Source organism: Triticum aestivum, chromosome 4B (genome assembly GCF_018294505.1).
Source record: "Triticum aestivum cultivar Chinese Spring chromosome 4B, IWGSC CS RefSeq v2.1, whole genome shotgun sequence".
Lineage (NCBI taxonomy): Eukaryota > Viridiplantae > Streptophyta > Magnoliopsida > Poales > Poaceae > Triticum > Triticum aestivum.
In genome coordinates, this window is record NC_057804.1 from 408,375,203 (window position 1) to 408,447,291 (window position 72,089).

At 45.0% G+C, this 72,089-nt stretch overlaps 1 protein-coding gene across 1 annotated transcript; it reads left to right on the forward strand.

The window, feature by feature from the left end:
- The first annotated feature begins 9,933 nt into the window (after positions 1–9,933).
- LOC123090142 (uncharacterized) lies at positions 9,934–23,958 on the forward strand. The gene is made up of 3 exons (XM_044511574.1): positions 9,934–9,940; positions 10,548–11,092; positions 22,573–23,958. Exons 1-3 carry the CDS (start codon positions 9,934–9,936, stop codon positions 23,725–23,727), a joined length of 1,707 nt encoding a protein of 568 aa, XP_044367509.1. The 3' UTR covers positions 23,728–23,958.
- Positions 23,959–72,089: the final 48,131 nt, after the last annotated feature.

A 72,089-nucleotide genomic window follows, 5' to 3' on the forward strand; every position in this document is an offset into this window, starting at 1 on the left:
TACTATCAAGCAATTGATAGAAAGGCCCAAAGTTATGAAGATATACAAGGCAACGATTATGAATATAGGCATCACGTCCGTGTCAAGTAGACCGACTCCTTCCTGCATCTACTACTATTACTCCACACATCCCCCGCTATCCAGCATGCATCTAGAGTATTAAGTTCATAAGAACGGAGTAACGCCTTAAGTAAGATGACATGATGTAGATGGATAAACTCAAGCAATATGATGAAAACCCCATCTTTTTACCCTTCATGTAAACAATACAATACGTGCCTCGGTACCCCTACTTTGTCACTGAGTGAGGACACCGCAAGATTGAACCCAAAACTAAGCACCTCTCCCATTGCAAGAAGAACCAATCTAGTTGGCCAAACCAAACCGATAATTTGAAGAGAAATACAAAGGTATCAAATCATGCATATAAGAATTCAGAGAAGATTCAAATAATATTCCTAGATAAACTGATCATTAATCCACAATTCACCGGCTCTCGACAAACACACCGCAAAAGAATATTACAACAGATAGATCTCCAAGAACATTGAGGAGAACATGGTATTAAGGATCAAAGAGAGAAGATGCCATCTAGCTACTAGCTATGGACTCGTAGGTCTGTGGTAAACTACTCACGCTTCATCGGAAGGGAAATAGAGTTGATGTAGAAGCCCTCCGTGATTGAATCCCCCTCCGGCAGGATGACAGAAAGGGCTCCAAGATGGGATCTCACGGGAACAGAAGGTTATGATGGCAGAAAAGTATTTTGGTCGATGCTTCTAGTCGTTTGGGGATATTTGGGAATTTATAGGCCAAGAATTAGGGTTGGAGGAGCTCCGAGGTGCCCACAAGCCCTTGGGGCGCCCCCCTAGGGCGCACCCCTAAGGCTTGTGGCTGCCTTGGGTCTCCTCTAACTTCATCTCCAAGTCCTACGGGCGTCTTCTGGTCCAAGAAAAATCATCGCGAATGTTTTATTTCGTTTGGACTCTGTTTGATATTCCTTTTCTGTAAAACTCAAAAACAAGGAAAAAATAGAAAGTGGCACTGGGCTCTAGGTTAATAAGTTAGTCCCAAAAATAATATAAAATAGCATATTAATGCATATAAAACATCCAAAACAGATAATATAATAGCATGGAACAATCAAAAATTATAGATACGTTGGAGACATATCGAGCATCAATCCGGGCAGACACGTCACACAACCTCGCCACTAGACCAAAGTAGCTACTCAGCACAGGCTCAGAGGGCCATAGCTGGACACCGAGGTCCTTCATGGCTGGTTCTGCCATTCGGTGCATCTCCATGAACTGCTTCATTTTATTTGTTAGGAGGGGGGTGCACGGGGGGATGGAATTGCGTCCAGAATGTTCGTAGCTCAGTGTCACCCTCCCGGGTAGCACAATGCCTTGTGGCGTCGGCCACACTCCTCGGGATATCCACAATGGCGCCTGCGGAACGCTAGAACTGGGTAAGCAACTTGGATCTTTGGTCGCCAAATAAACTCTGCAATAAGTACTGCTTACCATTGGCAATTTGTTTCACTTGCTGGAGCTCCTCTCGGGCGCTTTATGTCTCCGACCGCTCCTCTTGGATCTTCTTCTTCATGTTTGCCAGCATGGTGGCGTACTGTTTGTTCTTTTGCTCAAGGTCCTCACATTTCATGACGGCATCCTTGATCTCTTGTTGCACTTTGGCCACCCTGGCCTCATGATTCTCGTGTTTGGTTTTCACCAACGTGAGACCGGCTGCCACTTGTTCGGTCGCCGCCTTCTGTTCACCTGCTTCCTTCCTAGCCCGCAGCAGTTCAACCCTGAGGCTTTCGACCTCCGTAGTGGCAGCTGCAAAACGATCTCTTTCTTAGGGATACTTCCGGATACCTTGTCCGCCAAAAGAATATCAAGGAATCACATTTCACTCATACTAACCTTGTGCTTCGTCGAACCGCTTGTCGACGAGGTCGAGTTCTTCATCCAAATGCTCAAGCTTCTGATTCATCTCAGCTAGTTCAGCGGCATTGACTACCGCTGCTAACGCTGAAGCCTGCATTCACATAACAAGCACCTCAATTAGCCTATCAGTCGGGTGATCTCGATCCTCGACCAGGTTTCTTTTCAAAACCTGCCTGACTCTCGGGGGCTGCTATACATAAGGATCGTTTATATCCTGACTATAAAGGAAAGAACATTACTTCGCTTACCTCAAAGCCTGTCAGGAGACCGTCAAAAGCTTGTTTCAATCTGCTATTAACGGACATTTTGTAAACTACGCCCATCAGGGCGTGATGCTTGACTACTATGTAGGAACCATTCACAGCCTCCTCCATCAGGTTCGGCCACTCCACCGCGACCCAGACCCCGGTGCTCGATGCCGATGGCGGGGCCTCGGCTTCCCCTTCGTTGAAGGGTGGTTTGGACGCTTCAGAAGGACTTGACGACTCTGGAATTGTCTACTGAGCAGGCTCAGTTTGCCCAAGCTCCTTCTCCTGATCTTTGGCGGCTGAAGCCTAGCTTCGGCCATGTCAACATTGACATCACCACCCGCGTTCATCACGGGCGGGCCCCTCTGGGACAGCCCCTCCTCGGTCTCTCCAATGATCGGAGGAGGCACAGAATGCGAATTACCCCTGCTTACTGCCAGATCGGCTGGCGGAGAGGCACCCTCCGATATCTCGTCGATAGGGAGGTTGCGCAGCGGCTACAACATGAGTGCGCACATGCAGTTAGTACTGGGTTAGTAAAACCAATGCCCAGATAGTGTTCGGATTCTCACCTTTCCGCACAGGGCTTGACCCTGCGAACCTTCTCCGTGACCTTCTCGGAGGCTATGGACTCCTTATCGGAGTCCGAACTGTCATCGGATATGACCAGTTTCCCCCTACTCCTCTTCGGAGGGTTCCCTTCTTCAGCCTCAACAGAGGTCGCTCTCTCTTTAGTACGAGGGGAGTCACTCTCCTCTTCCCCCTCTTCGTCCTGATCCACGTTGTATGTGAAGGGGACATGGGTGTCCCCGGACTTGGTGTCCGAAGGGATCCATGGGAGGAGACCCTCCCGGGCCTCCCTCGCGGGGTTCTTCTTTTTCTTGTTTTCCTTCTTCTCTAGCGCTTTGTAAGGCGTCGCGGCCAGCATTTCTGCCAGCTGAGTCGGCCGGGGCTCTTTAAGCAGCGGGGCCGGGTTCTTCATCTTATCGGCCTTCTTGAGCCAATCCTGCGGGGATAGGAGAGCGTAGAATCAATCTATTGTAATGTTAATGACCGACCTTAGGACGGATAAGAGTCTTGTTACCTTCTTGGGAGGGTGTTCGGCATCAAGGCTGGTGTCCTCCTCATCTTCTGCTGGCCAATCCTCCTTTTGGGGTTTGAATAATGCCCTCCATAGCTTGTCGTAGGTGGTGTCGTGGACGTGGTGCACGGTGGTGGGGTTTTCAGACTTGTACGCCGACATCGGGGTGTCCCGCTGCTCGCAAGGGAGGAGGCGACGATTAAGCATCACTTGGATTACGCTGGTTAGCTTGACACCACCTTCTTCACGCTGAGGATGCGCTTTTGCAGCAGCTCCACTTCTTCGGGAGACCCAAAGTCAGGGCTCTTCTTGGTCCACGAGGTCAGCCTCATGGGTGGTCCAGATCTGAACTCCAGGGCCGCCGCCGAGGCCGCGTCACGTGGTTCCGTGATATAAAACCACTCCCCCTGCCAAACCTCGACCGTGTCTATGAACGTGTCCACCGACAACTCTACACGAGTAAGCTTGCTAACCATGGCTCCTCCGCAGTCTGCTTGTTGGTCATCCTCTGGTATACGGGGAATATTTGGGTATTCATGGAGCCGAGATTAGGGTTGGAGGAGCCACAGGGGGCCTACAAGCCTGGGGGCGCCCCCCTAGGGCGCGCCTCCCGAGCTTGTCGTGGCCTCGTGGCTCTTCTGGCCTCCTCTCGAAGCTTCCTAGGTGTCTTCTGGTCCAAGAAAATCATCAAAAAGTTTCATTTCTTTTGGACTCTGTTTGATATTGATTTTCTGTAAAAGACAAAAACATGAGGAAAAAACATCAATTGTCACTGGGCACTAGGTTATTAGGTTAGTCCCAAAAATAATATAAAATAGCATAATAATGCATATAAAACATCCAAGATGAATAATATAATAGCATGAACAATCAAAAGTTATAGATACGTTGGAGACGTATCAAAGGACATAACATTTTAACGAGATAGACTCGGAAGCACTATGTAGAACTATTAAAGATTGTCGTCGAAAAAAAGTTGTTGAAATCCAATGTTGGATGCCATCCTTCGCTTTAAGTTATTGCCGTACAAATTTGGGAATTTAGTTAGTCAAGTAGCCAAGCTTGAAGAATATTGTATTTTAGTGGACAATGCCCGTGATAGCCTCATTAAGGAAGTTCACAATGGATGAATAATACATGTGAAGGGAACCCTGGTGTTGGATGTGATACCGAAGTGATACTGGAGCAATCAGATGCAATTTTAAGTGTTGAAGGCCTTAAGAGAAAATCTCCTCGAAAATATGTTTGAAGCAAAGGCTATCTTGTATTGATATACAACACAAGAACGATTTAAACAAGGCAAGAAAGAACAATTATCTGTGGTATGCTCTTTATATACTAGGAAATAATTACTTTGATGTTGGTTGAACATAGCCTATTTTGCCTTATGCCTTGCGCTAATTTTGTTTGTCATCAATAAAATGAAAAAGTTATTATGGGTTCCTTACAAGTGCTTCATTTGTAATTGAGTTGTAGCTAGCATGTCTAGTCAAGCATAAATCCCTTGCGGTTTTAAATGGTCTTTATTCTAAAGAATACTATTGTCAGAAGTTGGAGGCACAAGATGACCTCTGACAACTGGGATATTTTAAAGAGTGAACTCAAGTTTTTACTCCATACTTTGACATTTTTACGCCAGCTACCTCATTTAATAAATTTTCATTCTAATTACCCTATTTACCGGAAGTTTCACCAATTTTTACCCTTTGAGTATTTTAGGTTGAGGATACTTCCTCTAGTGGGTTTTTTGCCAAGCAATGTGTTGATGAAGTTAAGTTTAGTATGATGCAGCAGCTAGACACAAATGTCATGAAGAAGAATGAGGTGTAAACAACTAAATCATCCTTAAAAAACAAATAGAGAGTTGTGTGATGTGAAGTAGCAGCTCATCAAGGCGAAGTGGTGCATATGTACACTTGGCGACTATGAGAAAATGAATTGTGTTTAACTACGCCATTCGATTGGTTTGGGCTCAGGGAAAACACCAGAAGAAAATTGCAACGTGGCACATCATGTGTACCTGATTATCAGGATTGACTACTTAATGGGATAAAATCTAGTAACACTTTCACCAAATGGGGTAACAACTTTTTTTTTGCTAAATGGTGTAATTCGAATGGTAAAAAAAATGTTAAATTGGTTTTTTGTCAAAAATATCAAACCGGAATTCACTCTATTTTAAATGGCTGATGAGGAATATTGACAGATTTAAGACCTTTGAAGTTTATATTAATAGTTCAGAAGTTTCATCTTAGAACACATTCACTAGTTTTAAAGTGCTCATGATTTTTTTAAATGTTCAATAATTTTATAAATGTTTATAGATTTTAAAAAGGTTTGTGAATTAAAAAAATCATGAATATAAAAAAATCTTCACCAATTTTAGAAAATGTTCATAAATTTTGTAAATCTGTCCACAAATTTGAACAATATATGAATTTGAACAAATCTCAATGAATTTAATGTGTGTTCCCATATTTCAAAACATATTCATAAATTTGAAATATATTGAGGAGTTAAAAAATAAAAAAAGGTAAAAGGAAAAACAAATATAAAAATAAACAGGAAAAGAAAAATATCTTGTAGAGAAAAAAAAACAAATGGAACATTTCTGGAACTTAAAAGACCGCCCTACGTGGCTGGCCCAATTGCGCCCGTGGGGGGTGGGAGGGGGGGCGTTTTTGCTGGACCTCCTCAGCTATTTGCGCGGAACACGAATTGCCATAATGATCCTTACATAGAAGAAAAAAAAATAGAACTAATTTCACAACTGAAGAATGGCCTAGGAAAACCCTCATCGCCCTTTGGTGTTGATGATGAAGAGTTTCATCTAGTTGGAGCATACAGCTTCGGAAGACGTCACTGGCGCCGGTTGAGATAATGAAGTACCACTCAAAAAAAAATGAAGTTATTTTTTTCCACAGTTTGGCAGCAGCTGCAGGTTTACAACGCTCGCTATAATTAGACTGTAGTCTTGTTTGGCACCTCCAAACATTTGATCGCCCAGAACGGAGATGCAAAGTCATTAGTCATTACTTACTAGGATGGCCAGGAAGAAGGGCGGTGCGAACACGTCAATCGGTGTGGGCTGAATTGTAGAATGGCCCTGAGATAGTGCAGGTCCCAATCACAATTCACATCATCACACTTCCTCCACTATCCATCCATTAGATTCAACACTTTTGATGACACGCATTAGCTTCAAGTCGACCAGCACAAGCAGCCGGCCTTCTTTGATCAAGTCTATTGGTCTATTGGACGTACTGTGGTGTCTATTTTTTCTGAAGAAATAATATTGGGCTGGTATCATTGTGTGATGTGAGCACGCCGTGTAGAATGTAGGTTCACTCGGCCACTTTTTCGAAAAACTACTCCCTCCGCTCCTAAATATAAGGCCAACTCCACCGCGCGACCCTATCCTGTCCGGTTTCGTCCGTTTGGGGTAAAAAGGACAAAAGAGGCGACCCAGCGCACGGTCTCAAACGGACAATTGTCCGGATTCCGTCCGTTTTCGGCCCATCCCCAGCCCAAACTTGCGCTCGGTTTGGGGTGAAACGGACGTGCGCGGACGGCCGCAACGCACGCCCTTGTCCCCCCGTGGCCCGCCTGTCAGGGACACTAGCAGTCCCTCCGCTCCCAACGCTTCACCCTCTCTCCCCGGCCCGCCCCGTCGCCGGCGCCGCCGCTATTCTACGGCCGCCTCCTCACCGCGCAGCCCCCCGCCGTCCATACCAAACCACGTCTCGACATGGCCGCCACCACGCCCGCGCTTTCGTCGTAGTTTTGGTCGTCTATCGGGGGAGGTTTGGCCGTCGCCGTCCTTGCCGGTGGCGGAGGGGACACGAGTGCCGGCGACGTACCACGACGGCCGAGACAGATTCCGACGAGAGCTCCAGAGCGGCCAGTAGCCGGCCGGCAACCACACCTGCTGCGTCGAGGTGATCATCGCGGCCTCTTCGCCACCACGACCGCAAGGTGTTCGACCTTTTGCCAACAAAGGTATGGATAGTGGAGACGAGTTTTTCTTCCATCATTTCCTTTGTTCGAAACCCTGCACTGTCATGGGATGAAAGGAAGATTTGGGAGGTGATGACTGCTTGTGTGATCATGCACAACATGATCGTCGAGGACGAGCGTGATGAGAGTATCTTCGACCAAGGATTTGATTATCAAGGTGAAAATATTGAGCCCCTGCATCAAGACCCGGCCACATTTGAACAGTTTGCCCAATTCCACCGTGAGATGCGTGATTGGCACACTCATTTGAATCTTCAAAATGACTTGGTTGAGCACGTCTGGGATCACATTGGCAACCAACAGATGTAAAACTATTTTATGTTCAGTCAAGACAATTTCGATTTGGTTGTAAAACTATTTTAATTTTCAGACAAATATTTGGGTTGCAAACTAGTTTTGATGCAAATTAGGGCATTTTTGGCCCTGACGGACATGATGGGGCAAATGGATGCGGCCGCGCGCTGGTCGCACGGGCACCGCATCCCAGGACAGGCCCGGACACGACCCCAAATACATACCCAAACGGACAGAATCCGAACAAAACGGACGTCCGTTTGGGGTCGCGCGATGGAGTTGGCCTAAGTCTTTGTAGAGATTCCACTAGGTGGACTACATACGGAGAGAAATGAATAAATCTACTCTTAATATGCATCTATATACATCTGTATGTGGCTCATAGTGAATCTCTATAAATACTTACATTTAGGAACGGAGGGAGTAGTAATCATGCACAAGTAATGCACATCTAATTAGATATTTTCTTGAAAACCTTTGCCACGTTGTGTTTTTCACTCTATCTTATGTCACTGCACGAATGCTATCTAAGGATTAGCAGTTCAGAAATCTGAGCCATGCCGTGTACCGGTATAGTTGTAGTCTTTTGCATCGGTTGCAGAACACCCTAATTTCTTAATCAAAGGATGTGATGCGTCCTTGGCCCTTCAGTGTCAATTTCTTGGCGCGGCAAGATCCTGGCTCACGGCATAGGGTCACCATCACGGGTCATTCTACTTCTCGGCTGCTCTGGTCGAGATGTATGTGCTTCTTCCGCATGCACTAGTTGGGTGGCTCAACCGTGTGCTGCAGTTGCCAGTTGGACCAGTTGGCTTTGGTAGCCAAGCAGTCCACTCCCTCACGGTGCACTTTGATTATTAATTTACAGAATCACGTTGTTTCCAAGATTAATTATAATTAATATAACCAAATGTTTTTTAATTAATATTGATTAATGGAATTAATGTTCTTTCCAGATTATTGGATGTGATGCCACATCATCAAAGTGGAGTGAAACATTGGATATACTAGGTGGTTGTATGGCTGATATCATTTATATACGCCAAAATCATGCTTTTATAAGTAAGATGTAATTACAAAATTAATCGCAATGAATGAATTTAATGTTTTTTCAAGATTAATTGTGTTCTAGATTTCATGTGATGCTCCATAATTGCAGCAGCATGAGACGCTAGAGATAGGTGGTCGAATGGATAGGATCACTTGATCCATCAAACTCTTTTTATAGGAATATTGAAAAAAAATCTTTATCATTTGGATTTGTCCGTTTCAATTTACAAGTCTTGCGCCCTTGTAAGGCAAGAAGGAAGAAAGAAAATTAGCAAATAAAGGCGGTGTAAAAAACCACGCCCTTGATAATGGAGCATGGAATGGAAGGCTTTTCCGCCCGGCACCCGCTCCACGGTACCGAAAGTTGCCAGGGATTTCACTATTCTCCATTTTCTAAATCTCCCCCCACCCGAGACCCGCCATCTCTGACTCCTCTCCCCCCTCCCCTCTGAACAAGAACAAGAACAGCAAGAAGACGAAACCTCCCTTGCAGTGAATAATCTCATATTTACCTAGCTTGGCACAAGAGAGACTTTCTTCCAGGGATAAATAAGAGAGACTTCTGAGTCCTGACTTGGCATCTCCCCCCGTCTGAAGCCCCAGCAGGCGACTGCTCGTCTGCCGTTGCAAGCCACGATTCGGAGCCAGCGCCGCAGCGGGGCGGCGATCTTTTCTCTCCGTCACCGCCGATCAGGGAGAGAAGAGCGGCGGATCAAGGCAAGATTTGCAGGCGTCTTACAGCCCAGGTTTGCGCTAAGCCACTTCTCGAAATCGTTCTCCGTTAACCCCCTCCCCTCCTCAGTTCGCCTTCCGTTTCGGCCATGGATGAATACCTGAGAGCAAGCGAGCCTGAACATTCATAATTGCCGCACATTTTCTTCTTAACTTAAGCAATGCTTGCGTTTGCTTAGCCTCGACCGTGTATTTTAGCGACTCCATGCCATGCTCTATATGTGGAGTGGAACAGCGACAGCCATGCCTTGCCTGGTCCCTTTAGAGCTCTGTGGATGCTTGCACGGTTGGATTCAACTTTCCTCTTTCCCTTTTCACCTTCTTTTCTCTCCATCATTTCCTAAGAATTCACACGGTATGTTTGCTACGGAGTACTCATAGCGATGCCCCCATGGTCATTAGTTAAATCCAGCCGCCTCAAGCCGGAACAAATTCCCTGCGCAGGACAAAATCACATGGATGACACCGAACCCTCTTGCCTTCAGTTGCTTATTTCTATGCTTGATTCCATAGAGACTAGTTCATCCAAATTGAGTACCCTATTTCTACCAACAGAGAAATGGAAAGTACGTTGATGATGCAGAGGCTCGGAGGTGATCCTTTTTTTCTTTCTTTAATTAAAGAAAACGTTGCTTTTGTTACCTTAATAACAACTTAGGAAAGGAGGTTTAAAAGCAAGGTTCTGAAACTCGGATGCTTCTTGACGCTCCAGTGCGTTGCTGTCCATCCGTACAGCGAAGTGTCTAGTCGAGTTTCGACGTGCCAGGATTCACCGTGGTCCTTTAGACAGCAATTCAGCCCCATTTACTTGACTGCATCCCTACATTGTTCCACTGTACTACTTAGTATCTAAGTAGTGACAGTATATTCTTCACAGGGATCATTGAATTTTTGTAGGCCAGCCATCCATTTTCATTGGTCAGTTGCAATTAAGAAAGCTCACAGAAATGGCCAGTCGGCATCACTCTGATCCGGTCCTTCTGGTTGTGCTGCAGCGTGTCGACAATTTTTTTTACACTTTCCAGACTTTGTCAAGTCGTAACATGTAAGATGACACTTCGACGTGTCCAACGATGAGCCATCGCACCTGCAGATTTATAGCATACGACATGCTGTTCTGACGTTCCGAAGGCCTACTCCGCTACTGACCAAACAGTTCTACTATCTGGGCAGGGGCGGAGAGACATCCCAACGACGCGAGCCGCGGCGGCGAGATCGTGGAGGTCGCCGTAGGCAAGCCGGCCTCGCCGTCGGCCGCAATGCGGCTCATGGACTTCATCCCCATCTACATTCCCACGGTGGAGAAGGGGGCACTGAGCAGGGGCGCGTGCAAGAGGCGGTTCCTGGACTTCCTCCGCGCGCGCCCGTCCAAGGAGTGGTTCCTCTGGTCGACCTTCGTGGGACGCCTCCGCCGCAGGAGACAGGTCATGGCCCGGGAAGACGATTGGGACTCCGACGGTAACGCCGGTGGGTGCCGGCCGCGGAGGCGGAGGCGGTTCCGCGTGCCGTTCGTGCGGAAGATCAGGTGGGGCAAGCTGTGGACTCACGCGGTGAGCTGGTGCAGGCGGCCGGCCAACTTCGTGATGATCATCTGGCTGGCGTTCGTCGCGGCGGGGCTGCTGCTGCTGTTCCTGCTCATGACGGGGTTGCTCAACGACGCCATCCCGGAGGACGACCGGCGCAAGAAGTGGACGGAGGTGATCAACCAAATCCTCAACGCGCTCACTAGTGCAGAACCGGGTAATAGCACCGGTTCGTAAGGCCCTTTAGTACCGGTTCCATAACCGGCACTAAAGTGTGGGCACTAAAGGCCCCCCTCCTTTAGTACCGGTTCAGCACGAACCGGTGCTAAAGGAAAACCACGTGACACGAGCCAGCTCCAGGGGCCTGAAGCCCTTTAGTACCGGTTGGTAAGACCAACCGGTACTATAAGGTTTGGGGGTTTTAGTTTTATGATTTCTTTTTCATTTAATTTTGTGTTTCCATTTTAATTCTTTTTCGTTTGCTGGTATTTTACGATACTACACATTGTACACGTTATGCATATATATATATATATATATATATATATATATATATATATATATAATTTCTAGTAGAACCAATCATGCATATATATATCATCAATGTCTCACAAACCATCATATTAATTAATTCACACATACACACATGTATAGCTATATATAATTTCTCCTACATATGCATGTTGCCTTCGGAGCCAGTGACATTATAGCCTAATTGGTGCCTTCGGAGCACGATGACAATTGGAAGTGGTTTTCATGGGGGCGGTAGCGGGTAATAGTATTCTCCCTTCGGATTTATGACCTGGTCGAGCAAAAATCCCGCTATTTCCTCTTGAAGTGCTTCTACGCGCTTCGTTTCTATGAGCTTCGCCCGCACCTCTCTGAACTGTTAAGAAGGAGATCAATATGCATGTGTATTAGTTGTGTGACTAGATATTGATAATGGTGTAAAAATTGTGAATAGTGTTTTGACAAGCGTACCCATTTCTGTCTTTGAGATCTGCTCCTTTCGGACGCCATCATGCGAATGTTCTCGCAAACGCAGAATGCACACAGATGAGTCCCCTGCGCCTGCTTCAGGGCCTTTACGAGAATGGAATTTGATCAGATAATAATTAATCAAGCATGATAATTAAAGAGATGGCAGCTAGCTAGCTAGCTAGTACTACTTAATTACTTACCTTGGGTCTTCCCCATTTAAGCTTTTCTTTTCATTCGCCGTCCGTGACCCTGATGAACCTTGCCCAAGCCCTGCCCGCCGAAAAAGAAAATGAATAAAGGGGTTATTAAATAGTTCATATCATGAAATGACGAACTAAATAGGCCGAGATATATAGTTAATAATGATTGAAATTACCTGTTGACTATCCCAAACAAGATGTTATAGTCAGTTTTTTCTTTGAGTAGTGAGTCCAGTATTTCAACTGTTCCGGCGTCAACTTTAATGATACACAAGACCCAGTGATATCTGCATGCACACACGTTTGCATGTCTTAATTAAGCGGGCATATGTAAGCAAAAACATGTAGCTAGCTAGTAGGCAAAAACAGAGAATTTGTAGTACAAGACAGTGTGACTCACTGGAAGTTGTAAGGAAGTAGTATATCTTCATTGTATTTGAGGCGCTTCAAGAACTCTAGCATGCTGTCCTCTACGGCCTTTTGATGACGTTCATCTATTTTCCATGTGTATTCATTAACGGTGTTTGGGTCAATGAACCCAATGCCATAGCGTCCACCTTTTCTCATTTCATACATCTTCATCCTGCATATAATACCACAGAAAAGAATATAGTGAGGATAATTACAGGTAATGATGATCAAAGGATCACTACAGCTAGCTTGAGACTTAAATTACAGAAAGAAATCACTTACAGACAATAGCAACTGACGATAGATTTGTCGAGTGCGTCTTGATTGTATAACTGAAACAGTTCAGAATACTCAACGGACACAGCTTTCTCATGGTAGTAATGATCCTCCTTGACATTCACCATGAGGGACAATCGATCGGAAATCTTGGTAATGTTCATGTACCATTGATGCAATTCATACATTCTCGTTGGGAGGTTCTTGACCTTGTCTGGCTCGACCAAAGGTTGGCCCCGGACATATTTCCGTTTTATTTCATCCTCTCTAAGCACAGGCATGGGCTCGATCTCGAGGAGTTGTCCAACAGTGATTTTGAGAACTTCAGCCTGCATTATATGCTCCTCCGTTATTACCACATTGCCCACCTCAGGAACGTAAACTGTTTGCCCACAATAATATTGGGCGCGCGTACTGTCACGTGTTGTTGGCACAACAAGCGAGGGGATCGATTGCGCCGCCTGTTCTCCCAGCTGGGGAATGGTTTTCCCGCATTTTTTGACAGCTGCTTCTTGTTTGCTCGATCCCGAGCTCGCCTCCTTACGTACACGTGCTCGATTTAACTTCCTGATGTGGCGCTCATAGTCTGTGTCAACAGGCTTGGGAGCTGGTGGTTGAGCCATACGAATGAAGTGGTCAATCGTTTCCTCAGGCACTTTCTCCCTTGGCGGCGTTGGCGGTTTCGGTGCAAAATGGGCTTCCACCTCGGACTTCGATATGGCTGCGATTTCCTCCTCGGACCTGTCATAAGCCCTCTGCGGAAGAGGCGTGAGGCTTGGACCATATTTATATCGCTTGCCTCCGCCTGTACTTCCTGTACTACCTCGACTCGTACCGCTACGCACCATAGCTGCGGGGTGTCTCTTCTGTGATTGCTGAGGCGGCGGAGACGGCTGACGGGGCTGAGTTGGACGAGGAGGAGTGGCCGCCTGAAGCTGTGCCGGACTTGGAGGAGGAGTGGCCTGAGGTTGTGCCGGACTTGGAGGAGGAGTGGATGTCTGACGCTGTGGCGGACTTGGAGGAGGAGGAGTGGCCTGACACTTTGCCGGACTTGGTGGACTTGCAGGAGCGGGAGACTGCTGACTCGGTGGCGGACTTCGACGAGGAGTCGGCTGACGCGGTGTCGGTGGCCTTCGAATGATGATGCAATCCTTTTTCCATAGGATGATACGATGTTTGGCGTCTCCGAGAAAGCGCTCGTCGTCACCTCCAGGATAGTCAAGCTCTAGCTCCGAATATGGGTCCACCACCTCATCAACCAAGACACGAGCATAGCCCGCTGGAATCGGGTTGCAATGGAAGGTTGCCTCGGGGGGATTTGTAAAAGCAACGGCGTCCGCCACCTTCATGGATATGTTCTTCATTTTGACGTGTAGCTCGCAGCTAGTGTTCTCCGTGATGTCATCCACGGGGTATCTACCCAGCATTGCGTCGTCCGGGGCGGAACCCACGCTGCTTCTCGGCATGGATGGGGCGGTGCTATCCAATGCTGGATCATTCGCTAGCTGCTGCAGCTGCTGAGACCCCCTTTGCTGGGTAAGTGAGTCGATCTGCTCCTGCTGCCGCTGGAATTTGACTACCAATTCCGCTTGACTTGCTTCTAGGCCTTGAAGGCGTTCATAGTCCCGCTTCCTCTGCTCCTCCTCCATCTTCCTCTTCTTCTCCTCCGCAATCTTCTTTCTCGCACGGGTTCTGTAGTCGGTGTTCCAGTCTGAGAACCCCTCATACCACGGAATAGCGCCCTTGCCTCGTGTTCTTCCCGGGTGTTCAGGATTTCCCAGGGCACGCGTAAGCTCGTCGTTCTCTCTGTTGGGCTGGAACACCCCCGATCGTGCCTCTTCTATTGCAACAAGTATCGCATCGTCGGCTCCCTTCAGACTTGCCCTCGTCGAAACATTGCCTGTCTTCGGGTCCAACTCCCCCCCATGCGCATAGAACCAAGTCCTGACCCTGGGGGGCCAGCTCTTAGTAACCGGAGTGGCACCTGCATCCTCCATCTCTTTCTCAGACTTATCCCACTTAGGCATTGCCACCGCATAGCCACCTGGCCCCAGCTTATGGAACTTATCCTTTTTTTCGGCATTCTTCTTGTTTATTCTCGACCGTTCCTTAGCTAATTCCGAATCCTTGAATTTCACGAAATCGTCCCAATGAGCACGTTGGTTCTCTAGTGTTCCCTCGAATACTGGAGTCTTCCTTCCTCCCTTGACGTACTTGTCCCATTCACGATTCTTGTGGTTCTTGAATGCAACCGCCATCTTCCTAAGAGCAGCGTCCTTGACTTTCTGCACATCTGCTTCTGTGAAATGATCTGGTAGGGTGAAATGTTCCATGAGAGTATCCCAAAGCAGATCTTTTTGATTCTTGTCGACAAAAGTAACATCTGAACGTGGAGCAGCGTCCTCTTTGCCTTTTTGTCTTTTGTCTTTTGCTGGCTCTCTCCATTCTTGAAGGGAGATCGGGAGTTGGTCCTTCACAAGAACTCCGCACTGACGAATGAACTTGTCCGCAATCTTCTTAGGCGCTAATGGTTCGCCATTAGGTCTGACTGCCTCGATATTGTACTTTACGCCCTCCTTCAACTTTTTGTTCGGGCCTCGTTTCGTCCTTTTGCCTGAAGATTTGCTCGATCCGGATGGCTGAAAGAACAAAGATCGATTCGTTAATATATCTTCAAGTCATTTAAAACATGTGATGATCACCAGATACCTGCTTATATAAATATATATACCTCGCCGGTCTTTGTTGTTTCAGGATCAACATGTTCTTCGTCATCGTCATAATCGTAGTTCATGACTTCATCAATTCGGTCGTCGCGATCGAATATCATATCACCCTCTCCGGTGTTGTTTAGAAATTCGGAGCCGTCATAATCTTCTTCATTCTGATCATCATTTGGCCCGCGTATCATATCGAACATGGTCTGTTCTCCCTCTCTGTCGGTATTGTCTGCCATAGCTTTTATTTAACTAATTCAAAAGAAATATAAAACAATTTAGTATTCAAATTACATCGTCTCGAATAATAGATATAATCTCGAATACTTCGTCTAGAATAATAGATATAATCTCGAATACATCGTCTCGAATAATATATAATATTGAATAGTACATCACTGGCTAGCTAATTAAAGATCGAATACTACAGAAGAATCTAGGACACTCGCGGTTCCTGCGGCGCGGGCGGTGGACACCCAAAGAGAAGGAACCCTCACAGGATCATAGCTGAAGTGAGATCCCTGAAGATACTGCCAGGTATTGGAGAACCTGCCGCCCTCTAACGCAACCATATAGCGATGGACGTGCTCGTCCTCCTCCCTGACACGGCGACGTACCACCTCCGGCGGGGCCGGGTCCCTCCGCACCGAAACTGGCCCACGCGAACGCCACCAAACGAGATCAGGGTCGACGACGGGACCCGGGGCCGGGTTCCTCATCAAGCGGCGCGCCCCTCCAGGCAGCACCTCCCAGTGCCAGCCCGGCGAAGCCCAGTCCCGGACATGGGTCGGCTGGACGTCGTCGCGGACGGGTCGACGGCGAGGATGCGGGCCGGGCATCGTCGAGAACAAATACTAGCTATATGCCCGCAAAAAGTAACATTTTTTTAATGATTGGATTTTGATAACTAAAATTTCTAACATTTCTATATAACACTAATTATGCTAATCTAAATAATCTAAATAACACTAAAATTTCTAACATTTCTAACATTTCTATATAACACTAATTTCTAACATTTCTATATAACACTAATTTCTAACTGATTAAACACTAATTATATCCATCTAACATGCATTCATACATATATAATAGTGAAAAAATAATAATCTAAATAATCTAAACTAATTAAACATACAAAATACGTGTGTGTACTAATTAAACACTAATTATCTAAACTAATTAAATATACAAAATAATAATCTAAATAATCTAAACTAATTAAAGACTAATTATCTAAACTAATTAAACATGCTTGTGTGTGTGTGTACGGGCTCGGGGAGGGCTCACAGCGGGCGACGGCGACGGCGAGGCGACGGCGAGGCGAGGCGACGGCGAGGCGAGGCGACGGCCGGGCGGCGACGGCGGGGACGGCGCGACGGGGACGGGGACGGCGCGACGGGGACGGGCCCGGGGCGGCGACGGGGACGGGGGCGGCGACGAAGACGAGCGGCGATGGAGACGATCGAGGGCGGCAATGACGGCGATGGAGACGGAAACAGAGGAACGAACAGAGAGGGAAACTGAAATTTTCGTAGCCGTTGTATATATAGAAGGCACCTTTAGTACCGATTGGATCCAGCAACCGGTACTAAAGGCCTGTTTTGGCCAGGCCAAGCGGCGGGAAGCGACCCCCTTTAGTATCGGGTGGTGGCACAAACCGGTACTAAAGGCCCTCCCTTTAGTACCGGTTTGTGCCACGACCCGGTACTAAAGGGGGTGCGCTGGCGCAGGTGCGGTGCGGCAAGTTTAGTCCCACTTCGCTAGCCGAGGGGCGACCACACTGGTTTATAAACCCCCGTGCGGTCGCTCTCTCGAGCTCCTCTCCAAAGCAGGCTTACTGGGCCTACGTGTTCTTTGCAGCCCTGTGGGCCCACTTGGCCTTTGCGGGCCTGCATCCTGGCCCAACGACAGGTTGGGTTTCTAGTCGTATGCAGGCCGCTCTGGCCTAGTAGGCGGGCTTTATTTTATTTTATTTTTTGCTTTATTTATTTTTGTGTTGTTTTTTTGTGTATTTAGAGTTTCTTTGTGAACATTTTTGTTTTAGGTACAAAAAATTACAAACTTTCTGTTAGGGCTTTTTTTATTATTTTTTTGCTTTATTTATTTTTGTGTTTTTTTTGTGTATTTAGAGTTTCTTTGTGAACATTTTTGTTTTAGGTACAAAAAATTACAAACTTTCTGTTAGTGCCCGTAGTTTTCAAATTTGAATAGTTTAAATTTTGAATTATTTGAAATTAGTGTGAATCACTAGTTTGTGAATAACTTAACTTTAAAAATCAGTAAAGGCATGAAAGAATTTGTTTGCACATAAAATTTCTTCGCGTTTCAAATGCCAAAACACATAACTACCCTAACTATTACAGAGATTCCCCTCTCGGTGCGAAACACAGAAGAAAGTGATGATAGCTAGTGAAGCCGATCACATCCCAGATCTTTGGGTGTGAAACTTTTTCTTCGCGTGTGTCCCTTTGCGCCGTAACCATGGAAAATCTTCATCATTTAACGGGATGCTCGGGTCAATATTCACTGTGAATGGAGCAATTTCATCAAACTTTTCATAATCTTCTGACTTGTCTGTCTTGTCATCCACTCCCACGATGTTTCTCTTCCCAGAAAGAACTATGTGCCGCTTTGGCTCATCGTACGATGCATTCGCTTCCTTATCTTTTCTTTTTCTTGGCTTGGTAGACATGTCCTTCACATAGAAAACCTGTGCCACATCATTGGCTAGGACGAATGGTTCGTCTGCATACGCAAGATTGTTGAGATCCACTGTTGTCATTCCGTACTGCGGGTCTTCCGTTACCCCGCCTCGTGTCATATTGACCCATTTGCACCGAAACAAAGGGACCTTTAAACCACGTCGATAGTCAAGTTCCCATATGTCCTGTATATAACCATAATATGTTTCCTTTCCCGTCTTGGTTTCTGCATCAAAGCGGACACCACTGTTTTGGTTGGTGCTCTTCTTATCTTGGGCGATCGTGTAAAATGTATTACCATTTATCTCGTACCCTTTGAAAGTCATTATATTCGAAGATGGTAACTGGGACAGCAAGTACAGGTCATCTTCAATAGAGGTGTCATGCATGGTACGTGTCTGCAACCAGCTGGCGAAACTCCTGGTTTGTTCACGTGTAATCCAGTCATCAGACCGCTCCGGGTGTTTGGAGCGTAGCAAATTCTTGTGTTCATCCATATACGGAGCCACCAAGGCGGAATTCTGTAGAACTGTGTAGTGTGCTTCAGTGAGAGAATGTCCGTCCATACATATTATTTGTTCCCCTCCTAGCGTGCCTTTTCCATCCAGTCTGCCCTTATGCCGCGATTCAGGAACACCAATCGGCTTAAGGTCAGGAATAAAGTCAATACAAAACTCAATGACCTCCTCATTTTGATGGCCCTTGGAGATGCTTCCTTCTGGCCTAGCACGGTTATGAACATATTTCTTTAAGACTCCCATGAACCTCTCAAAGGGTAACATATTGTGTAGAAATACAGGACCCAAAACGTTAATCTCTTGGCACAGGTGAACTAGGACGTGTGTCATGATGTTGAAGAAGGATGGTGGGAACACCAACTCGAAACTGACAAGACATTGCACCAAATCATTCTGTAACCTTGGTATGATTTCTGGATCGATTACCTTCTGAGAGATTGCATTGAGAAATGCACATAGCTTCACAATGGCTAATCGAACGTTTTCCGGTAGAAGCCCCCTCAATGCAACCGGAAGCAGTTGCGTCATAATCACGTGGCAGTCATGAGACTTTAGGTTCTGGAACTTTTTCTCTGCCATGTTTATTATTCCCTTTATATTCGACGAGAAGCCAGACGGTACCTTAATACTGAGCAGGCATTCAAAGAAGATTTCCTTCTCTTCTTTGGTAAGAGCGTAGCTTGCATGACCCTGATGTATGCCGTCTTCTCCGTGCATACGTTGCTGGTCCTCCCGTGCCTCAGGTGTATCTTTTGTCTTCCCATACACGCCCAAGAAGCCAAGCAGGGTCACGTAAAGATTCTTCGTCACGTGCATCACGTCGATTGCGGAGCGGACCTCTAGGTCTTTTCAATATGGCAGGTCCCAAAATATAGATTTCTTCTTCCACATGGGTGCGCGCCCGTCAGCGTCCTTTGGAACAGGTTGTCCGCCAGGACCCTTTCCAAATATCACCTTCAAATCCTTGACCATATCATGTACATCAGCACCAGTACGGTGGCGAGGCTTCGTCCGGTGATCCGCCTCACCTTTAAAATGCTTGACTTTCTTTCTTACGGGATGCCTGCTCGGAAGAAATCGATGATGTCCCAGGTACACATTCTTCTTAAAACTATTCAAATATATACTGTCGGTATCATCCAAACAGTGCGTGCATCCGTGGTATCCCTTATTTGTCTGTCCTGAAAGGTTACTGAGAGCAGGCCAATCATTGATGGTCACGAACAGCAATGCCTTTAGGTCAAATTCTTCCTGTTTGTGCTCATCCCATGCACGTACACCTGTTCCATTCCACAGTTGTAAGAGTTCTTCAACTAATGGCCTTAGGTACACATCAATGTCGTTGCCGGGTTGTTTAGGGCCTTGGATGAGCACTGGCATCATAATGAACTTCCGCTTCATGCACAACCAAGGAGGAAGGTTATACAAACATAGAGTCACAGGCCAGGTGCTATGGTTGCTGCTCTGCTCCCCAAAAGGATTAATGCCATCTGCGCTTAGACCAAACCATACGCTCCTTGCGTCATCTGCAAACTCCTTCTCGTACTTTCTTTCAATTTTTCTCCACTGCGACCCGTCAGCGGGTACTCTCAACTTTCCGTCTTTCTTACGGTCTTCTCTGTGCCATCGCATCGCCTTGGCATGCTCTTTGTTTTGGAACAAACGTTTCAACCGTGGTATTATAGGAGAATACCACATCACCTTGGCAGGAATCTTCTTCCTGGGGCGCTCGCCCTCGACATCACCATGCTCATCGCGGCTGATCTTATAGCGCAATGCACCACATACCGGGCAAGCGTTCAAATCCTCGTACTCACCGCGGTAGAGGATGCAATCATTAGGGCATGCATGTATCTTCTGCACCTCTAACCCTAGAGGGCAGACAGCCTTCTTTGCTTCGTACGTACTCTCGGGCAATTCGTTGTCCTTTGGAAGCATATCCTTTATCATTACCAGCAACTTTCCAAATCCCTTGTCAGATACACCATTCTCTGCCTTCCATTGCAGCAATTCCAGTGTGGTGCCCAGCTTTTTCTTGTCACCTACGCAATTCGGGTACAACAATTTTTTGTGATCCTCTAACATGCGCTGCAACTTCTTCTTCTCCAAATCACTTGCGCAGTTTCTCTTTGCATCGGCAATGGACCGACCTAGATCATCAACGGGCTCATCTGATGCCTCTTCTTCAGCTTCTTCCCGCATTGCCGGCTCAGCTTCTTCCCGCATTACCGGCTCAGCTTCTTCCCCATTGTTGTATCATCGTATTCAGGGAACCCATGGCCAGGATAGCTGTCGTCGTCCTCTTCTTCTTCATTGTCTTCCATCATAACCCCTCTTTCTTCGTGCTTGGTCCAAACATTATAGTGGGGCATGAAAACGGACTCAAACAGGTGGACGTGAATGGTTCTTGACATAGAGTAATTGCGACCATTCTTACAGCCAGCACATGGACAAGGCATAAAACCATCCGCCCGCTTGTTTGCCTCAGCCGCAAGCAGAAAAGTATGCACGCCCTCAACGAACTGGGGAGAGCATCGGTCATCGTACATCCATTGCCGGCTCATCTTCATTACACAACAACGAATAGACCAAATTAATACAAGTTCATACATAAAGTTCATACAACACTTAAATGCAACAAACAAATAACTCTCTAGCTAAAGCATTTAAATGCAACAACAAATGCGATCAAGATCGCAACTAAGATAACAATTGATCCAACAGCATAATGATACCAAGCCTCACTATCGATGACATATTTTCTAATCTTTCTAATTTTCAAGCGCATTTTCTCCTTCTTGATCTTGTGATCATCGATGACATCGGCAACATGCAACTCCAATTCCATCTTCTTCCCCTCAATTCTTTTCAATTTTTCTTTCAAGTACTCGTTTTCTCTTTCAACTAAATTTAACCTCTCGACAATAGGGTCGGTTGGAATTTCCGGTTCACATACCTCCTAGATAAAAATATCTATGTCAACTTGATGGGCATAATTTGTCATAAACACAAAATGCAACAAATAGTTTTAAAAGAGAATATACCACATCCGAATCATAACAAGGACGAGGGCCGACGGGGACGGATATCAAAACCATGGCACTATGTATAACAAAGAACGTACGGGTAAGATAATTATTATACGAGTAACTATATATCCAAATCACACAAACATCAATTTTTTATATAAAATTTCATGAACAAGAGGCTCACCACAAGGTGGTGCCGGCGACGGGACGGTGCGGGCGATCAACGGTGGTTACGACGGAGATTTAGAAGGCACTAAGTAAACCACACCTACATATGCAAACTAAGTGTTATTTTAACCTCAAATTGCATATAAATCAAATACTAGCACATATATATATTTCCTCCCAAATTACTAAACTCACAAATTAATAACTATATAAAGCATTGCAAGAGCTAATCTAGCAATGAGAGATGAAAGGACAAAGTTGCTAACCTTTGTGATCATTTGAATGGATGGGGGCCTTCAAATCTTGACAAATTTTGGGCAAAATGTGTGATGAGTTTGAGAGGAAGAGGAGAAGAACAGAGAGGAGAGGGGAAAGGGGAAGAACAAAGCGAGCTCGGGTGGACGAAGGGTTTATGTATGACGACCTTTAGTACCAGTTCGTGCCAAAAACCGATACTAAAGGTGCTGGAGGGGGCCAGACTGACAACATCCTGCCACCACTCTCATTAGTACCGGTTCGTGGCACGAACCGGTGCTGAAGGTTAGCCACGAACCGATACTAATGAGAGCGGCCCGGCTAGCCATTAGAACCGACACTAATGTATACATTTGTACCGGCTCAAATACAAACCGGCACTAATGTGCTTCATGTTTGACCCTTTTTCTACTAGTGGCTCTTCACCATCATGTGCCTGTACCAGCACCCCAGGATCTTCCACCACCTCGTGCTGCTCCTCCGGTGGCGCCCCGACGGCGACCGCGATGCCATCAGGAAGGTGTACTGCAAGGAGGGAGCCCCGGTGCCGCCGCGCGACCGCGCCCACATGCTGGTCGTGGTGGCGCTGCTGCACATCACCTGCCTGGCCCAGTACTTCTGCTGCGCTCTGTTCTGGAGCTACTCGCGCACCGACCGGCCGAACTGGGCTCTCAACATCGGCTACGGCTTCGGCACGGGGCTCCCCGTCATCGCCGCCCTCTACTTGGCCTACAGCCCGCTGGGCCGGAAGCAGGCACGCGATCCCGACGCGGAGCCGTCGTCGTCGGGCGAGGAGGCGAACGGTCACGGCGGGGCGCCGGAGAACGACGGCCGCGACGTGGAGATCAGGATATACAACCGGTCCGTGGTGGTGAGTAGGCCGGAGTGGAGCGGCGGGCTGTGCGACTGCTGCGACGACGGGACGGTGTGCGCGCTGTCGGCGACCTGCACCTTCTGCGTCTTCGGGTGGAACATGGAGCGCCTCGGGTTCGGCAACATGTACGTGCACGCCTTCACCTTCATCCTGCTCTCCGTCGCGCCCCTCCTCATCTTCAGCGTCACGGCGCTCAACGTCTACGACGACGACATCCGCGACACCGTCGTGGCCGTGGGCGTGCTCCTCTGCTTCTGCGGCTTCCTCTACGGCGGCTACTGGCGGACGCAGATGCGGAAGCGGTACAAGCTGTCGGCCGGCGGCGGCGGGCGGCGGGCCGCGGTGGGCGACTGCGCCAAGTGGCTCTTCTGCTGGAGCTGCGCGCTCGCGCAGGAGGTGCGGACGGCTAACTTCTACGACTTGGACGACGATCGGTTCGTCGGCCACGGGGCGCGCAACGAGGAGGGCCGCGCCGTGCTGGTGCCGCTGCCGCGGGAGGCGTCCATGACGCACTCCCGGAGCCTGTCGTGCCCGCCCAAGATTGACGCCATGGCAGCACTGGGCGGCGCCGGCACGAGCACACTGGATGAGCAGATGGTCGACATCGCGATGGGGAGGTCGGCCACGTACAACGGCAATGGCGATGCCATGAGGCCGCCTTTGCCGCCGCTGATACAAATGGACAGGGAAGTGTAGTTGCGATGTGGATGTGTTGTAGCGCAGATGAGCTCTCCGTGTGCTGTTGCTCCATGATCTCATGCTATATGCGCGTTTGGCTGCGCCCAACTTAAAACAGAACACCATAAACGCAATCGAAAAAAGGCCAATACTATACATAAAGATTTCCTTATGGGAACATACAGTTTTATTAGTACATTATTCAGTACATAAGCAGATGGATAATTCTTTGGGAGCGCCTATGGCTCAGGTGCCTGCAAATTTTATCACTTCCTCTGAACCGTTGCATTTACATCGAAAGTACCGCACGGGAAGTTTCAGTGATTTGCAACGCATATTCTATTTGGCGCTTCAGGCACCTGTGCATTTTGCAAACGGGCGCCTGAAGCCCTCCAAGCTACGCGTGGAGAGTCGAACCAGGGATCTCTTGTCCCCGATAAACATCAGTAACCACCCAACCATGATGCCGTGTTGTGATAACTTCTCCCTTTTCTTCTTTTTCTTATTTTTTCCTTTTCTTTTTCTTTTTTACTTAAATATCGTGAACTTTTTCCAAAAATCGGTGATTATATTTACAAAATGATGAACTTTTCAAGTTTGTGAACTTTTTACAGAATTTGATGAACTTTTTTTCTAAATCAATGAATTCTATAGAAAGTTCTGCAAAATCAATAAACTTTTTCCAAATTCGATGAACTATTTTTCAAAATTGATAAAAAAAATCAACATTGATGATATTTTTTCAAATTCAATGATCTTTTAGAAAATTGATGAACTTTTTCAAATTCAATATAAAAAATTCCAGTTCAAGAAGGTTTTCTAAAAGTCCATGATTTTTTTTAATTCATGAACTTTTTTGTTTTTTGTGATTTTTTCCTTTTTTATCAAATGTGAATGTGTACATGGGCGAGCCCACCAGCGCCGGCGCGTGGACGCCAGGGAGCTTCCCTGGCGACTCAACCGCCGAATGCGACCTCCCGATTTGCATACCAGGATGATCAAAGCCCAAAGCCCGACGAGGAAAAGGTGATATATGTTTACGCCTAATCGGTAGAAGGCCAGCAGATAACTGGATGGCAGGTGTTACGTAGAAGTAGTACTCCTTGAGAAGAGAGACGTACTAGTAGTGCTAGACGGGACCTCCTATTCGGCGTTCGGTGCTACGGAAGGGAACCGGCGCCTGCAGGCAGCGCATAGTGGGCCGGCCCACGGACGAAGAGAGCAGTCAACTGTCTATCGAAAAAAGAACGCAAAAATTTGCAGGAGCAACGACTCAAACTCAAACCGCAAGGTTGCAGGTTTGTTCGGCTAACCACCACATCATAGGAAGACTACTGATTGAGAACAAATGCGAAACCTTTAAAAACATAAATGCCGCGCTATTTATTACCTAATACCACTTAGATGTTTGGACTATTCTTTTTTTCGAAAAATCAATTTTTTAATGAAAAAGGTTCATCAATTCTGAAAAAAATTGAAATAAAAGTTCACTGATTATAAAAAAAGTTCATTGATTTTGAATAAAGTTCATCAAATTCGAAAAAAGTTCATCAATTTTCAAAAGAAGTTCATCGATTTTGAAAAAAAGTTCACCAATTTTGAAAAAAGTTCATCAAATTTAAAAAAGTTCATAAAAAATGAAGAAAGTTGATCGGCTTTGGAAAAAAGTCTTCAAATTCGAAAAAAGTTCATCAAAGTTGAAAAAAAATCATCCATAATGAAAAAAGTTCACAAATTTAAAAAAGAGTTCATCGATTTTTTTTAAAATGCAAAAATTGAGAAAAGTTCAAGGATTTGAAAAAAAAGACAACAAAAAAGAAACAGAGCAAAAGATAAGAAAAAAAAAGAAAAAACAGCAAAACAGCTATCTGGAGAAAAGAATAGAAAGAGAAAAATGGGTAAGTTGGCATGATTTGTGCGTTGTCCCGAGTGGTTGAAGCGGTGCTACCTTACGGTCTAGGTCTCACGTTCGACTCCTCCGATGCCCTATAACGGGCGCCTGCAGCGCCAAAAAGGGTTTGCCGTGCTAGACAGTAGTACTACTAGGTATTAGTACGTACTCCCTCTGTAAACTAATATAAGAGCGTTTAGATTACTATATCTAATCTAGTGGTAAAACTAGTTACAATACATGCAAAGCACTTTGTACAATTATCAGCACTTGTACAACTAGTTGCTTCGACAGGTATATTTGCTTCACACACATACATCATAACTAAAAATAATCATTGTTGAGGAAATCGTTAACTGGTAGCTGCTCGGTTGGCTTGTGAGTAGGGGATTAATAGGCTAATCGACAAGTTAATCGGCCATTTAATCAATTAATCAGACGATTTATTGGTTTATCGGCTACTCGGTGACCCTACGAGTAGGGGTTAATCGGCAAGTTAACTGGTTAATCGGACGAATTCTTGAACAGGGAAAATAATAATAGAGGGGAAGGAGGGGGGGGGGGCGATATTTAGCAACCATCATGCTAAATCTTTTAATTAGAATCGCAATATTTTAATTAGAATCACACAATAAATTGCATCTGTCATATAAAAATTCTTTCACATTTTACACCATTCGCTTTGAGATGTGGATTTGTGATCAACCCGACAAGTTGGTTAAACAAAATTGTTGTAGACCAAAATACTACATGCAAATTAAAGTACCATGTAGTCGGTTAAATAACAAAGCTAATAATTCAAATTCACATTATTGAACTGAACAATCTACAAATGGACAAGAACAAAAAAAAGGACGACTTTCTATTAGGCGTCTTATTTTTTGACTTTCAGTCAAATTCATCCGGAACATTAGATTAAAAATTAAAGGTCATTATTCATCTTGTTCTTCCATTCATATTTTGATCCTTGAAAATTAAAACAAAACAAAAATATAAAGTTTTCTAAGGATGAACAAATTGGGTTTGCCGTGCTAGACAGTAGTACTAGGTATTAGTACGTATTATCTAATCTAGTGGTAAAACTAGTTACTATACATGCAAAGCACTTTGTACAATTATCAGCACTTGTACAACTAGTTGCTTCGACAGGTATATTTGCTTCACACACATACATCATAACTAAAAATAATAATAGAGGGGAAGGAGGGGGGGGGGGGATTAAGAACCCAATTCTATTATATAATATTTAGCAACCATCATGCTAAATCTTTTAATTAGAATCACAATATTTTAATTAGAATCACACAATAAATTGCATCTGTCATATAAAAATTCTTTAACATTTTACACCATTCGCTTTGAGATGTGGATTTGTGATCAACCCGACAAGTTGGTTAAACAAAATTGTTGTAGACCAAAATACTACATGCAAATTAAAGTACCATGTAGTCGGTTAAATAACAAAACTAATAATTCGAATTCACATTATTGAACTGAGCAATCTACAAATGGACAAGAACAAAAAAAAGGACGACTTTCTATTAGGCGTCTTATTTTTTGACTTTCAGTCAAATTCATCCGAAACATTAGATTGAAAATTAAAGGTCATTATTCATCTTGTTCTTCCATTCATATTTTGATCCTTGAAAATTAAAACAAAACAAAAATATAAAGTTTTCTAAGGATGAACAAATTACTGGCATTGGTATTAACCTTAAATAAAACTAAAAACTAAAAAATAAAATAAAATAAGCAATGATAGGTTGCACTCTAGTATATTTATGTGCACACTATATACTACTCCCTCCGTTCCAAAATAGATGACTCAACTTTGTACTAACTTTAGTACAAAGTTGGGTCCTCTATTTTGGAACAGAGGGAGTACTTGTGTGTATACCCACACAAACAAAATCATTTTTTTGAAATTTTCTAAGATAAAATGAATTACTAGCATTGGTATTACCCTTAAAGAAGAAGAAAAAACTTAAAACAAATAATGAAAAAAATTGCACACAATTTACACAAAAAATGCACTTACTAAAATCTGCAAGAGTAAACATATAATAGTGAAACAAAATCCTTCCAATAAAATTTACACACGTATTGTATAGTACTTGCATGCATGCACTTACACAAACATAAATATCAAAATATACACATAAAGGAAAATAAAGACCCACTAAAAAGGAAAAAACATAGAGGCAAACACGCATAATTTTTTTTGAAATTTTGACTGAACAAATTATATTTCCAGGCTCGTATCAAATAGAATAACTTAAAAAAATAAGGTTCCACAATTAAGCTAATTCAAATTATTTTGACCGAACAAATTATTTTTCCAGGTTACGCTAATTCAAATGTGACATAACCATCATGTGGCGGAAGGTGTGATCCACGACACTGGTGGCTAGAAGCTGCAGTACCCTTGCGGTCATATGCCCCGAGAGCTTCTTCAATGTGAAGCCTTTACGGTCATATGCCCCGAGAGCTTTAACATCTAAGTCATGGCGGTCGCTATGTGAACTTGACTCGCCGTCTGAAGTAGACACGTCTAGTCCTGATATCTGGGCGGGCCCTAGACGACATTGGACCTTATGTGAAAAATCAAAAAGTAGGAAGCATGGCTAACTCGAAATCGATGATTTGATGCTACCATGCACTAGAAACATATAAATTTGATTTGATAAGTCTACATGCTTGCTGGGCAAAATTTGGGTGCAAAAATTTAATTTTCTCGAAGTATTGTTGTGTGGCAGCAATACATGTCTACATTAGAAGTATGGTAAAAATCAGTACATATGAACCTGCCTGGAAGCATGGAAACAAATTGAAATTCGGTCCGGACATAGGGAGCATGAATGCTCTGAAGAAAAATATATTTTGCTATCACTATATAAGTAGGAAGTGTTGGAAGCACATAAATTTGAAGATGCACAATAACATGCTTGCCACTAATATTCGGGTGCAGAAAATTATTATCTTGAAACGTATCTCATCTATCCTGATTGGAGGTTTTGTAATCTTAGATCAACTTAAATTCTACAAGTACATGAAATCAAAACAAATTAACATAGATCTCACCCCTAGTGTGCCTCCAACCACTGAAATTCTACAAAATACGTGATGGCGGAGCATAATCTGGGCAAGATGGCTACCTGGGGTAGGGGAGAAAAAGATGAACATTGAAGAACGACGGGTATGTGGGCTCATTGGCGACACGATGGAGAACAATATGCATAGTTGTGGGGGGGGGCATCCAGAAGTAAGACGAGGCATGGATCCAACCTGTACGCCTCTAGCGGAGAGTATATGGGCGGCGGGTGTATGCTTACCATGATAGAGGAGGGTCGAAGGTAGCAGAGATAAACAGTGCATGTGATTGATTCGGGAGAAAGGTACAGGGCGAGGGATTAGGGGAGGTGCCCGCGTGAAAACGGGAGAGGGTGTTAAAAGAGGATTTTATTTTTGTCTCTTGTCCATGAGATGAAACATGAATCAAAGGATTACGTGTGGTCTGATGAGGGCCTGACATTAGACTACATATAGGAAGCGTTTCCCATAAATAAAACTTGATTTTAGCCACTAGTAAGAGCAAGTATAATAGGGTGACGTGGGTTGGCTACAAGAGATGACACATTAGATTTTGGATTCGCTACAAATCCAATGATAGGATTTTGGAGCAAGTATAATAGGATGACTTGGACGGGCTACAAGAGAATGGCAGATTTTTTAGCATGGCAAATCGAATAATTTTTATGATAAATTAAGTTGTCGTGGGGATGGCAATTTTGTTTGACAAGCATTGTTAAATCCTTGCAATGTTCAGTTTTTTTGCCGAGATTTATCATGCTTGCTAAAGGGAACTGCCATCCTCGTGAGGTGTCAGATTTTTTTCCTAGTTGAAGGAGTGAGAAGAGGGAAGAGGAGAAACGGGTTATAGACTTGTAGTCGGCTTCAACATCCTCTCTAAGAGAGAACAGTGGGTTACATATTCATGACATACACTCTCTGTTATAACAACGCTTTGTAAAATGTGTTGGGAAGCATAGAACTCTTCGTCTGGGCCGCATTGCATTATATCGAGAGTATGTCGTGGCTTACAAGGCAGAGGGGGTCTATGGAGAGAAGAGGATATCGACCCCATCGGTTATAGAGGGAATAACATACGAATGGATAGAGATAGTGTAACGCCCCGGATTCGATGCGCCAGGTGTCTACTTGTTATTCGTCGTTGTTGCCATGTCATTTGCTTGCGTGTTGCATTTTTCCATATCATCATGTGCATTGCATTGCATACGTGTTCGTCTCATGCATCCGAGCCTTTTACCCGTTGTCCGTTTTGCAATCCGGCCCTCCTATGTCCTCCGGCGTTCCCCTTTTTGTCTCTCGTTGTGAGCGGGTGTTAAACGTTCTCGGAATGGACCGAGTCTTGCCAAGCGGCCTTGGTACACCACCAGTAGACCGCCTGTCAAGTTTCGTGCCATTTGGAGGTCGTTTGATACTCCAACGGTTAACCGCGTAGCCCGAACCCTCCTTCTCTTTGCAGCCCAACACCCCTTCTAAAGTGTCCCAAAACCCATCTAACTCCCCTCCATGCTCTCGGTCGTTCGATCACGACCGCGTGGCCGAAAACCGCTCCTCATTTCGACTCTCCTAACTCCTTCTACCTATAAAAAGGCATCCCCCGTCCAAATTCGCATACGAAACCCTAAATCTTCCCTCCGCGCCGCGTCGGACATGTCCGCTCCTTTGCCGGACACGTCCGCCCCCTCCCCCTCGGCCAATCCGGCGCGGACACGTCAGCTCCCCGCCTCCTCTCTCTCCTCCCCGCCGCCGCGGCCCGTGAGGCCCATGGCCGGCCCACCCACGCCCGCGCTGGGCCCGAGCCGTGCCGAGTCACGCCGTCGCGCGCCGCCGATCCCCCGATCCGCCGCTCCGCGCCGCCGACCCGCGCCGCTGTCCGGCCCGGCCGCCGCTGTCGCGCGCCCGCAGGGCTCCCTCCACCGCCCTGCCGGACTTCGCGTGCGCCGCATCTCCGTCGCCCGCCGCCGAGTGCCGCGCCTCCCTCTGGCCTCCCTCGCCGGATCCGGCCACCGGCGCCGCCCCGGCCTCCTCCGCTCCCTCCGACCGCCTCCTTCCTTGACTCCGGCGATGAGCTCCGGCCGCCCTCAGGGTCCGTGCCCCGGATCTGGATCCGAAATCCCGAAGGTTGACTTCCCCCCCTCCGTTTTTCACTAAGTCCCCGAATCCCTGACATAATCATGCCATGTTCAACGCATCATATCTCTGCATTCGTAGCTCCGTTTTGTGCGTGTAATATGTCAGATTGTTCGTCTCAATGAGTACTTCATTTCATTCCATTGCATCATGTTCATTTGAGCTCATCTTGATGCCTGAATCATCGTTGCAAGAGTGCTTCATAATGTTGTCTGCTGTCTGTTAACAGAACTTGCTCATTTGTCATTTTTGCCATGATTGATGTGTGCATCCTATGAGGTTGATGTCTACATGTGTTTTGATCTATGCCATGTCTTATTTACAGAGGTGCTTACCATGTATTTTTGTGATCAATGTGGTGACTAGCACAAGCATGCAAACTAGGCTTCGTGATATTGCTGATTTTAGTCCCTGTTCTGCTGTTATTTTGATGCCATGTAAACTTGATGCTACAGAGAGATCCATGCATATTTTGAGATACTTCAATAAGGATGTTTTGAACATATTGTTATTGTCTGTCCATTCATTCCCTTGTTTGCAATTATGGAGTAGTCTAGCGTGTCATTTTCGTGCTCTACTTTTGCTTCAAAATGTTTTCTGGCAGATTGTTTACATGTTATTCAATTTTGCCAAGGTTGTAGTAGTTGATCCTTGCATGCTATGAACTTATTCTTACCTTGGTTTATTTCATAAACATGTCTTCTTGCTGATGCTATACTTATCTTGTCATGCAATGACTTGTGGTGAGTGAATCAAGCTTGTTAAGTAGTGTACTTGATGTTACTGTTTTGCTAGGCTGAATCTGTTATTTCGTGATGCTATGTAAACCTGCTTCTACAAATCATTCTATGCATAATCTGGAGATGTTCACTAAATGTGTTTTGTTCTACATGTTATGCTCTATCCATCCATGTCCCTGTTTGCATTTATAGGTTGCTGTAGCTTATTCATATCTTGCTCCAAAGTTGCTTGATAATGTTGCTGTCAGCCTGTTAACATTAAGTTCAGTTGTTGCCATGATTGTTGCTAGTGTTCCATGCACCCTATGACCTTGCTCTTGCCATGCTTAACTTCACATATATGCCTTCTTACTGTTTGTTGCCTTGCCATGCCATGTATTGCTCTGTAGTGAGTTGCACAAGCTCATTTACATGCCTTCATAATTCTGTTCCTGCCATGTTTGAATCTGTAATATAACTTGCCATGTTTACATGGGTGCCATCATATTTTCTGTTCCTTTTTGGCTCATGGTCAGTAAGGGACTTTTGTTCTATGCTTTTAGTAGATTCATGCCATGCCTTTGTTTGCTATTATAAGTTCCTGTAACATGTTGTTTGATAGCTCTAAACATTGCAACCTGTTGTTATTTTCTGCAAAATCTGAACTGTTATTATTTGCAATCTTGCCATGTGTGTTTGAGCATGTTCTAGTGATTTCTGGAGATAGCTCAGTGTTCATGTTTTGTAATGCTTTACCTGTACATCATGTCCATGCCTTTTGTTTTTATGTTGAGATGCTGTAGCATGTTGTTTTGATGCTTGCAATATGCCTAGTTGCTGTTTTGGACAGCTTGTCCTTTAAACTTGTATAGTGTGTGTGTTGAACCGTTGCTCCGTTTTGAGTGTGCTCTATATGAAACTTGCTTAGAATTGCATGTAGCTTCATATCATCATGTTGCATCGTGTTTGGAGGTGTTTTCTTGATGTTTGGGTGCATTTTGCATCAATGCCATGTTTAACTTGTTTTGCTCATATCTTCTAGGCCGTAGCTCCGAACTAAATGAACTTTATATGTAACTTGACTAGAATCTCGCGTAGATCATGTTTGTGTATCTTAACTTGCTGTTTAACAACTTGAACATAAGGTTTATTCAGATCTGGACCAATTTCGAAAGTTGCATATGAGGACTTACCGGAATTGTTATATGTTGTTCCCGGCCTCATTTAAACTTGCCTTGTTGTGTTGCTCTTGTTTGCATCATCTCTTGCCATGAGTAGCTTCATGTAGCTTTGTCATGCATCGTGCTTGTTGTGCATCATGTCTTGTTCATGTGTGGTGTGTTTACCGTGTTGTGTGCTTCTTCTCAATAGTTCCCGTTTCGTTGCGATCGTGAGGATTCGTTCGTCTACGCTTGGTTCGTCTTCGTGGCTTCATATTCTTCATGGACTCGTTCTTCTTCCTTGCGGGATTTCAGGCAAGATGACCGCTACCCTAGATCTCACTACTATCATTGCTATGCTAGTTTCTTCGTTCTATTGCTTTGCCGCGCTACCTATCACATGTTTATCAAGCCATCCCAAATTGCCATGAACCTCTAACCTTTGACACTTTTCCTATGCAAACCGTTGCTTGGCTATGTTACCGCTTTGCTCAGCCCTCTTATAGCGTTGCTAGTTGCAGGTGAAGTTGAAGATTGCTCCATGGTGGACAGGATTTTGGTTGGGATATCACAATATCTCTTATATTATTTAATGCATCTATATACTTGGTAAAGGGTGGAAGACTCGGCCTTTTGCCTGGTGTTTTGTTCCACTCTTGCCGTCCTAGTTTCCGTCATACCGGTGTTATGTTCCCGGATTTTGCGTTCCTTACGCGGTCGGGTGATTTATGGGACCCCCTTGACAGTTCACTTTGAATAAAACTCCTCCAGCAAGGCCCAACCTTGGTTTTACATTTGCCTCACCTAGCCCTTTTTCCCTTGGGAGTCGCGCTCTCGAGGGTCATCTTTATTTTACCCCCCCCCCCGGGCAAGTGCTTGTCTAAGTGTTGGTCCAAACCGAGCGATGTCCGGCGCCCCCTGGGCAACCAGGGTCTATGCCAACCCGTCGTCTTGCTCATCCGGTTTGCCCTGAGAACGAGATATGTGCAGCTCCTATCGGGATTTGTCGGCACAGCGGGAGGCTTTGCTGGTCTTGTTTTACCATTGTCGAAATGTCTTGTAAACCGGGATTCCGAGTCTGATCGGGTCTTCCTGGGAGAAGGTATATCCTTCGTTGATCGCGGGAGCTTATCATGGGCTAAGTTGGGACACCCCTGCAGGGTATAATCTTTCGAAAGCCGTGCCTGCGGTTATAGGCAGATGGGAATTTGTTAATGTCCGGTTGTAGATAACTTGACACCAGATACGAATTAAAATGCATCAACTGCGTGTGTAGCCGTGATGGTCTCTTTTCGGCGGAGTCCGGGAAGTGAACACGGTTTCTGGGTTATGTTTGACATAAGTAGGAGTTCAGGATCACTTCTTGATCATTGCTAGCTTCACGACCGTTCCTTTTGCTCTCTTCTTGCTCTTATTTGCGTATGTTAGCCACCATATCATGCTTAGTCGCTGCTGCAACCTCACCACTTTACCCCTTCCTTTCCCTTTAAGCTTTGCTAGTCTTGATACCCATGGTAATGGGATTGCTGAGTCCTCGTGGCTCACAGATTACTACAACAATAGTTGCAGGTACAGGTTTATGCGATGTTCATGACGTGAGATCGATGTTTGCTTGTATTGGAGTTCTTCTTCTGCTTCTTCTTCGATCAGGGATAGGTTCCAGGTCGGCAGCCTGGGCTAGCAGGGTGGATATCGTTTGAGTTTCTGTTTGTGCTTCATCCGTAGTCGGATGATGATCTTATGTATGATGTATTGTTGTATTCATGTGGCATTGTATGCCTCTTGTATGTATCCCCATCTATTATGTAATGTTGATGTAATGATATCCACCTTGCAAAAGCGTTTCAATATGCGGGTCTATCCTTGGTGGGACCTTCGAGTTCCTTTTGGATAGGGTCGCATATTGGGCGTGATAGATAGATAGATTAGAATTCAAACTAACCTCTCCTATCCCCGTACAAATTATTCTAACACTCCCCCTCAATCTAAACCATATGATCTTTACCAAGGTTAAGATTGTTCTTAAACTCATTCAACCTTCCCGTAGTGAGAGCTTTTGTGAAGCCATCCGCAAGTTGATCTCCGGTTTGTATAAATCAAATATCAAGTAGCTTTCAAGCTACTATTTCTCTCACAAACTAGAAACCAACTTCGATATGTTTTGTGCGTGCATGGAAAACAGGATTAGCTGAGAGATAGGTTGCACCAATATTATCACACCATAATCTCGCAACCTGTGGAGCCTTGACTCCAAGCTCATATAGTAAAGTCTGTAGCCACATTACCTCAGTTGTAGCATTAGCCAGAGATTTATATTCAGGCTCTGTACTTGATCTTGAGACACTGGCCTATTTTCTTGGACTCCATGACACAAGATTTGTTCCCAGAAACACAGCAAAACCACCTGTGGACCTTCTGCCATTAGCACGCCCTGTCCAGTCTGCATTAGAGTATGCAATAACAAGCATAGACAATGACTTGGTAATCTAAAGTCCAAGTCCTTCTGAGAATTTAAGATACCTCAATCCTTTTGACTGCAGTCCAATGAGTTGTTCTAGGTGCATGTAAATATTAACATACCTTATTCACAGAGTAAGAAATATTAGGATGAGTAAGAGTCAAATATTGTAAAGCACCAACAACACTTCTGTATTTTGTTGCATCTTCTGGTCCAAGTGCTTCTCCACTTTCAATCGTAAGTTTTTTCTGAATTTGAAATTGGTGTACTCATAGGTTTGCAATTTTCCAATCCTACTCTCTTGAGTATGTCAATGGTATATTTTTCCTGTGTGAGAAGTATACCATCCTTTATCAGATTAAATTCTATGCCAAGAAAATAATGAAGATCACCCAAGTCCTTGAGAGCAAATTCCAACTTCAGATCTTTAAGCAAACAAGTGGTAGCATTTGAACTTGAACTAGCAACAATTATATCAGCAACATAGATAGGCACAAATATAGTGATATTATCTCTATTGTAAAAGAACAGTGAGGTATTTGCTTTAGATGATGTGAACCCAAGTTGTTGTAACTGCATGCTCAATCTTGAGTACCAAGCTCTTGGGGCCTGTTTCAAACCAGACAAAGCTTTATCCAACTTACAGACATAATGTGGTGTCTTTGATCCTCATATCCTGGTGGTTGCCGCATGAACACTTCTTCCCCAAGAACACCATGAAGAAACACGTTTTGAACATCTAGCTACCGTAAACTCCATCCTCTGAAAATATCAATAGACAATACAAGTCGAATAGTAGCCGACTTAACAACAGGACTAAATGTATCTTCACAATCAATACCAAACCTTTGTTTGAAATCTTTGGCAACTAGTCTAGCCTTGTACTGTCTATGCTTCCATCAGATTTTCTCTTTATGTTGTACACCCATTTACAATCTATGACATTGTGACCCTTCCTTGGTGGTACTAAATGCCAAGTTATATTTTTCATGAGTGCATCATATTCATTATCTGTAGCCTTTTCCAATCTTTATGAGCAAGAGCATCATGCAAATGAGTTGGTTCACCAACACTACTAAGAAAAGCACGCTTAATTCTGTCATACCTGATCGTACCATCAGTGTATTCTTTGTCCTTTATAATACCTGACTGCGGTGTAGTGTGTCGATGAGAATATTGGTGAAGTACTGATGTTGTAGGCACAGAAGATCCCGGTGCAGAAGGTTCTGTAGAATTCGGCGCAGAAAATCCCGGCTCCCGATCCAAGGAAGATAGCCGCGCAGAAGATCCCGGCTCCCGGTCCGAGGGGGATAGCAATCCTGACCCTCAGGCGCCCTGCTGCCGGTGGCTGGCTCGATCCGCAGGCTCCCAGCACGGAGTGCGATGCGTGAAGACGCGTCCTCTCCCGCGCGTGGGCTGGTGGGGTCCACCAGCTGCGGGCTGTCGGCCACATCCGCGGCAGGATTGGTTGGGTCCATGCTGTCGTGCGCCCGATTGGCTGCATGTGAGAGGAGGCGATCCACCTTGGATCGCTAGCCAATAGAGGTAGGACTGCCACAAGGATCAACGCCGGATTGCGCATCGCTGCCAGGTGAATCAGTCGTGGGTCCTGTGTCGGTTTTATCCTTTCCTGTACACATAAAATGATGACCCAAACCTGCACATACATCATCAGAACCGCAATTTTTGATGAAATTTTGCACACAATTAGTTTTATTTAATTCACCCCGTGATCTGGAAGAAGTACTATTTTAGCACGAAGAATGGCTCCGGCGTTGGGATGAAGTTTGGCAAATGGAAATAGTTTTCCATCAAAAACAACATCTCGATAAATATAAATACGTCCAGTTGCGGTCTCTAGGCATTTATACCCTTTATGAAGATCACTATAGCCAAGAAAACACACATTGAGTGGAACGAAGCTCGAGTTTATGGCGATTGTATGGACGTAAATCGGGGTAGAAAGCACATCCAATTTTTTTGAGATAATTGTAGTCAGGTTTTTGATGATATAGTCACTCCAATGGAGTGGAGTTGCCAATAAATTTACTAGGAAGATGATTAATAAATAGGTGGCAGTAATTAACGCCTCATCCCAATACTTGAGAGGCATAGAAGCATGAGAAAGTAGAGAGAGACCAACTTGAATAATGTGGCGATGTTTCTACTTAGCAGAGCCGTTTTATTGGTGAGCATGAGGGCAAGATACATGATGTTCAATGCCTATGCTATGAAAGAAAGAGTTGAGCTTCTCATACTCCCCTTCTTAGTCACTTTGGACTGCCAATATTTTTCTATCAAAGTGTCATTCAACAAGGTTTTGAAACTCTTGAAACACACAGAAAACTTCAGATTTGTACTTAAGCAAATAAATCGAAGTAAACTTGCTATAGTCATCAATGAAACTGACATAATAACTTTTTCTTCTGAAAGAATCTCTGGCATGACCCCATACATCACTGAAAATAAGTTCTAAAGGAGCATGAGATACACTATTCAACTTGGGATAAGGGATTTGATGACTCTTGGCACATTGACAAGCTTCACAAACAGACTCACTAATTGGACTATCTGACAATGAGAGATTGCCTTTATTGACTACTTGTTTAACTATGATCAATGATGGATGTCCTAATCTCTGATGCCACCTTGCCAAAGAGGGATTGACGAAGGAGTAGACTTGAGGACGCTTGCGGCTAAGTGCTCTGGATGTGATGGGGTAGAGACCTCCAATGCATCTGCCGTGATGGAGGAGTTCCCTTGTTGCCCGGTCCTTTATAAAAAAGTAACGAGGGTGGGTTTCAAAGAAGACATTATTATCATTGGCTAAACGAGACATGGATGCAAGGTTTTTGTTGGCTTGAGGAACATGAAGGACATATTTTAAGACTAGATCACGTTTAAGAGTAGGGGAACTAATAAAAGCTTGACCAATGCATCGAATATCCATACCTCCACCGCTTGCGGTGTGAATTTGATCATTGCCATGGTACTTTTCATGAAGGGCAAGTTGCTCTAGTTCACTTGTGACATGATCCGTTGCACCACAGTCAACATACCAAACTCCTTCTCCTCCTTGCTCACGCATGGCTGTAGCAACATGACGAGCATCGGGGACACAATCCTCATCATAACGGTGCCAACAGTCCATGACTTCATGGCCCGCCTTCTTGCAGAGCTGGCATCGAGGACGCGCATGGGAGGATGAGGAGAGGTGGCTGTTGTTGTTGTTGAAGCCGCCACCCCCTGCCATGTTGTTGTAGCCATTGCTGCCGCCGGTGGTGTTGTAGCCCCCATCGTTGTTGCCGCGCCCACGCCCATAGCTGCGTTGCCCCTGGTGACCGCGCCCACGGCCGCCGCCACGGGAGGCAGAGTTGGCGAATGACTGACGAATATTGGCGTCGCGGAGGAGGCTGAGGCGGGCGTCGAAGTTCAGGAGCTGGTTGTATAGCTCCAGAACTGTGATCGGTTCCACCCAAGCAGCAAGAGCCGAGACAACATGATTGTATTCCATGTCTAGTCCGGCAAGGATCTTGCACACAATCTCTGGATCGGAGAGTGTGGCGGCGGTGCAAGCTACTTCATCGGTAAGACTTTTAATTTTTCCAAGATATTCAGCCATGGTCATGTTACCTTTCTGTAAATTCGTGAGCTCAATGCGGGTGTTGATCACTTGAGCTTGGCTTTGGGCAGCAAACATGGCATGGATGGCATGCCATACTTCGGCCGGCGTCTGAAGCATCGCGACCTGTGCAAGGATATCGCAGGAAAGAGAGCCCATCAAGTATCCTTGGAGATGTTACTGTTGTGCATACCAGAGGGATCTTGCAAAGCTGACCACCTGTTCTTCTTTGCCGTCCTTGGTGATGGTGAGCGTGGTCGGCGGTGTCGGGCTCTTCTCGTCGAGGTGGTGCTCCATCTGCGCGCCCTTGATCTAGGGCAACACGATGGCCTTCCAGAGAAGGGAGTTTCCCCTCGTCAGCTTCTCTTGGGGTGGCGATCTGAGGAGGGAGGCATTGGTGGAGGTGGAGGATGAGGCAAAAGCGGAGGATGAGGTGGTGGTGAGCGCACCCATGGTGCAGGGCGTCATGGCGGCGGAGGCGGTAGACATGTGCTCGGTCGCGGAAGGTAGCTAGATGTGATCTATTCCCGATCTATTGAGGAAGAGGCTCTGTTACCATGTAAAACGAGTTGGGAAGCGAAGAACCCTTCGTCTGGGCCGCATTGCATTATATTGAGAGTATGCCATGGCTTACAAGGCAGAGGCGATCGATCGAGAGAAGAGGAGATCAACCCCATCAGTTACAGAGGGAATAACAAAAGAAGGGATAGAGATAGATAGATCACAATTCAAACTAACCTCTCCTATCCCTATACAACTTATTCTAACACGTCTTACATTTAGTTACATTTGTGTCAACCCATATAGCCATTGTGGCTATACTATTATTCTATTGGGAGGTGAACCATACGCATGGGACAGATGTGTGATCAAGCGTGTTGCTCACAGGCCGACGCTGCCGATCATTCAACAAGAGCCCTGAACATTTTCACAGCCAGACGTCAACGATGCAACTGACGGCACACAACTACTCCGGACAAAAAGGACGCAACTAAGAGCATCTCCAATAGATGGTCCAAATGTAAAAATAACTAACTTTTGGACCGTCTGGGACAAAAAACGCTACTCCAACAGATGGTTCATATGCAAAAAATTTGGACAGGGGCCTCCTCGTGAGGTAAAATGCAACACATCACGATGCAAATATACATCATGAGATGCATCTGGTCCAAAACCAGCCGCCGCCCGCGATCGCCCAACCGCCACTTCATTTCCGTTCCCGCCCGCCCACCCGCGACATCCCGCCCGTATGCCTCCACACCCCGCCGCCGCCCCGCCGCACGCCGCCCGCATCAGATCTGGCGCCGCCCCGGCCCCCACCGTTGTTTCCACGCCGCCCCGCCGCCCGCCCGCCGCGGATCCGGCCCCGCCCGCCGTAGCTCCGCCCGCCGCCGCCCCGCACGCCGTCGCCGCCCCGCCCGCTGTAGCTCCGTCCTCCACCGCCCCGCCCGCCGATGCCCTGCATGCCGTCACCGCCCCGCACGCCGTCGCCGCCCCGCCCGGCTCTGTCCGCCACCGCCCTGCCCGCCACCGACGCCCCGCACGCCGTCGCCGCCCCGCACGCCGTCGCCATCCCGCCCGCCGTAGCTCCATGCGCCACCGCCCCGCCCGCCGCCGCCCCGCCCGCCGTCGCCATCCTGCACGCCGTCGCCGCCCCGCGCGGCTCCGTCCGCCATCGCCCCGCCCGCCACCGACATCTCGCACGCCGTCGCTGCCCCGTACACCGTCGCCGCCCCGCCCGGCTCAGTCCGCCACCGACGCCCCGCAGCAACGCCCGGCTCCGTCCGCCACCGCCCCGGCTCCACGCCGCTCCACCACTCTCTGATGGCGCTGAAGAAGACGCCGAAGGGCAAGTTGGGCTTCTTCGGCGTGAGGCAAAAGCCCTCCAGTAACTGGGATGTGGAGTTCACCGACGACGGAAGGTGTTGGTGGATCGGCATGTACCCCTGCGCCCACGAGGCCGCGCGTGCCTACGACGTGGCGGTGTGGCATGCCGAGAGGCCTCGGTCGCACCTCAACTTTCCAGAGATCGAGAGTCAGGCGGTAGCGGAGATACTTGTGCCGCAGGGCATCAACATGAAGGAGATCACAACGAAGAAGAAGAAGACGAAGAAGCCGTCGGTTGATGTATGAAACTATGTTGAATTTGATGTTTGAACTATGTTGACTCGACTAGTAGTATGTCATTTTACATCTTCATTTTGGACCATCTATTGGAGTTGCTCTTTTGGACCATCAATTTGGATCATCTGTTGGAGTTGAGCTTTCCAAAACGCACTTTTTGTCGGTCCAAATTTTACATCTTCAGTTTTGGACCGCCAAATTTTGAACCATCTATTGGAGATGCTCTAAGCAAAGTATAATGCGCGTTGATCACCGACCTATCACCGAACCATCTATTGTACACCACCCGTCTCCTGCCTTCCGTTGCTATAGCCGCCGCTGCCGCACCCAGCCGCCTCTAGCCACCACCGCCGCTGGTCCGTACCGCCGCCGCCGCACCGGGCCGCCGCATCCAGCCGCCGCCACCCATCCCCCCCGTCGCCGCCGCCCGTGCCGCCGCTGCTGTGATGTCTTCTGCCGCGTCGTTGTTGGAGAACGCGGTAATTTCAAAAAATTTCCTACGGTCACGCAAGATCTATCTAGGTGATGCATAGCAACGAGAGGGGAGAGTGTGTCCACGTACCCTCGTAGACCGAAAGCGGGAGCGTTAGTTAACGCGGTTGATGTAGTCGAACGTCTTCGTGATCCAACCGATCCAAGTACCGAACGTATGACACCTCCGCGTTCAGTACACGTTCAGCTCGGGGACGTCCCTCGTACTCTTGATCCAGTTGAGGCTGAGGGAGAGTTTCGTCAGCACGACAGTGTGGTGACGCTGATGATGAAGTTATCGGTAGGGCTTCGCCTAAGCACTACGACGATATGACCGAGGTGTGTAACTGTGGAGGGGGCACCGCACATGGCTAAACAATGTCAACTTGTGTGTCTATGGGGTGCCCCCTTCCCTGTATATAAAGGAGTGGAGGAGGGGGGAGGGCCGAACCTCTATGGCGCGCCCTGGAGGAGTCCTACTCCCAACGGGAGTAGGATTCCCCCCTTCCCTAGTTGGACTAGGAGAGAAGGAAGGGGGAGAGAGGGAGGAAGGAAAGGGGGCCCGCCCCCCACCCAATTCGGATTGGGCTTGGTGGGGGGGTGCCCTACACCTGGCTTCCTCCTCCTCTCTCCCACTATGGCCCAATAAGGCCCATATACTTCCTGGAAGGGGGGGGGGTCCGGTAACCTCCCGGTACTCCGGTATATGCCCGAACTCACCCGGAATCATTTTGATGTCCAAAATAGGCTTCCAATATATCAATCTTTATGTCTCGACCATTTCGAGACTCCTCGTCATGTCCGTGATCACATCCGGGACTCCGAACTACCTTCGGTACATCAAAACACATAAACTCATAATACCAATCGTCATCGAACGTTAAGCGTGCGGACCCTACGGGTTCGAGAACTATGTAGACATGACCGAGACACGTCTCCGGTCAATAATCAATAGTGGAACCTGGATGCTCATATTGGTTCCTACATATTCTACAAAGATCTTTATCGGTCAAACCGCATAACAACATACGTTGTTCCCTTTGTCATCGGTATGTTACTTGCCCGAGATTCGATCGTCGGTATCTCAATACCTAGTTCAATCTCGTTACCGGCAAGTCTCTTTACTCGTTCCGTAATACTTCATCCCACAACTAACTCATTAGTCACAATGCTTGCAAGGCTTATAGTGATGAGTATTACCGAGAGGGCCCAGAGATACCTCTTCGAAACACGGAGTGACAAATCCTAATCTCGATCTATGCCAACCCAACAAACACCTTCGGAGACACCTATAGAGCACCTTTATAATTACCCTTTTACGTTGTGACATTTGGTAGCACACAAAGTGTTCATCCGGTATTCGGGAGTTGCATAATCTCATAGTCTGAGGAACTTGTATAAGTCATGAAGAAAGCAGTAGCAATGAAACTAACACGATCATAATGCTAAGCTAACGGATGGGTCATGTCCATCACATCATTTTTCTAATGATGTGATCCGTTCATCAAATGAAAACACATGTCTATGGTTAGGAAACATAACCATCTTTGATTAACGAGCTAGTCAAGTAGAGGCATACTAGGGACTATATATTTTGTCTATGTATTCACGCATGTACTAAGTTTCCCATTAATACAATTCTAGCATGAATAATAAACATTTATCATGAATTAAGGAAATAAATAATAACTTTATTGTTGCCTCTAGGGAATATTTTATTCAGTCTCCCACTTGCACTAGGGTCAATAATCTAGACTACATAGTAATGATTCTAACACCCATGGAGCTTTGGTGCTGATCATGTTTTGCTCATGGAAGAGGCTTAGTCAACGGGTCTGCAACATTCAGATCAGTGTGTATCTTGCAAATCTCTATGTCACCTTCTGACACTTGATGGCGGATGGAATTGAAGCGTCTCTTGGTGCTTGGTTCTCTTGTGAAATTTAGATTCCTTTGCCAAGGCAATTGCACCAGTATTGTCACAAAAGATTTTCATTGGACCCGATGCACTAGGTATGACACCTAGACCGGATATGAACTCCTTCATCCAAACTCCTTCATTTGCTGCTTGGAACTGCACCAACTGGCAGCTCCTGCATTCAATAAAAATACATATCCGGTTTGTGACTTTGAGTCATCCGAATCAGTGTCAAAGCTTGCATCGATGTAACCATTTACGATGAGCTATTTTTCACCTCCATAAATGAGAAACATATCCTTAGTTCTTTTCAGGTATTTCAGGATGTTCTTGACCGTTGTCCATTGTTCCACTCCGGGATTACTTTGGTACCTCCCTGCTATGCTTATAGCAAGACATACATCAGGTCTGGTACACAACATTGCATACATGATAGAACCTATGGCTGAAGCATAGGGAATGACTTTCATTTTCTCTCTATCTTCTGCGGTGGTCGGTCTTTGAGTCTGACTCAACTTCACACCTGGTAACACAGGCAAGAAACCTTTCTTTAACTGATCCGTTTTGAACTTCTTCAACACTTTAGCAAGGTATGTGCTTTGTGAAAGTCCAATTAAGCGTCTTGATCTATCTCTATAGATCTTGATGCCCAATATGTAAGCAGCTTCTCCAAGGTCTTTCATAGAAAAACTTTTATTCAGGTATCCCTTTATGCTATCCAAAAATTCTATATCATTTCCAATCAACAATATGTCATCTACATATAAGATTAGAAATGCTACAGAGCTCCCACTCACTTTCTTGTACATACAGGCTTCTCCAAAAGTCTGTATAAAACCATATGCTTTGATCACACTATCAAAACATTTATTACAACTCCAAGAGGCTTGCACCAGTCCATAAATGGATCGCTGGAGCTTGCATACTTTGTTGGCGCCCTTTGGATTGACAAAACCTTCCGGTTGCATCATATACAACTCTTCTTCTATAAATGCATTCAGGAATGCAGTTTTGACACCCATTTGCCAAATTTCATAATCATAATATGCAGCAATTGCTAACATGATTCGGACAGACTTAGGCATCGCTACGGGTGAGAAAGTCTCATCGTAGTCAACTCCTTGAACTTGTCGAAAACCTTTCACAACAAGTCGAGCTTTGTAAACAGTAACATTACCGTATGCATCGGTCTTCTTCTTAAAGATCCATTTATTTTCTATGGCTTGCCGATCATCGGGAAAGTCCACCAAAGTCCACACTTTGTTCTCATACATGGATCCCATCTCAGATTTCATGGCCTCAAGCTATTTAGCTGAATTTGGGCTCATCATCGCTTCCTCATAGTTTGTAGGTTCATCATGGTCTAGTAACATGACTTCCAGAACGGGATTACCATACACTCTGGTGCAGATCTTACTCTGGAAGACCTACGAGGTTCGGTAGTAACTTGATCTGAAGTTTCATGATCATCATCATTAGCTTCCTCGCTAATTGGTGTAGAATCATAGGAACTGATTTCTGCGATGAACTACTTTCCAATAAGGGAGAAGGTACAATTACCTTATCAAGTTCTACTTTCCTCCCACTCACTTCTGTTGAGAGAAACTCCTTCTCTAGAAAGGATCTATTCTTAGCAACAAAGATTTTGCCTTTGGATCTGTGATAGAAGGTGCACCCAACAATTTCCTTTGGGTATCCTATGAAGACGCACTTCTCCGATTTGGGTTCGAGCTTATCAGGTTGAATCTTTTTCACATAAGCATCACAGCCCAAAACTTTAAGAAAAGACAACTTTGGTTTCTTGCCAAACCACAGTTCATAAGGCATCGTCTCAACAGATTTAGATGGTGCCCTATTTAAAGTGAATGCAGCCGTCTCTAAAGCATAACCCCAAAACGATAGCGGTAAATCAGTAAGAATCATCATAGATCGCACCATATCTAAAAAAGTACGGTTATGATGTTCGGACGCACCATTTTGCTGTGGTGTTCTAGGAGGCGTTAATTGTGAAACTATCCCATGTTGTTTCAAATGAAGACCAAACTCGTAACTCAAATATTCTCCTCCACGATCAGATCGCAGAAACTTTATTTTCTCGTTACCATGATTTTCACTTCACTCTGAAATTCTTTGAACTTTTCAAATGTTTCAGACTTATGCTTCATTGATACGTCCATTTTGCATCATGCTTTTATATCGATATTTATTGCATTATGGGCTGTTATTACACGTTATGTCACAATACTTATGCCTATTCTCTCTTATTTTACAAGGTTTACATGAAGAGGGAGAATGCCGGCAGCTGGAATTCTTTGCTGGAAAAGGAGCAAATATTAGAGACCTATTCTGCACAACTCCAAAAGTCCTGAAACTCCACGGAAGTTGTTTTTGGAATTAATAAAAAATATTGAGCAAAGAAAATACCAGAGGGGGGCTACCCACCGTCCACGTGGGTGGAGGGCGCGCCCTACCCCCTGGGTGCGCCCCCCTGTCTTGTGGGCCCCCTGGCAGGCTTCTGGTACCCATCTTCTGCTATATGAAGTCTTTTACCCTAGAAAAAATTATAAGCAAGCTTTCGGGAGAGGACACCGCCGCCACGAGGCGGAACCTTGGCGAAACCAATCTAAGGCTCCGGCAGAGCTGTTCTGCTGGGGAAACATCCCTCCGAGAGGGGGAAATCATCACCATCGTCATCACCAATGATCCTCTCATCGGGGGGGGGGTCAATCTCCATAAACATCTTCACCAGCACCATCTCCTCTCAAGCCCTAGTTCATCTCTTGTATCCAATCTTTGTCCCAAAACCTCAGATTGGTACCTGTGGGTTGCTAGTAGTATTGATTACTCCTTGTAGTTGATGCTAGTTGGTTTATTCGGTGGAAGATCATATGTTCATATCCTATATGCATATTAATACCCCTCTGATTATGAACATGAATATGATTTGTGAGTAGTTACGTTTGTTCCTGAGGACATGGGAGAAGTCTTGCTATAAGTAGTCATGTGAATTTGGCATTCGTTCGATATTTTGATGAGATGTACATTGTCTTTCCTCTAGTGGTGTTATGTGAACGTCGACTACATGACACTTCACCGTTGTTTGGGCCTAGAGGAAGGCATTGGGAAGTAATAAGTAGATGATGGGTTGCTAGAGTGACAGAAGCTTAAACCCTAGTTTATGAGTTGCTTCGTAAGGGGCTGATTTGAATCCATATGTTTCATGCTATGGTTAGGTTTACCTTAATACTTCTTTTGTAGTTGCAGATGCTTGCAATAAGGGTTAATCATAAGTGGGATCCTTGTACAAGAAAGGGCAATACCCAAGCACCGGTCCACCCACATATCAAATTATCTAAGTAACGAACGCGAATCGTATGAGCGTGATGAAAACTAGCTTGACGATAATCCCCATGTGTCCTCGGGAGCATTTTCCTTCATATAAGAATTTGTCCAGACTTTTCCTTTGCTACAAAAAGGATTGTGCCACCTTGCTGCACCTTATTTACTTTTGTTACTTGTTACCCATTACAGATTACCATATCACAAAACTATGTGTTACCAATAATTTCAGTGCTTGCAGAGAATACCTTACTAAAAACTGCTTGTTATTTCCTTCTGCTCCTCGTTGGGTTCGACACTCTAACTTATCAAAAGGACTACGATAGATCCCCTACACTTGTGGGTCATCAAGACTCTTTTCTAGCGCCATTGCCGGGGAGTGAAGCATCTTTGGTAATTGGAACTGGGTAAGGAAAAATTTATATAGTGTGCTGAAATTTACTATCACTTGTTACTATGGAACATAATCCTTTGAGGGGCTTGTGCGGGGTATCTTCACCCCGACCAGTAGAGCAAAGAGTTTTTCCTCAACCTACTGAACCTACTGAAAATGTTTACTTTGAAATTCCTTCAGTTATGATAGAGAAACTGCTAGCTAATCCTTTTAGAGGAGATGGAACATTGCATCCCGATTTGCACCTAATCTGTGTGGACGTAGTTTGTGGATTATTTAAGCTTGCAGGTATGCCCAAGGATGTTATCAAGAAGAAGGTCTTCCCTTTATCTTTGAAGGGAAAGGCATTGACATGGTTTAGGCTATGTGATGATATGGGATCATGGAGCTACAACCGATTGAAATTGGAATTTCATCAGAAGTTTTATCCTATGCATCTTGTTCATCGTGATCGTAATTATATATATAATTTTTTGCCTCGCGAAGGAGAAAGCGTCGCTCAAGCTTGGGGGAGGCTTAAGTCAATGTTATATTCGTGCCCCAATCATGAGCTCTCAAGATAAATTATTATTCAAAAAATTAATGCTCGGCTTTCTCTCAACAATTGCTCCATGCTCGATACTTCTTGTACTGGTTCTTTTATGATGAAGACTATTGAATTTAGATGGGATTTATTGGAAAGAATTAAATGCAACTCTGAAGATTGGGATCTCGACGAAGGTAAGGAGTCAGGTATGACAACTAAGTTTGATTGTGTTAAATCTTTTATGGATACCGATGTTTTTCGTGACTTTAGCACTAAATATGGACTTGACTCTGAGATAGTAGCTTCTTTCTGTGAATCATTTGCTACTCATGTTGACCTCCCTAAGGAGAAGTGGTTTAAATATAATCCTCCCATTGAAGTAAAAGTAGTTGCACCTATTAAAGTCGAAGAAAAGACTATCACTTATAATGATCCTATTGTTCCTACTACCTATATTGAGAAACCACCTTTCCCTGTTAGGATAAAGGATCATGCTAAAGCTTCAACTGTGGTTCGTAAGAGTAATACTAGAACACCGACACCACCTGCGAAAATTAAAGTTGAACCTAGTATTGCTATGGTTAAAGATCTCTTGGCTGATAATATTGATGGCCATGTTATTTACTTATGTGATGAAGTTGCTAGAATTGCTAGACCCGATATTAAAATAAACATAGACCTGTTGTACGTATGCCTGTTATTTCTATTAAAATAGGAGATCATTGTTATCATGGCTTATGTGATATGGGTGCTAGTGCAAGTGCGCTACCTCATTCCTTATACCAAGAAATTATGCATGATATTGCACTTGCTGAGATAGAAGAAATAGATATTACAATTAAGCTTGCCAATAGAGATACTATTTCACCAGTTGGGATTGTTAGAGATGTTGAAGTCTTGTGTGGAAAAGTTAAATATCCTACTAATTTTCTTGTTCTTGGTTCCCCACAAGATGACTTTTGTCCCATTATATTTGGTAGACCCTTCTTGAATATTGTTAATGCTAGGATAGATTGCGAAAAGGATATTGCTACAATTGGTTTAGGGGATATGTCTCATGACTTTAATTTTGCTAAATTTCATAGACAACCCCATGATAAAGAATTGCCTAGTAAGGATGAAATTATTGGTCTTGCTTCTATTGCTGTGCCTCCTAATGATCCTTTAGAACAATATCCGCTAGACCATGAAAATGATATGTTTATGAATGAAAGAATGGAGATAGATGAAGTATTCTTTAAATAGGGACCTATTTTGAAACACAACTTACCTGTTGAAATTCTAGGGGATCCTCCTCCACCCAAGGGTGATCCCGTGTTTGAGCTTAAACCACTACCTGATACTCTTGATGAAAATAAGATATATCCTGTTATTATTAGTGCTAACCTTTCAGAGCAGGAAGAGGAGAAATTATTGAGAACTCTGAAGAAGCACCGTGCTGCTATTGGATATACTCTTGATGATCTTAAGGGCATTAGTCCCACTCTATGCCAACACAAAATAAAATTGGAGAAAGACGCCAAACCAGTTGTTGATCACCAACGACAGTTAAATCCTAAGATGAAAGAAGTGGTAAGAAAATAAATACTAAAGCTCCTGCAGGCAGGTATAATTTATCCCCTTGCTGATAGTCAATGGGTAGTCCTGTCCATTGTGTCCCTAAGAAGGGATGTATTACTATCGTTCCTAATGATAAAGATGAATTGATCCCGCAAAGAATTGTTATAGGTTATAGGATGGTAATTGATTTCCGCAAATTAAATAAAGTTACTAAAAAGGATCATTACCCTTTGCATTTTATTGATCAAATGCTAGAAAGATTATCCAAATATACACATTTTTGCTTTATAGATGGTTACTCTGGTTTCTCTCAAATACCTGTGTCAAAAGAGGATCAAGAAAAGACCACTTTTACTTGCCCTTTCGGTACTTTTGCTTATAGACGTATGCCTTTTGGTTTATGTAATGCACCTGCTACCTTTCAAAGATGCATGATGGCTATATTCTCTGACTTTTGTGAAAAGATTGTTGAGGTTTTCATGGATGATTTCTCCGTTTATGGATCTAATTTTGATGATTGCTTGAGCAACCTTGATCGAGTTTTGCAGAGATGTGAAGAAACTAGTCTTGTCTTGAATTGGGAAAAATGCCACTATATGGTTAATGAAGGCATTGTCTTGGGGCATAAAATTTCTGAAAGAGGTATTGAAGTTGATAAAGCTAAAGTTGATGCTATTGAAAAGATGCCATGTCCCAAGGACATTAAAGGTATAAGAAGTTTCCTTGGTCATGTTGGTTTTTATAGGAGGTTCATTAAGGACTTCTCTAAAATTTCTAGGCCTCTGATTAATCTCTTACAAAAAGATATTCCTTTTGTCTTCGATGATGATTGTGTAGAAGCATTTGAAATACTTAAGAAAGCTTTGATTTCTGCACCTATTATTCAGCCACCTGATTGGATTTACCCGCTGAAATTATGTGCGATGCTAGTGATTACACCGTAGGTGCTGTTCTAGGACAAAGAGTTGATAAGAAACTAACTGTTATTCAATATGCTAGTAAATCCCTAGACAGTGCCCAGAGAAATTAAGCTACTACTGAAAAAGTATTTTTAGTAGTTACATTTGCTTGTGATAGTTTAGACCTTATATTGTTGACTCTAAAGTAACTGTTCACACTGATCATGCTGCTATTAAATATCTTATGGAAAAGAAAGATGCTAAACCTAGACTTATTTGATGGGTTCTCCTACTACAAGAATTCGGTTTGCATATTATTGATAGAAAGGGAGCTGAGAACCCCGTTGCAGACAACTTGTCTAGGTTAGAGAATGTTCTTGATGACCCACTACCTATTGATGATAGTTTTCCTGATGCTGTCATAAATACTTCCCGTACTGCTCCATGCTATGCTGATTATGCTAATTACATTGTTGCTAAATTTATACCACCTAGTTTCACATACCAGCAAAAGGAAAAGTTCTTCTATGATTTAAGACATTACTTCTGGGATGAGCCACACCTTTATAAAGGAGTAGATGTTGTTATTAGACGTTGTGTACCTGAGCATGAACAGGGACAGATCCTACGCAAGTGTCACTCCGAGGCTTATGGAGGACACCACGCTGGAGATAGGACTGCGCATAAGGTATTGCAATCCGGTTTTTATTGGCCTACTCTCTTCAAGGATGCTCGTAAGTTTGTCTTGTATTGCGATGAATGTCAAAGAATTGGTAATATTAATAGACGTCAAGAAATGCCTATGAATTATTCACTTGTTATTGAACCATTTGATGTTTGGGGCTTTGATTATATGGGATCATTTCCTTCCTCTAACGGGTATACACATATTTGACTTGCTGTTTATTACGTTACTAAGTGGGTAGAAGCTATTCCATCCAGTAGTGCTGATCATAACACCTCTATTAAGATGCTTAAAGAAGTTATTTTTCCGAGGTTTGGAGTCCCTAAATACCTAATGACTGATGGTGGTTCACATTTTATTCATGGTGCCTTTTGTAAAATGCTTGCTAAGTATGATGTTAATCATAGAATTGCATCTCCATATCACCCACAGTCTAGTGGCCAAGTAGAACTGAGTAACGGAGAGCTTAAATTGATTTTGCAAAAGACTGTTAATATATCTAGAAAGAATTGGTCCAAGAAACTTGATGATGCATTATGGGCTTATAGAACTGCATATAAAAATCCTATGTGTATGTCTCCATATAAAATGGTTTATGGAAAAGCATGTCACTTACCTCTCGAACTAGAACATAAGGCATATTGGCCATTAAAGAGCTCAATTATGATTTCAAACTTGCGAGTGAGAAGAGGTTATTTGACATTAGCTCACTTGATGAATGGAGAACTCAAGCCTATGAGAATGCCAAACTGTTTAAAGAAAAAGTTAAAAGATGGCATGACAAAAGGATACAAAAGCGTGAGTTTAATGTAGGTGATTATGTGTTGCTATTCAACTCTCGTTTAAAATTTTTTGCAGGGAAACTTCTCTCTAAATGGGAAGGGACTTACGTTATCAAGGAGGTCTATCGTTCCGGTCCCATAAAAATCAAGAACTTCGAAGGCACAAATTCGAAGGTGGTGAACGGTCAAAGAATCAAACATTATATTTCAGGCAATCCTATAAATGTTGAAACTAATGTTATTGAAACTGTAACCCCAGAGGAATACATAAGGGACACTTTCCAGAATGTTTCAGACTCCTAAAAGGAATAGGTATGTGGTACGGTAAGTAAACCGACTCCAAAACAGTTCTAATAGCAATTTTTTCCGTTTTGGAATATTTAATAAAATAGGAAAATAAGAAGTAGTCCGGGAAGGACACGAGGCATCCACGAGGGTAGAGGGCGCACCCTACCCCCCTGGGCGCGCCCCCTGCCTCGTAGGCACCTTGTGTGCTCTCCAGACTCCATTTTCTTGCATGATACTCCTCTTGGTCGGTAAAAATTCATTATATAATCTTCCAAAGGTTTTGACCACCGTATCACGCAAATATCCTCTGTTTTTGTTTCGAGCTGTTTCTGCACCAGATTTAGAGCAAGATGTCTTCTAAAGAGTCAGTCGGGGAGAGTCGGGTGTCTCATTCGACACCGGGTCCAGGAGCAAACAGCGATGCCTATCACTTTGGGCCATCAATGAAGGAGGATATGGATGTCGATTTAAAAAGGATAGATGCCATGGAGGAGGATCAAGAAGTTACCTCTCGCTTCCGAGCCAGATTCACGATGGGGGAACTATAGAGCTCAGCTATTCCAAACTTGGTTATCCCTTCCAATGTTAGATTTCTTTCTTATGAAAATATGAAAAAGAGTGTCACTTGTTCTCCAGCAGCTATGCAACACCCATGGGTGAAAGGAGCTTTAGCTGTCACGGATAAGCTCCGTAGGGAAATAATGGATCTCAAGCAGCAAGTCAATAATCTCAAGGAGGAGAATTGTATCCTAAGGGGCATCATCGCCAAGAATATCACACCACCACCTCCGAAGAAAGAGACATGAACACATGGGTATGGGCACTCCCCTTGGCAACTGCCAAGCTTGGGGGAGGTGCCCCGATGTCGTATCACCATCACACTCCTATATTTACCGTTTTTCTTAGTTTGATCCTTTTAGTAATATCTTGATCTAGTAGAATAAAGTTTCGGTATGATTTAGTTTTGAGTTTTTCCTTATGATCCTTCTATGTAATCGAGTCCGTGAGCTATATATAATAAAGATTAGTGTTGAGTCAAGGGCTTTTCTATCTTGCTATGATGTTGAGGGAATAAAAGAAAAAGAAAGAATAAAAAGAAATAAAGAGATCATATGGATCTTATGGAGAGTAATGACTTCACATATTAAGAGTATGATGAATAAAAGTTGTTGAGAGTTGGCAAACATAGTTTTGGTCATCGTTGCAATTAATAGGAAGTAATAAAGAAAGAGAGGTTTTCAAATATAAATATACTATCTTGGACATCTTTTATGATTGTGAGCACTCATTAAAATATGACATGCTAAAGAGTTGATGTTGGACAAGGAAGACAATGTAACGGGTTATGTTTTCTTATATCCAAAATAAAGTATATTGTCATGGATCATCCAACATGTTGAGCTTGCTTTTCCCTCTCATGCTAGCCAAATTCTTTGCACCAAGTAGAGATACTACTTGTGCTTCCAAATATCCTTAAACCCAGTTTTGCCATGAGAGTCCACCATATCTACCTATGGATTGAGTAAGATCCTTCAAGTAAGTTGTCATGTTGCATGCAATAAAAATTGCTCTCTAAATATGTATGACTTATTATTGTGGAGAAAATAAGCTTTATATGATCTTGTGATATGGAAGCAATAAAAGCGACGGACTGCATAATAAAGTTCCATATCACAAGTGGCAATATAAGGTGACGTTCTTTTGCATTAAGATTTCGTGCATCCAACCATAAAAGAACATGACAACCTGTGCTTCCCTCTGCGAAGGGCCTATCTTTTGTTCTTGTCTTTTACTCTATGCAACAGTCATGGTGATCTTCACCTTTCCTTTTTACATTTTATCCTTTCACAAGCACCTTGTGTTGGAAAGATCTGGATATATATACGCAATTGGATGTAAGTTAGCATGAACTATTATTGTTGACATTACCCTTGAGGTAAAAGGTTGGGAGGCAACACTATAAGCCCCTATCTTTCTCTGTGTCAGATTAAAACTCCATAATCAGAAGTATTGCGTGAGTGTTAGCAATTGTGAAAGACTAAATGATAGTTGGGTATGTGGACTTGCTGAAAAGCTCTTATATTGACTCTTTCCGATGTTATGATAAATTGCAATTACCTCAATGACCGAGATCATAGTTTGTTGGTTCTCAATGAAGTTTCTGATTCATACATGACAATGTGAATAGATTGTTACTTTAGCATAAGAAATCACATGACAATATTTATATATGTTGCTGTTATAAGAATGATCATGATGCCCTCATGTCCGTATTTTATTTTATCGACACCTCCATCTCTAAAACATGTGGACATATTTTTCGATTTCGGCTTCCGCTTGAGGACAAGCGAGGTCTAAGCTTGGGGGAGTTGATACATCCATTTTGCATCATGCTTTTATATCGATATTTATTGCATTATGGGCTGTTATTACACCTTATGTCACAATACTTATGCCTATTCTCTCTTATTTTACTACGATACATGAAGAGGGAGAACACCGACAGCTGGAATTCTGGGCTGGAAAAGGAGCAAATATTAGAGACCTATTCTGCACAACTCCAAAAGTCCTGAAACTCCATGGAAGTTGTTTCTGGAATTAATAAAAAATACTGAGCGAAGAAAATACCAGAGGGGGGCCACCCACCATCCACGAGGGTGGGGGGCGCACCCTACCCCCTGGGCGTGCCCCCCTACCTTGTGGGCCCCTTGGCAGGCTTCCGGTTCCCATATTCTGCTATATGAAGTCTTTTACCCTGGAAAAAATCATGGTCAAGGTTTCGGGACGAGACACTGCCGCCACGAGGCAGAACCTTGGCGGAACCAATCTAGGGCTCCGGCGGAGCTGTTCTGCCGGGGAAACATCCCTCTGGGAGGGGGAAATCATCACCAACGATCCTCTCATCGGGAGGGGGTCAATCTCCATCAACATCTTCACCAGCACCATCTCCTCTCAAACCCCAGTTCATCTCTTGTATCCAATCTTTGTCCCAAAACCTCAGATTGGTACCTGTGGGTTGCTAGTAGTGTTGATTACTCCTTGTAGTTGATGCTAGTTCGTTTATTCGGTGGAAGATCATATGTTTAGATCCTATATGCATATTAATACCCCTATGATTATGAACATGAATATGATTTGTGGGTAGTTACGTTTGTTCGTGAGGACACAGGAGAAGTCTTGCTATAAGTAGTCATGTGAATTTGGTATTCGTTCGATATTTTGATGAGATGTATGTTGTCTTTCCTCTAGTGGTGTTATGTGAACGTCGACTACATGACACTTCACCATTGTTTGGGCCTAGAGGAAGGCATTGGGAAGTAATAAGTAGATAATGGGTTGCTAGAGTGATAGAAGCTTAAACCCTAGTTTTCGAGTTGCTTCGTAAGGGGCTGATTTGGATCCATATGTTTCGTGCTATGGTTTGGTTTACCTTAATACTTCTTTTGTAGTTGCGGATGCTTGCAATAGGGGTTAATCATAAGTGCGATGCTTGTCCAAGAAAGGGCAGCACCCAAGCACCGGTCCACCCACATATCAAATTATCAAAGTAACAAACACGAGTCGTATGAGCGTGATGAAAACTAGCTTGACGATAATCCCCATGTGTCCTCGGGAGCGTTTTCCTTCATATAAGAATTTGTCCAAGCTTGTCCTTTGCTACGAAAAGGATTGGACCACCTTGCTGCACTTTATTTACTTTTGTTACTTGTTACCCGTTACGAATTATTATCACAAAACTATCTGTTACCGATAATTTCAGTGCTTGCAGATAATACCTTACTGAAAACCGCTTGTCATTTCCTTCTGATCCTTGTTGGGTTCGACACTATTACTTATCGAAAGGACTATGATAGATCCCCTACACTTGTGGGTCATCATTCATTAAGTAGATATAACCATATCTTCTCAAATCATCTGTGAAGGTAAGAAAATAACGATACCCACCATGTGCATTAATACTCATTGGAGCGCACACATCGGTATGTATTATTTCCAACAAGTCAGTAGCTCGTTCCATTGTTCCAGAGAATGGATTTTTAGTCATCTTGCCCATAAGGCATGGTTCGCAAGCACCAAGTGATTCATAATCAAGTGATTCCAAAAGTCCATCAGTATGGAGTTTCTTCATGCGCTTTACACCGAAATGACCCAAATGTCAGTGCCACAAATAAGTTGCACTATCATTATTAAACTTCAATCTTTTGGCTTCAACACTATGAATATGTGTATCACCACTATTGAGATTCAACAAAGATAGACCACTCAGCAAGGGTGCATGACCATAAAATATATTACTCATATAAATATAACAACCATTATTCTTTGATTTAAATGAATAACCGTCTCGCATCAAACAAGATCCAGATATAATGTTCATGCTCAACGCTAGCACCAAATAACAATTATGCAGGTCTAAAACTAATCCCGATGGTAGATGTAGAGGTAGCGTGCCGACCGCGATCACATCGACTTTGGAACCATTTCCCACGCGCATCGTCACCTCGTCCTTAGCCAATCTTCGCTTAATCCGTAGCCCTTGTTTCGAGTTGCGAATATGAGCAACAGAACCAGTATCAAATACCCAAGCGCTACTGCAAGCATTAGTTAAGTACACATCAATAACATGTATATCAAATATACCTTTCACTTTGCCATCCTTCTTATCCGCCAAATACTTGGGGCAGTTCCGCTTGCAGTGACCAGTCCCTTTGCAGTAGAAGTACTCAGTTTTAGGCTTAGGTCCAGACTTGGGTTTCTTCTCTTGACCAGCAACCTTTTTGCCGTTCTTCTTGAAGTTCCATTTCTTCCCTTTGCCCTTTTTCTTGAAACTAGTGGTCTTATTGACCATCAACACTTGAAGCTCCTTTTTGATTTCTACCTTCGCGGCCTTTAGCATCGCGAAGAGCTCGGGAATAGTTTTGTTCATCCCTTGCATATTATAGTTCATCACGAAGCCTTTATAGCTTGGTGGCAGTGATTGAAGAACTCTGTCAATGACACAATCAACTGGAAGATCAACTCCCAGCTGAGTCAAGTGATTATGATACCCAGACATTTTGAGTATGTGTTCACTGACATAACTATTCTCCTCTATTTTGCAGCTGTAGAACTTGTTGGAGACTTCATATCTCTCAACTCAGGCATTTGCTTAAAATATTAACTTCAACTCTTGGAACATCTCATGTGCTCCATGACGTTCAAAACGTCTTTGAAGTCCCGATTCTAAGCCGTAAAACATGGCACACTGAACTATCATGTAGTCATCAGCTTTGCTCTGCCAGACGTTCTTAACGTCATTAGTAGAATTTGCAGCAGGCCTAGCACCCAACAGTGCTTCTAGGACGTAATTCTTCTATGCATCAATGAGGATAATCCTCAAGTTACGGACCCAGTCCGTGTAGTTGCTGTCATCATCTTTCAACTAAGCTTTCTCTAGGAACGCATTAAAATTCAAAGGAACGGTAGCACGGGCCATTGATCTACAACAACATAGACATGCAAAATACTATCAGGTACTAAGTTCATGATAAATTAAAGTTCAATTAATCATATTACTTAAGAACTCCCACTTAGATAGACATCCCTCTAATTTTCTAAGTGATCACGTGATCCAAATCAACTAAACCATGTCCGATCATCACGTGAGATGGAGTAGCTTTCAATGGTGAACATCACCATGTTGATCATATCTACTATATGATTCACGCTCGACCTTTCGGTCTCAGTGTTCCGAGGCCATATCTGCATATGCTAGGATCGTCAAGTTTAACCCGAGTATTCTGCGTGTGCAAAACACCCATTGTATGTGAACGTAGAGCTTATCACACCCGATCATCACATGGTGTCTCGGCACGACGAACTGTAGCAATGGTGCATACTCAGGGAGAACACTTGTACCTTGAAATTTAGTAAGGGATCATCTTATAATGCTACCGACGTTCTAAGAAAAATAAGGTGCACAAAGGATAAACATCACATGCAATCAAAAATATGTGACAAGATATGGCCATCATCATGCATCTTGTGCTCATGATCTCCATCACCAAAGCATCATCATGATCTCCGACGTCACCGGCGCGACACCTTGATCTCCATCGTAGCATCGTTGTCGTCTCGCCACCTATTGTTACTAGGACTATCGCTACCGCTTAGTGATAAAGTAAAACAATTACATGGCGATTGCATTGCATACAATAAAGTGACAACCATAAGGCTCCTGCCAGTTGCCGATAACTTTGTTACAAAACATATCATCTCATACAACAATTTATATCACATCATGATTGACCATATCACATCACAGCAAGCCCTGCAAAAACAAGTTAGACGTCCTCTACTTTGTTGTTGCAAGTTTTGTGTGGCTGCTACGGGCTTCTAGCAAGAACCGTTCTTACCTACGCATAAAAACCACAACGATTTTTCATCAAGTGTGCTGTTTTAGCCTTCAACAAGGACCGGGCATAGCCACACTCGATTCAACTAAAGTTGGAGAAACAGACACTCACCAGCCACCTATGCGCAAAGCATGTTGGTAGAACCAGTCTCGCGTAAGCGTACGTGTAATGTTGGTCTGAGCCGCTTCATCCAACAATACCGCCGAATCAAAGTATGACATGGTTGTAAGCAGTATGACTATTATCGCCCACAACTCTTCGTGTTCTACTCGTGCATATAACATCTACGCATAGACCTGGCTCGGATGCCACTGTTGGGGAATGTGGTAATTTCAAAAAAATTCCTACAATCACGCAAGATCTATCTAGGTGATGCATAACAATGAGAGGGGAGAGTGTGTGTCCAGGTACCCTCGTAGACCGAAAGCGGAAGCTTTAGTTAACGCGGTTGATGTAGTCGAACGTCTTCGCGATCCAACCGATCCAAGTACCGAACGTACGGAACCTCCGCGTTCAGCACACGTTCAGCTCGGGGACGTCTGATACATCCATTTTGATCATGCTTTGATATTGATATTTATTGCATTATGGGCTGTTATTACACATTAGGTCACAATACTTATGTCTTTTCTCTCTTATTTTACAAGGTTTACATGAAGAGGGAGAATGCGGGCAGCTGGAATTCTAGGCTGGAAGAGGGTCAAATATTAGAGAGCTATTCTGCACAACTCCAAATGTCCTGAAACTTCACGGAGGCACGATTTGGAATTAATAAAAAATACTGGCGAAAGAATCAACCAGAGGGTTCCCACACCCTGGCCACGAGGGTGGGGGGCGCCCTACCCCCTGGGCACGCCCCCTGTCTCATGGGACCCTGTCGGTGTCAAAACCAGCGGATCTTGGGTAGGGGGTCCCGAACTGTGCGTCTAAGGCTAATGGTAACAGGAGACTGGGGACACGATGTTTACCCAGGTTCGGGCCCTATCGATGGAGGTAATACCCTACTTCCTGCTTGATTGATCTTGATGATATGAGTATTACAAGAGTTGGTCTACCACGAGATCGTAGAGGCTAAACCCTAGAAGCTAGCCTGTGATTGTGATTGTTCTTGTCCTAAGGACTAAACCCTCCGGTTTATATAGACACCAGAGAGGAGGCTAGGGTTACATATAGTCGGTCACAGAGAAGGAGATCTAACATCCGAATCACCAAGCTTGCCTTCCACGCAAAGGAGAGTCCCATCCGGACACGGGACAAAGTCTTCAATCTTGTATCTTCATATTCCAACAGTCCAGCCAAAGTATATAGTCCGTCTATCCGGATACCCCCTAATCCAGGACTTCCTCAGTAGCCCCTGAACCAGGCTTCAATGACGATGAGTCCGGCGCGCAGATTGTCTTCGGCATTGCAAGGCGGGTTCCATCTCCGAATACTACGTTGAAGATTTTGAACACAAGGATCGTGTCTGGCTCTGCAAAATAATTTCCACATACCACCGTAGAGAGCACAATACTTTAAAAATCTAATCTGCTGACAATTTTTCATAGCGTGTCCTCACGCCACGGCTTGGTTTAATACAAACCGTTTTTCTCAGCCTGCCACGACACGCGCTGCAAGGCGGTTTTATTGGCACGCCCTGTCGAAGCAGAGATTGTGTACCCCTTATTGCGGGATTCTCATCAATACGGGTGCGGGTAACCCAACTACGCCTGTTGGCATAACTCCGCTTTTTTAGGCAAGTCCCAGACGGTTATGCTGAGGACGCTTGATATTCACCCCCTTTATAGAGGGGTCGAGGCCTATCCCTTTCTTACCACACTTGCGCCTTTCCACATCTCGAGTTCCAACACCCGAAGCCCAAGCTTAGGCACTTCGGATCTTCAATCATGTCTGGATCCAACCTTCGAGGTTGGTGGATGGCCTCCTCCGTCACAGAGGAGGACATTGCGAAGCTCAGGGAGGCCAGATATCTGACCACCAACGTCAAGCACATGCTTCCTGCTCCAGGGCAGGTCATCCCTACTCCCGAACCCAACGAGAGCATTGTGTTTGTTTCCCACTTCCTTTGAGGCTTAGGCGTTAGTCTTGATCCCTTCGTGAGAGGGCTAATGTTCTATTACGGGCTAGATTTTCATGATCTAGCTCCGGATTCCATCCTTCACATCTCGTTGTTTATTGTCGTGTGTGAAGCCTTCCTCCACATCACCCCACACTTCGGCTTATGGCTCAAGACCTTCAACGTAAAGCCGAAGGTGATCGAGGGGCGACAGGCGGAGTGCGGAGGCACTGCAATAAGCAGAAACGCCGATGCCCCATGGCCAGAAGGTTCCTTCCCGGAGGTGTTCGATCTATGGCAATGGAGGTGGTTCTACGTCACAGCTCCTCGAGGCACAAAGTGGGCGGCTGCCCCCGCCTTCCGCTCGGGCCCTCCGCCTCAACTGGCATCGTGGGCCAACATGGGACTGGATTGGGGGCCTGCTAATGACGTACCGGCATTGCAGAGCTGCATTTGGGAGCTTCTTGAGAGGGTTATCAGTCTTGTCAGAATAATTCAGGTAATGCTAGTTCGGCGGGCCTTGCCGTGCAAACGTCGACCTCTCCGGATGTGGGAGTTCAATCCAGAAGGTCCACGAACCATTCAACACTTCTTCGGCATGACATTTGAAGGGATGTATAAGTTATTCTTTGGACCACGAGTAAAGTGTCCGGACACCACCGAGGATGCGGGCCTGAGCTGCAACCACCCAGATACCCAAGTAAGTAACCATGTAACCGAACACTTTGTTTATATTTATCACAACATTATTCTAAAAACTATCCACGGCCAGGATTGGCTTAGCAAGGCGGAGAGGATCAGGTGTCCGGCACCACTTCCCGGAGGCTCGCCTAGTCCTGCGATAGCCAGGATGCTTAGACATGTGCTAAGTCAAGTGCCCTCGGGGAAAGGCGAAGGGAAGAATAGAGAAGCCGAGCTTCACACATTGCACATCCAAACCGGGGGAATTACTGTCTCCGTGAAGGAGGATAATCGGGGAGGTGAATCTAAGCCCCCCCCCCCCCGTGGGAAGAAGAGGGCCGCCTCCGAAGACTCAGAAACGGAGGTGCCTAAACAAGGGAAGAAAGCTTCACCAGGGGGCCCTGCCCCGGAGGGCGTCCTCACCGCATCACGCCTGCAAACAGGCCAGCCCTCCACCGAGCTATAAGTTAATTGTAAATAAAAAGATATTGCTTCCTCCTCCAAGAGCAATAACCAGGATCTATCCTTTGCAGTCCGGCTAGTAGCTCTTCTCAACAGAGTTTGTCTTTGGGGGATCTTCTTCCGGAGATGATGGAGAGTGAAACCCCACCTGCCTCTCTGCCCCATGGGGTGGGCGACCCTGAGGTGTCATCACGAAGGAGTCCAGATCCGCCGAGGCCGGAAGCTAACACTTCGTCCACCCCGAGCCCGGTGTGTTCGGCTCCCATGGAGGGAAGTAAGAAGGGTCCGGGACAATCCGGCACCCGGCCGGACACACTGACATGCCTTCTGGAGCAAGCTGCTCTCTCGGAGGATCACCGTGCGTTAATGGGTACGGTGTTGGAGAAGATTTCATCCTCCACAAGCGGGTTGAATGAAGCTTTTACGAGCCTTCTCAAAGGCTTTGAGGTACGCAACGAAACACGTAATTTTTTGGTTGTATTGCACGCGATAGGTGTGCTCCATATAGATAGTAGCCCCTGAGACTCTGGTTGCCAGCCCTAGGCGGAAAATGGAGGATCACACACCCAGGTAATGATCACACTGCATTCATGCGCAGGTGGCTAAGGGTCCGGCGGTAGACCGGACCGTTGAATTCGCTGAACTGAGGTGACAGATTGATGTGGTGGACGCCGACATCACGCTTGTAAACGAGCGGCTTGACGAGTCACAGAGTATGTGCTTGTTTTTACTCATTTGTTTAGGAAATATTAAGATGAGCATAATGTTAATATGATATGCTGTGGCTATTGAAGATAGAGCTGAAAAGAGAAGAACCGGAAGAGATCAACAAGGATGAAGGGATCAAAAAGGCCATGGAGGTTCAAGCTCCGGCAGTGAAAGAAGAAGACATCCCTCAACCTTTACCTAACCTCTTTACTCTGACTGAGATTGAAGCTTTCAAGATGATTGAGTTAGCTCGCATACAGAATAAATATCTCACATAGGAGAATATTTTGCTGAAGGATCATATCGCCGGACTCAAGGGCATTATCCGCAAGTTGGAGGAGCTTTTACGCTCGATGTGCGATTATCCACCATCATCATCACCACCTCCATCACCTCTGAGGACATAATTACATGGGTATGGGCACTCCCCTTAGCAACTGCCAAGCTTGGGGGAGGTGCCCCGGTATCGTATCACCATCACACTCCTATCTTTACCGTTTTATTTAGTTCGATCCTTTTAGTAGTATCTTGATCTAGTAGATTGAAGTTTTGATATCAAGTAGCTTTGAGTTTTGCTTTGTGATCTCTTTATGTAATCGAGTCCGCGAGTTATCTATAATAAATATTAGTGTTGAGTCAAGGGCCTTGCTATCTTGCTATGATCTTGAGAAAAATAGAAAGAATAAAAAGAATAAAAGAGTTCATATTGATCTTATGGATAGTAATGAAACATAGAAAGTATGAGGCATAAAAGTTGTTGAGAGTTGATAAATGTAGTTTTGGTCATCGTTGCAATTAATAGGAAGTAATAAGGAAAGAGAGGTATCACATATAAATATACTATCTTGGACATCTTTTATGATTGTGAGCACTCATTAAGTATGACATGCTAAAAGAGTCGACGTTGGACAAGGAAGACAATGTAATGGTTTATGTTTTCTCACATCTCAGTTAAAGTATATTGTCATTGACCTTCCGAACATGTTGAGCTTGCCTTTCCCCCTCATGCTAGCCAAATTCCTAGCACCGAGTAGAGATGCTACTTGTGCTTCCAAATATCCTTAAACCCAGTTTTGCCATGAGAGTCCACCATATCTACCTATGGATTGAGTAAGATCCTTCAAGTAAGTTGTCATTGGTGCAAGAAATAAAAATTGCTCTCTAAATATGCATGACTTATTAGTGCGGAGAAAATAAGCTTTATACGATCTTGTTATGGATGCAATAAAAGCGATAGACTGCATAATAAAGGTCCATATACAAGTGGCAATATAAAGTGACGTTCTTTCGTACTAAGATTTTTTGTATCCAACCCTAAAAGCGCATGACAACCTCTGCTTCCCTCTGCGAAGGGTCTATCTTTTACTTTATGCTTTTACTTTATGCTTGAGTCAAGGTGATCTTCACCTTTCCCTTTTTCATTTTATCCTTTGGCAAGCTCCTTGTGTTTGAAAGATCATGATATGTATATCCAATTGGATGTTCGTTAGCATGGATTATTATTGTTGACATCACCTAAAGGTGAATATGTTGGGAGGCAACACAATAAGCCCCTATCTTTCTCAGTGTCCGGCTGAAACTCTATAACCACAAGTATTGCGTGAGTGTTAGCAATTGTACAAGACTATATGATAGTTGAGTATGTGGACTTTCTGAAAAGCTCTATTCCTGACTCTTTCTGATGTTATGATAAATTGCAATTGCTTCAATGACTGAGATTATAGTTTGTTAGCTTTCAATGAAGTTTCTGAACCATACTTGACATTGTGAATTGATTGTTACTTGAGCATAAGAAATCCTATGACAAAATCTATATATGTTGCTGTTACAAGAATGATCATGATGCCGTCATGTCCGTATTTTATTTTTATCGACACCTCTATCTCTAAACATGTGGACATATTTTTCGATTTTCGGCTTTCGCTTGAGGACAAGCGAGGTCTAAGCTTGGGGGAGTTGATACGTCCATTTTGCATCATGCTTTTATATCAATATTTATTGCATTATGGGCTGTTATTACACATTATATATCAATACTTATGGCTATTCTCTCTTATTTTACAAGGTTTACCATGAAGGGGGGGATGCCGGCAGCTGGAATTCCGGCTGGAAAAGGAGCAAACATTGGAAACCTATTCTGCACTGCTCCAAAAGACCTGAAACTCCACAAAACTTATTTTTGGAATTAATAAGAATTATTGAGCAGAAGAAATATCCCAGGGGGCCCACACCCTGGCCAGGAGGGTGCGGGCGCGCCCACCCCTACTGGGCGTGCGCCCCTATCTCCTGGGCCCCCTGGTGGCCCTCTGGTGTCCATCTTCTGCTATATGAAGGCTTTTACCCTGGAAAAAATCATGGGCAAGCTTACGGGACGAAACTCCGCCGCCACGAGGCGGAACCTTGGCGGAACCAATCTAGAGCTCCGGCAGAGCTGTTCTGCCGGGAAAACTTCCCTTCGAGAGGGGGAAATCATCACCATCGTCATCACCAACGATCCTTCCATCAGGAGAGGGTCAATCTCCATCAACATCTTCACCAGCACCATCTCCTCTCAAACCCTTTTTCATCTCTTGTATCCAATCTTGTATCCAAAACCACAAATTGGTACCTGTGGGTTGCTAGTAGTGTTGATTACTCCTTGTAGTTGATATTAATTGGTTTACTTGGTGGAAGATCATATGCTCAGATCCTTAATGCATATTATTACACCTCTGATTATGAACATGAATATGCTTTGTGAGTAGTTACGTTTGTTCCTAAGGACATGGGTGAAGTCTTGCTATTAGTAGTCATGTGAATTTGGTATTCGTTCAATATTTTGATGAGATGTATGTTGTCTTTCCTCTAGTGGTGTTATGTGAACGTCGACTACATGACACTTCACCATTATTTGGGCCTAGGGGAAGGCATTGGGAAGTAATAAGTAGATGATGGGTTGCTAGAGTGACAGAAGCTTAAACCCTAGTTTATAAGTTGCTTCGTAAGGGGCTGATTTGGATCCATATGTTTCATGCTATGGTTAGCTTTACCTTAATACTTTTGTTGTAGTTGCGGATGCTTGCAATAGGGGTTAATCATAAGTGGGATGCTTGTCCAAGTAAGGGCAGTACCCAAGCACCGGTCCACCCACATATCAAATTATTAAAGTACCGAACGTGAATCATATGAGTGTGATGACACTAGCTTGACGATAATTCCCATGTGTCCTCGGGAGCGCTTTTCTCATTATAAGAAATTGTCCAGGCTTGTCCTTTGCTACAAAAAGGATTGGCCACCTTGCTGCACCTTATTTACTTTCATTGCTTTTTACTGTTTACAATTTATCTTATCACAAAACTATCTGTTACCTACAATTTCAGTGCTTGCAGAGAAAACCTTACTGAAAACCGCTTATCATTTCTTTTTGCTCCTCGTTGGGTTCGACACTCTTACTTATCGAAAGGACTACAATAGATCCCCTACACTTGTTGGTCATCGGGCAGTTATTTTGGTTTAGTGCAACAATTCCTTAGCGCCATATCGCAGATCGATGCCATGAAGAGGTCGGCGTGCATAGAGGGTGCGCGGATGGCTCTTGCCCGTGTTAAAACATATTGGGCGGTTATGGAGGCTACCAGCATTGCAACGCAGAGTCCGGCAGGAAGCCAGGACCCGGCCGAGCACTATTTTGAGCAGGTCATAGAAGGTGCCGGTTTAATAGAGGCTCAATGCTCGAAGAGTGTCATGTTCGAGTGACAAGTCGTTCAATTGTAAAAACAATTCTATTTTAATTATAAAGGTTGTGTTTATACTTTCGCCCAAAAGTATAATAGTGCCTCATGTGCGGTCATTTATGTATGTATATAACCTGAAAGTTAGCAGTCGTTGGCTTCAGCCCCCACGCACATAATGCGGGGGTGTTCGCGAAAATGTGCGTAATCACACTTGATCCAACTTCTTGGTCCATTAAGGAGGTGATCGCACGTCGAACTAGGAAACCAGACTATATAGCTTTAACACTTTCACTTACCCATATGAGTTTGACGGTGGGGCTACTATGTAGCCCCTAGTACCTCCGCGTGCATCCGGATAGGGGCGCGTATGCACGTGACCAGAAAATGGTCCTTCGTTAATGAGGAGGAATCCCAAAGATTCCGATGAGTCCTCGAGTGGTTGACCAGTCTCTCGCTGTATCATGACAGTCAGTTTTCGGCTTTCTCTACTGTGGTGCTCATCCGGAATAACCAGGGCACAATCGCAGTAGTTCTCCTTTGGCCGCCTTAGCCGATAGAACGAAACGGAAGGCAGCAAACCCAGGAGCCAGGCAAACCCAACATTTGACCAAAGACATGATTCGGAGCTGATGCATATAAGGCCAAACTCGCGACGCCGAACACTCCCGAAGGTATTCGGACTTTATAACACATACTGGGCTGAGTAATGCCCTCGATTATGAATCCTGTATTTCCAAGTACGTGCATTAATCTGTCATGGCGAAATGCCTATAACGCCAGTATCACCTGTGAGCGTATTGAATACCCGTGGGATGTTAAGCAACAAGAGACAGTAAAGAAGGTTTACACAGGGGCTTAATCTAAAGAGAAACCTTTGAGCGGGGCCCTACTGCACGTCTGCGCCTTTGTCTCTGTTGTGCCGTATCCTGGAAGGGTGTCGCACGAATGGTGTCTGTAAAAAGGAAAACTCATGTAAAACAGTATGGCGTAAGCGTGCGAAAAGTTGGTTATTCTCAATAGATAGTAGAAATGTGAGATATTGGCATGTTAATAAGGTCGGGCTGAATTGTGGGCCTTGTTACATGTTTGCCGCCCCTGGTACCATCTATGGGGGTATATGTATAGCACCCAACTCAGGTTTATCTGGGCTGTTACCGACGGTGGTGCACCGGATTCGTCTAACCATGTCCATGGTCTTAACGATCGATCATGCATTCTGATAGGAGAGGCCGCTTAGTGTCCGGCTGCTAGAGCCGCGACATACTCTTCCGCACGTAAGGAACACTCTATGTTTCCGCTAACAGTGATGACGCCACGTGGGCCGGGCATCTTGAGTTTAAGGTAGGCGTAGTTCGGTACTGCGTTGAAGCGAGCGAAGGCCATTCTTCCGAGTAATGCATGATAACCGCTGCGGAAGGGAGCGATGTCGAAGAGTAATTCTTCGCTTCTGAAGTTGTCGGGAGAACCGAATGTAACCTCTACTACGAGGGAGCCCCTGCAGCGGGCCTCAACGCCTGGTATCACTCCTTTAAAGGTGGTGTTACTTTGGTTGATTCTGGATGAGTCTATCCCCATCTTGCGGACGGTGTCCTGATATATCAGATTTAGACTACTGCCGTCGTCCATGAGGACTCGAGTGAGATGGTATCCATCAATTATTGGGTCGAGCACCAAGGCAGCCGATCCTCCATGCCGGATACTAGTTGGGTGGTCCTTGTGATCAAAAGTGATCGGGCAGGCCGACCAGGGGTTGAATTTGGGGGCAACGGGCTCTACAGCGTATACGTCTCTGAGCGCGCGTTTGCGCTTTCTCTTTGGTATGTGAGTCGTGTAGATCATGTTTACTGTTTTGACTTCTGGTGGGAATTTTTTCTGTCCCCCAGTGTTCGGCTGGCGAGGCTCATCCTCGTCTTCACTTGGTGTTTCCCTTCCCTCGTGTTCGGCATTTAACTTGCCGGCCTTCTTGAAGACCCAACATTCTCTGTGAGTGTGATTCGCAGGTTTTTCGGGGGTGCCATGAATTTGGCACAATCTGTCCAGGACTTTGTTCAGGCCGGACGGTCCTTCTTTGCTGCCTTTAAATGGCTTCTTCCTTTGACCGGGTCGAGAGCCCCTGAATCCGGCGTTGACCGCCGTAATGTTCGGACTTTCTTCATTGTTTCGACACTTGTTCTTATTGCACCGTGGCTTCCTATTGCCATCCCTAATTTCGGATGTGCCTGGGTCACTGGTGCCTCTACGGGCCAACCGGCTGTCCTCACCCGCGCAAAAGCGGGTCATAAGGCTTGTTAAGGACGCCATTGTCCTCGGCTTCTCTTGGCCAAGGTGTCTGGCAAGCCACTCATCCCGGATACTGTGCTTGAAGGCCGCTAGGGTTCGGCATCCGGACAGTCAACAATTTGATTCTTCTTAGTGAGAAATCTGTTCCAAAGCTTATGGGATGACTCTTCGGGCTGTTGTATTGTGTGACTTAAATCGTCTGCTTTCGGAGGACGGACATAGGTCCCTTGAAAATTGGCCCTGAAAGCGTCCTCAAGTTCCTCCCAACTTCCGATTGAATTTTCGGGGAGGATTTTCAACCAATGCCGAGCTGGCCCTTTCAACTTGAGGGGAAGTTATTTGATGGCGTGGAGGTCATCCCCATGAGCCATGTGGATATGAAGGATAAAATCCTCGATCCAGACCCCAGGGTCTGTCGTTCTCTCATATGCCTCTATGTTCACGGGTTTGAATCCCTGTGGAAATTCGTGATCCAGCACCTCGTCGGTGAAGCACAGAGGGTGCACAGCCCCTCTGTATCTGGACATGTCGTGGCATGCTGTCGACTGTTGTTGTGTCCGGTGTTGATTCCGAACTGGTATTCAATCAGTGTGATCGTTTTGGTGACCATAATCCCGCGCCGGAGCATGTCCTCTAGATCCATAGACGGACCTGGTCGCGCTGGCCTTTTTGTCTAGGAGCTCATGTAAATCGTGTGTTGGCTTTTGTGCGATGTCAGTAGCTGCTCTATCGCGGCCATGAGGTGGTTGGTCCCGCCGGTTGGCCGTATTGTTCTTCGGCAGAATGGGCTCTATGGCCTCATCGTCGAATTCTGGCAGCAACTTGCGCTTTGGGTAGCTCTTTGTGTGGCGATCATCGCCGTATTTTTCTTCAGTGTCTAGCACTTTATTCCATCTACGCTTGAGTGTGTCCTGTGCGGCCTTGAGCCTTTGCTTCTGCTTCTTTAGGCTCCTCACAGTGGCTGTAAGCCTTCTGTGGAGGTTATCTTGTTCCAAATGTTTTTCCGGGATGATGAATGCATCGTCGACCGGACTGACCTCCTCTCCAGAGGCAGGTTGATGAGTTCGGCCCTCGGGGTCATTGTGATCGGGCGTCTGCTCCAGGCTGTGTTCGGCGTGACCTGGCTCATCCTGCTCCACCGTTGGGTCCATATGGTCATTGTTGCCTTTGGAATCGACCGTGGTGTCAATTTTTCTTGCGCTCTTGTCGCTATTTTTACTGTGACTTGACTTAGAGCGGCGCCTGGAACGTCGTTTTGGCTTTTGTCCAGGGGGGGGGGTTATCCTCCGTTGTGTCCTTTTTGTCGCCGTTGTCCTCCTTAGGCATGTCCACCATGTATATGTCATATGATGAGGTGCCAGTCCAGCGCCCCGTGGGTGGTGGTTCCAGATCATCCCCTACATCGACGTCCATACCGTCGATGTCGTCGGAGTCGAAGTCAAGCATGTCTGTTAGGTCATCGACAGTGGCTATGAAGTGGGTGGTGGGTGGGCCGTGATTTTCTTCATCTTCCGTATCCCACTCGAGCCGGACATAGTTCGGCCAAGAGTCTTCTGACAAAGAGAGAGACCTTAAAGAAGTTAGCACATCACCAAAGGGCGAGCGCTGAAAGATATCCGCGGCGGTGAACTCCATGATTGGTGCCAATCAGCTTCGATGGGCACGGATGCGCGCAGTCTGGGACCCGCAGCCGGAAACAAGTCCGGGGGTCTGGCGACACAGATTTCCTTAGAGGTGGAGTCTGTGTTCGGATCCAACGCCGATGAGTATGCGGCATCCGCGGCGGGGTCCATCCACCCGTCCTCGGATGACGCGATCTGCCCCGGATTTAGGTCCGGAGCTGCTGTAGGTGCGGTATCCCGAATACCGTCCGACAGCAGATCTAAGCCGTGCTCGTCGTGACTGTTCGGCGCTCCCGGCGTAGGCCCGGATCCGTCAAAGATCAAGTCTCCGTGGATGTCGGCCGTGTAATTCAAGATTCCGAACCTGACCTGATGGCCAGGGGTGTAGCAGTCGATCTGCTCCATATGGCCAAGCGAATTGGCCTGCAGTGCGAAGCCGCCGAACACGAAGATCTGTCCGAGGAGAAAAGTCTCACCCTGGACTGTGTTGTTGTTGATGATTGAAGGAGCCATCGAGCCTTACAGCAACGACACAGAGGAACTCTCAATGAAAGCACCAATGTCGGTGTCAAAACCGGTGGATCTCGGGTAAGGGGTCCCGAACTGTGTGTCTAAGGCTAATGGTAACAGGAGACTGGGGACAAGATGTTTACCCAGGTTTGGGCCCTCTTGATGGAGGTAATACCCTACTTCCTGCTTGATTGATCTTGATGATATGAGTATTACAAGAGTTGATCTACCACGAGATTGTAGAGGCTAAACCCTAGAAGCTAGCCTATGATTGTGATTGTTCTTGTCCTACGGACTAAACCCTCTAGTTTATATAGACACCGGAGAGGAGGCTAGGGTTACACAGAGTCGGTCACAGAGAAGGAGATCTAACATTCGAATTGCCAAGCTTGCCTTCCATGCAAAGGAGAGTCCCATCCGGACACGAGACGAAGTCTTCAATCTTGTATCTTCATAGTCCAACAGTCCGACCAAAGTATATAGTCTGGCTGTCCGAATACCCCCTAATCCAGGACTTCCTCAGCCCCCTGCAGGCCTGCAGTGCCCATCTTTCTCTATATGAAGTCTTTCGCCCTGGAAAAAATCAGAAGGAAGCTTTCGGGATGAAGCGCCACCGTCTCGAGGTGGAACCTTGGCGGAACCAATCTAGGGCTCCGGCGGAGCTGTTCTGCCGGGGAAACATCCATCCGGGAGGGGGAAATCGTCACCGTCGTCATCACCATTGATCCTCTCATCGGGAGGGGGTCAATATGCATCAACATCTTCACCAGCACCATCTCCTCGAAAACCCTAGTTCATCTCTTGTATCCGATCTTGGTCTCAAAACCTCATATTGGTACCTGTAGGTTGCTAGTAGTGTTGATTACTCCTTGTAGTTGATGCTAGTTGGTTTATTCGGTGCAAGATTATATGTTCAGATCCTTAATGCATATTAATACCCCTCTGATTATGAACATGAATATGATTTGTGAGTAGTTACGTTTGTTCCTAAGGACACGGGAGAAGTCTTGCTATAAGTAGTCATGTGAATTTGGTATTCGTTTGATATTTTGATAAGATGTATGTTGTCTTTCCTCTAGTGGTGTTATGTGAACATTGACTACATGACACTTCACCATTATTTGGGCCTAAGGGAAGGAATTGTGAAGTAATAAGTAGATAATGGGTTGCTAGAGTGACAGAAGCTTAAACCCTAGTTTATGCGTTGCTCCGTAAGGGGCTGATATGGATCCATATGTTTCATGCTATGGTTAGGTTTACCTTAATTCTTCTTTCGTAGTTGAGGATGCTTGTGAGAGTAGTTAATCATAAGTGGGATGCTTATCCAAGGAAGGGCAGCACCCAAGGACCGGTCCACCCACCTATCAAATTTTCAAAGTAACGAACGCGAATCATATGAGCGTGATGAAAACTAGCTTGACGATAATTCCCATGTGTCCTCGGGAGCGTTTTCCTTTATATAAGAGTTTCTCCAGGCTTGTCCTTTGCTACAAAAAGGATTGGGCCACCTTGCTGCACCTTTTTTACTTTTGTTGCTTGTTACCCGTTACCAATTACCTTATCACAAAACTATCTGTTACCGATAATTTTAGTGCTTGCAGAGAATACCTTACTGAAAACCGCTTGTCATTTCCTTCTACTCCTCGTTGGGTTCAACATTCTTACTTATCGAAAGGACTACGATAGATTCTATATACTTGTGGGTCATCAAGACTCTTTTCTGGCGCCGTCGCCGGGGAGTGAAGCGCCTTTGGTAAGTGGAAATTGCTAAGGAAAAATTTATATAATGTGCTGAAATTTACTGTCACTTGTTACTATGGAAAGTATTCCTTTGAGGGGCTTGTTCGGGGTATCTTCACCCCGACTAGTAGAGCAAAGAGTTGCTCCTCGACCTACTAAA

What these genes read in the sequence shown, in the direction of transcription:
- LOC123090142 (XM_044511574.1), top strand. An exon ending in TGATCAACCAAATCCTCAAC is followed by an intron (nt 11,093 to 22,572) that starts GCGCTCACTAGT and finishes TTTTTCTACTAG; the next exon opens with TGGCTCTTCACCATCATGTG.